Consider the following 72,089-nt stretch of genomic DNA (forward strand, 5'->3'; position numbering starts at 1 on the left):
TATCTCCTCTAGGGTATCACACATTCAACTCAAATTTGACATATGGGTACATCAAAGAAATACGCAGGTCAAGTTCAAATTTTGTCATGGTTCGATGATTTTTGGCAGAGTTATGCCCCTTTAACTTTGAAAAAAAAGGAAATTTTTAGTTCCCATTCATTATCTCCCCAACAGTTGTAAGTATTCAACTCAAATTAAAGATATGAATATGTCATAAGAATGCATTGGTCAATTTCGAATTTGGTCATGGTTTGATCATAGCTGACAGAGTTATCCCTCTTAAACTTTGAAAAAAAATCAGAAATTTTAAGTTTCAGTTCATTATCTCCCGAACGGTTGTACACATTCAACTCAAATCTGACATATAGATACATCTTAGTAAAAAGCAGTTCAAGTTTTAATTTGGTCGTGGTTCAATGATTTTGGACAAAGTTATCTCCCTTGAATGTTGGAAAAATTTTGAATTTTCAGTTTCAGCACTCATACTTTTGTGGAAATATATGTAGCCATTAATTTGGCTAGAAATATGCAATATGCAATTAACAAAAGGTAAACACTGAATAGTTTCAGTGCCTTGAACTTTGTTTAAAAATGGTTTGTGTTAACATTGAATAGTTTTAAGGGCTTTGAACTTAAATGAAAAAAAAAACAACATTAAACATGTGCAAACATATATGGAACTAAATATTATAACATCTAAAATTTTGGCTGCATGCTGGGGCATCCGTGGCGTGACGACACATTTCTAGTTATCAATATACAAAGTTCTTATATTATCATATAAAGGACATATTAACAAAAAGTGAAATTCTGACTCTACAGTTGTTTAATAATATGGACACATACGAGCATGTCTATTAACATTTTGATATCACCCACGTTCAATTTCTAAACTATGAGCAGAACATCTAAAACAACTATATACATTCCTATATTTCCTGATTAGTAGATAATTTACATATGATTCAGACTCAAGAGATGTTTTATACCCATAGTAAGAAATCAGTTTTGGACTATTTAAACATTTACTGGTCCATATTTGTATATATTGATACTTAAGTCTTTGCACATATTCAAACAAAAAAGACTTTTCATTAACAACATATTGTGCATTCCATACATATGAAAAACTATTTGACATAAGGTTTTTTCATGAATGAGTTACCTAATTTGTATGTCCTATGGAATCTAATGATTTTAGCATAATATAACACTTGTAAACATATATATGTTTTGATAATTTTAACAATTTAAGCCAATAACAAACAGCACGTTTACAAGTCAATATAAACAATGGAAATCGACCGCAATCGCCTAAGACAGCTGCATTGCAAGCATATTGGCTGCACAGAGAGAAATCTTTTACATGCATTATTATGAATTTGTTCTAGACATTTATGCTTTTGTAAACCCCAGATTTCTGACCATTATAGGAGAATTGGAACAACTTTTGCATCAAATATTTTAAAGTAGCAATCTTTTTTTACTGGCATCAAATCATAGAGTGAAATATGATAAACAAGATCAACAAGGAAAGGAAGGTGGCGTTCAATGAACGCAACCCCCATATGACCCAGCAACAAGAACCAGTGGCAAGGAACCCAGGCGGACCCCAAACAAAAACAGACCAGGGCAAAGACAGGACAGGTTAATCAATAAATGACAAACAATTTGTAACTGATTAGGAATTCAAAGAAAACAAATAAATAATTGAATAATAGGCCCACAAAGTCAAAGGGGAAGGGGACAGGAGACCGGGGGAAGGGGGGGGTAATCAATGAAATAAAAACTAGGGGTAAAGGGGAAGTTACTTACCGTAGTCATCAAAACAGTATGAAACGATATAGACATACATCTGAGGAACACAGAGGGGCACCGCCTTGGAACGGTCAGCAGCATAATAATGACTGCTGGGGAGTTTAAACCGGTTAATGGTGCACCAAACCTCGCTCTTAGCCCCACCATGTTCCTATAAACGAGACAGTGTAAATAAAATGAATCCCCGCCAAGTGAAATTCTAACAGTTGTCATGGTTACAAAAGGTTAAATAAGTAAAACAATAAAATGATCATGAAGAAACATATAAAAGTAAACCCAATGACCATAACAAAAGTACTCAATGTCCTAAAGGAAGACAGAGCAACAAGAAAATCACCTACAAGGGCCCGACGAAGCAAGGCAGAAGACGAACATTAAGACAATTCAGTCCCAAAGGGCTTTAAGAACTATCCATCATAGAGTCTCCCACTTGGCCCGTCAGATGTAAACAAAAGAGGAAGCGGTAGTGTTCAACTGTAAAAGGGTTGAACACTAAACATGCAGTATGTCTTAAAATAGTAGGGTCATAACCGCTTTTAATAAAACTTTTAATGATTTTAGTAAAAACAGCAGAACAATTACCATGACCCAAAATCTTACGAAGTTTGTAAATCACATCGCCATAAAAACCAGGCTGGCTAATCCCTTGTCGCAGAAGAGTTTTTAAATCACTGTTGAATTTAGAAATTAAATCAAAGGTTCGATTGTAAAATTTAGTAAAATATTTCCGTAATTTATGATAGCGGTAGCCCTGTTTTAGAAGCTTGCTGGTAATAAAAATATTCCGCTCGTTGAAATCCTTTACGTTGCTACAAGCTCTAGCGAATCTAATTAACTGAGAACTCAACTTAAAGTCTCTTTCATAGCAGTACAAAACAAATCGGCGACCAGGGGTGCACAATTAGTACCCATAGGAATTCCTATGATCTGTTTAAATAGGGTATTACCAAACCTGACATAAATGTTGTCTAAAAGAAAAGAGAGTGCTCTACAAACTTCGTCACAGGTCCACATAGTATAGTACATAATGTTTAACAATACCGTTAGTAAAAAAAGCTTTGTTAGAATTACATGCTAGAAAGGTAACTTTTTCCCGTGCAAAAGTTTTCTGAATTAGGGAAATTAGTTTATCATTGATTTATTTATGCGGCAAAGTTGTATAAAGTGTAGAAAATCGTAAGTACTGATAGTTGAAGCTTGAAAGTTCTTAATTTTGAATTTATCCAAAATTTCACCAGAATTTTTAATTGACCAAAAGAGATGTTTGCCTGTGTTTTCATAGACTTTATCACAATATCTAATTACATGTGTTTTAATGGCAGTCAAACAAGACGTCAATAAAATAGAAAAGTTACTTGTAGTGCGAAATATAGAATTAGCAATGAATCTGGCTTTGTAAGGTTTTTTATGCATTTTAGGAATCCAATACATAATAGGAAGTTTGAGTTCTTTTTCATTAATTTGGACTTTAAGATTGGAAATATTAGTAATATGATTGTTTACAGTGGAATCAGTACTCGTTTCCCTTTAATAGCCATAGATTCTGACATTTTATGCAGGGACAATGTTGAAGAAAAGTAAACTCCGACATAAGTAAAACCATTTACAGTTTGAACAGGTTCATTACTATCAAGCCATTTTTCGTACTTTGACAAGTGTGCACCATTTTTAAACACAACAATTTTTGTTTATGTTACATTAACAGACAATTTCCAAATTTGACAATATTGATGTAACAAATTTAGTTGTGATTGCAGACCAACTACGGTGTCAGAAGTAAGCGCTACATCATCAGCAAATAACAACATAAATATTTCAACAATATCTGGTGAGAGTTGTATTCCTCTCATACCATTTTGTTCAAAATAATCATACAATACATTTATAAAAAGACTAAACAAAACAGGACTCAAATTGCATCCCTATCTTAATCCCACTGGACAATTAATAAAATCACTTAATTCTTTTCCATTTCTAACTCTTGTTTTAACAGAAACATATCTTGCTTGAATAGCATTAAAAAGTTTTCCTTTAATACCCCTATTCATTAATGACAAATATAATTTATTACGATCAACACTATCAAAAGCTTGTTTAAAATCGACAAAAGCTACATATAACTTGCCTCCCTTTTTGCATAAATATTTTGATATTAAAACATTTAGTATGAATGCATTGTCCATGGTTGGGTATTCTGCTCTAAAGACAGATTGTGCCTCTTTGATTTTGTTAAAAATGTTGCAGTAAAAAGTAAGGCGTTTATTAACAATATAGATATAAAGCTTACTAAGAACATCAATTAAAGATATACCTCTAAAATTATCAGGATCATCTTTAGGTCCCTTTTTATGAATTGATATCAATAAAGTAGTAGTCCACTGTTCTGGGAATTCTCCAGATGAAAAAACTCTATTAAAAAGCTTTCTGAAATAAGATAATATATACATTGCACCATGTTTCAATTGATTCGCAGTTAGATTCCCTACACTTGCCTTCTTTGTATTCAAAGATTTTAATGCATCTAAAATATCATCATCTGTAATTTCCATATTAAGGATAGACGACTGCAAATCACTGGTTGTACAAGTGTCATCATTAATTAATGGTTGAGTACAATCTGACTCATTGATACAATTACCATTAAATAGCTCATTAAAGTGGTTAAACCATTGTTCAGTAGAAATGTGTGATGTATTTGACTGTGACATGGTTTTAAGCGTCTTCCAGAATAACTGCGAATCACCTGACACATCTGCCAACTTGCGAATAGATTTATCTCTATGTAACTCTTTTTTAGATTTACATGTATTTTCATAAATTTTCTTAGTAATTGCTATATATTGGTTCAGATCGCTTAAAGACTTAGTTAATCTAAAGTTTCTTAGAGAAAATGCAACTCTTGCCTTTAATTTTTTACATTAAATATCAAACCACGTTTTATTGCTTTTCTGTTTCCTATTATATGAAGATCTACAAAAGTCACTATACTACATTCAATTAAAGTATTTTCAAATTCAACAACAATATCATTAATAGGGCAAATAACATTTCCAATCATTGTGTCAATACTTTTATAATGGCCTTCTTCTATGTTATTAGAAAGCATTTTCTGGTAGTGTGAAATATCATCATCATTAAAGCAATAGACTCGCTTAACTGATATATTTTTCTCTTCAGTATTACTTCTTGTAATGTCATTATTTATGCCTTGACATTTAACTATGATTGGAAAGTGTTCACAATCTGCTAAATCATCAACAATAAAATCTTTAACTAAATGAAAAATATTATAATCAATAACACTTTTCCTAAGTGACTAATAAATGTAAAATGACCGTTGTCACTATCAACACCTATACGTCCGTTTAATATACACAATGAAAAACATTAACATAGCTCAATGAGTTATTTTCCAAAACGATTAATTAATGTGTCACATGATTTCCTTATAGGTATGTTAACGTCTTCAAACATTTCATCGTATTCTCTAAAGATAGGAATATTTTTATTTACATTAAGGATTTCCCTTTCACATGCAGTTCGGGCATTTAGATCACCAACTATAACTTGGTCAACTGTATTATAATAGTAAACATTTAATATATTTTCAATTATATCTATTCCTTTATTATGCTCATTATTATACATCGGTGATATATCAGCGGAATATATAAGGCTAAATAAGAATATCTTTAGAAGTTTGAAAAAGATTACGACTTATCTTAAAAACAACACCATATTCTGTGTAAAAAAACACTTAACTTATGTTTAATGAAAACTATGACTCCACCCATGTTTCTACCATGGCTGGAGGATTTTCTGGCAAAACAATCATATGTTACATACAATGGAGATAAATCTGGAATATGCAACGTCTCACATAGATAAGTTTCTACAAGTGTTATAATGTCAAATTCTGATAAATATTCAATAATATCTTTACGTTTGATAATGTTAATATTTCCACCAATATTCCATGTTAGGAACAAAATGTCACAGTTAGATTAAGGGCCTTGACCGGATCCCGAGTGTACCGGGCTAGTGTTCTGGCTAGTGCCAGAAGGTCCATTTTCAACGGAAGATGCGACACAAGTTGACGTTTGTACGCCCTCCATATGTCGATTGCCTTGTCGCCGTCCTATAGCGCAATTGCGTGATGAAATTAAAGTATTCATTTCTCGCTGATACAGAATGCCATTCTTAAAATAACCAACAATGCCTTTATCACTTTAATGTTTGGGTTGTTGCCTTTGGTAACGCGTTAAATCAATAGATACCCTAGTACCTTTCTTTCTCAGTTCACTTCTACAAGAGAAAACATTTTTACTCTTTATTTGATTACAACTAAATTTTATGATCACCATTTGGGGTTTTCTTGCATCAAATTTACCAATCCGTCTAATATCCTGTATATTATGACCATTAAACTCTTCGCCAGGGAACACAATACTATGTATTTCACTCACGTACTTGCTTTTCGTACTATCCGGAAGTTCCTCTTCATTATCAGGTAAACCAAATACTCTTTAGTTGTTTTGAACATTTTCAGTGTTTAATTCTAACATATGAATACGCTTATTCAAAGAACATACATCAGTACTATTTCGATCCAGATGAATGGCCATTCCTTCAAGCTCATCGCGCATGTTCTCCTGTCTGTCTGACGTCAAGATTCTCAAAGTTGCAATTTAACTCTTGTATATTATTGTCTAAGGATTGTTGTTTAGTTTCAATAGACGCAACCTTCGTACTAATTTCACGAAGCTCATGTCTCATACTTTTCATATCTGACCTAACAGCACTAACTTCATGTTTAACTTCTGAAATGGCATCAAACATTTGCTTATTGTATTCTGCCATGGAATGCACAATATACTGCGTATCTGGGTTAGCAAAATGCCCAGGACTATGGAAAAAACCAGGGATATGGTGGGCCACTATGTGATGGCGACATATCATTTATAGGCCCCGGGTTAGATTCAACATCACCAGACAGCATAATAACGCGTTGATGGTAACTAAGATAGTATAAATCGTTACTTGAGGTAGCTATCGATATATCAAAGGCACGGTTAATATCACTGAAAGAAGATGCAAATGAATCATGAAGAGTTGCTCTAATAATATAGGCAATCTGTACACTAATATAAGTGTTAAAATCCAAACAGTAAAGTCATTGCTTTTAAAATGAATGTCTGTCCCATTGGTATAAGGATTGAAAAAGATGTTTTGATGCTTTGAGTTTCATTGCTGGCATAATAAACACACTGATACGCTGTCTAAATGTGGCAAGGATTAACACCCATTGTGTAAGAATAATATGTAAACAGTTTTAAATACATGAAGATCAACTCTAAGTCACAGTCAGCCCTAACATTCATGGACAATTAACTGTATAAATTACTGAATATTTAAAACTGTTTATTTAATCCTTCTCACAATATGCACACAGTATGCATTATTGCACATTAAGTACAAATACACATAAACAAAACAGACAATGTTATGAAATGAATAAACACAAAAACATGATAAATATCAGAGTACAACAGTATACAAGCAAACAAAAATACACACCGACCAGTAAGTCTAATACCTGATTTAATAGAGAGCTTGAAATAAGTCTCTTATATGCAGTTATACTGCATAATAATATAATAATAATAATAATTTGATAAAATTGCCTTCCATATACGTACACGGATTTGTTCGTTACAATAACAGGACATTAACAGATTCAGTGTCGAATTTTCAACAAGAAGATTACACATTTTTCACGCCTCAAGCTTGTTGAATGAAAACAACTTGGCTAAAATTGTCAGAGCAGAGAAGCAGTATAATCTTGCCGCCGGGAAGTTTTTACTGTATATCCAATTAAAAATTACACTGACAACCAATGTTGAAAATATTTGAAATGTATTCCAATGATATTTTTGACACAGGTTTTCATACCGTAGATTATTTTCCCGTGTAAGATACTCTTCCATGCTCATTTGCTTGGAAATCGTGATGTTTCTAAGAAGATATTCATATAACTAAATAAATTATATTTAGCTAAAAGTTTATATAGATCTGAGAAAATGCCTAGACACTGCCTTTCTATACAATTTACATACCTAACTAACCAATGGACAAAAAATTGTATTGCTAAATAATGATTTGGAAGCCTACAGAGTTGTCCAAGAAATCGCAACTTGTTATAGTCTATTGTTGTAAAAATAGAGTTTACTCCTAATGCAAACAAAGCAATATCATTATTTACAAACAATGGTAACTTTTGCCTAAACGATGGGCTCTGTCTAGAATAAGTATGTTTGAGTGTGTAATATCGTTCCACAATTCACATCCATATTAAGCCTTAGGTAGTACGACTGAGTTATATATCTTTAAATAGGTTGAGGGATTGAGATCATTACCAGAGTCTACACCACTATTTGCTGTACTCAATAGTGTTCCTCGCAATTTAGAGCTTGCATTGTAAATATTATCGTTGATCAATGAGAACTCGTTTAAAGTTATTCTAAGATGCACATATTCGCATATTGTTTTTGTACCTATAGTCCACTTTCTGTGACAAATTGCTTTCTCGTATTCAATCTTTTGCTCATTGTAGACAACCACAGAACATTTTAAAAGGATTGTACTCAAAACGCCATAATGTTGATCACTGGTCTTCAATAGACTCAACACAAAAAGGCGATGATTGGTATGGTACCTTACATTTGACATGGGCAATAGTATTTGTATCGTTATTCCTTTGTGTACTTTAACTGTCGAACAAATAGATTGATGTTCAGGCTCCAACTCATACACAATGGTGTTCCCTAATAGTAGATACTTTCTTGGGAGGTTAATAAGACCTTCAGCTTTTCTCATTAAATCGAGTCCTAGAAGCATATTATCGTGAATAGGTCCCACATAGAAGTTATCTTTATAGAAATTCTCTCCTATTGTCATGTTAAATGGACCAGCCACAAAACCTTTCATAGTCATCAATCTTCCTGCAGTACATAGCTTTACTTCTTTGATGACCTTTGGTTTGTTGGGTAGTGTGCTGTACAGTGCATCTGATAAGAGTGTTTCTTCAGCTGCTGTATCTACTACTGCTTTAATGTTGATACCCTGCAGTTGCACCAAAATCCTAAACATTGAGTCAGATTTTATTCTGCATAAGAATACAGCTTCATCTTCATTACAATTCATCTTGTTTGAGCATTGATCCACAGATTGCTTATCATAGCCTTGAGGTTTCACTTTTAGATCTGTACATAACAGACCTTTCGATGTATCTATGTGGGGATCAAGCACTGACTGATCACCCACCTGCAGTACTTTGAGCTTGTTAGTTTTCTCAAGATCCGCTATCAGCTGATCACTAATCTTCGCAGAAAGATGGCCTTTAACTACATCGGTCGAAGTTAGGCCTCTTCCCCGACCCTTCAATGTTTAACAGGTCTGCCATGAAGTCACTGTCATCATCCTCGGCCTTTACCTCTTCTCTCTTCCCCTCTTCTGCCACAAAATGAACTTTGTTTTTTTTTCTGCTTAGGTTGTTTTTCTGCATTCATTTTATTTTCTGGGCAACACCTTTGTAGGTGTGGACCTTTGCAGGTAAAACATTCCATCTGTCCACGAGTCCTCGTTGATGTAGACCGACCACGTTCTAACTTCCGACAAATAAAATCAAGTTTGTTAATGATTTTAATGTACTTCTTGTCCATCTCCCCCACCTTTTGCTCTAAAGTCTCAAGTTTAGCTTCAAGCTTGGCAGATTGGTTGGAGTCCCGAACCACTAGGTTTACAAGGTTTCTCATATTCTACTTGCCTAACCACTGGCTTATGACGCCAATGAACAGCATTATGGGTGTGAATGGCCCATTTGACCTGGTCGATTGCGGTATGCCTCTGTTGCTAATGAGACCACGCGATCTGCCCAATCATGAAGTGACTCTATTGGGCCTTGCCGAGCGCTATTAAAACAGACTAATGCTGTTTCTGATAGCTCTGTAAATCAAAATCGTTTTTTTTTCAAATTTCTGAATGAGATCATAATATTCTAAATGATTGATCATCTCTCTCACATAAATTTGCATAGAATTCACTAGCCTTTCCAATGAGTGTTTAGCATAGACAGTCCTTGCAATGTTTGCATGACCAACCTTGCGTCTCTGCAAACTTATTGAATTTAAGCTGGAAAGCCTTCCAACTGATAGTACCATCATACGATACGATAAAGTCTTGGGGATGTTACATATCCGGCGCTGAGCAACACCTCTATCATTGGTGTATCTATTTGCTTTATGTTGTCGAACCGGTCTACGCTGTTCACGATAATGTGACCATGTCTCCTCCTCTGGAGTGTCTGGGTCTGACTCTTCATCTACACGTGAAGAATAATATTACCGGGAAGTCCTTGTTGATGGTCCTGATCTGTAACTGTCTTTGTCTCTAGGGCCAAACAGATCAGCCTTGTTAATTGTTTCACTGATCGTATCAATGTAAGATTTTTGCCGATCCCTTGAATCAGGCAATGAAAAATCTATCATGTCTACTAATTGATTTGACATCCTGATATGTGGTATGGCTGACTGTTGTTTTTCATCAATTAACCTTAAGTTCTCTCTTAATTTAATAATTGTTTGAGCTGTTTTTGGCCCGATACCAGGCAGCGACGTTAACTCATCAAAAGATACCGTGTTGATGTTTACTTTCATGTTGGCCATTGTTAATCGCAAAGGACAGGCGGTATACAATTTATTTTATTAATTTATTTTAAAGTAACTTCACATGTGTTTTAATTATGCTAATTGATATTTCTTTAAATATTTTTAAAAGTGCACACAAACTAGCATTTAATTTTAATACTGAAAAATTATACTAATTTAGGCTTAATTTTATAAGACTCACCAAACAATGATAATATTCCAAGTGACATCGATATTCAAAATCAATGTGCGCTGTCCTCCTGTTGGATGACCACGCCCAAGATAAAGTTGTTATGAACCGTATAAACTGTTCACTTGCCAACCCAGTTTCGAAAAGTATGTTGATATGAACCGTATAAACTGTTCACTTGCCAACAGACTTGTAAAAGTAGCTTCAATAAAACCCTTAATGAGAGAAAAATCAATTTACAAATACAAATTTGGAACAATGAAAGCTAATAAATTCAATAATTTATAGAATAGTGGATTGTAAACAAAATGTATCTGTGTGAGTAATAAAATTATAAATGTTGTATATTACTCAACAGTTAATCAATTATTTAACAAAATTTAATTGCTTAAGTGAATAATTATTTTATAAAGTCAGAGTTTCCCCGACAAGTTAAATAATTGACAAGGATCTTTACAAAAAATAAGTAACTAGTTCCCGAGACAACTTAATTATATTACATTAACATTTAGCAAACAAGTTGTCTTGGTACCTCTTAAGTAGGGAGGTGTGTGGTGGGACACCACGGGTTGGTTGGGGTAATATAAGAATTTGATGGTGTGTCACATTCCCTTGGTTTTTTTATTATATTTCAGAAAAAATAATATCTACCTCATTACACAAAATATCTATTTTTACACTGTCCCCTTTTCAGATGACCGCGTTAAAATATATTAGTGTAAAATAATTGACAATTACCAAGCCAAATAATTAACAAAAAATTTTTTTCCAGAAAAAAAACGAGATTTAAAGTTCCAAAAAGTTTGAAAATCTGATGCAATCCGTTCTTAATCCAACGAAATTTACAAAATCGGTGACGAATAATAATAAATTGATATTCAAAAATTACAAATTTATATTATTTTTCCAATCCTACAAGAAAAAGAAAATTCTACTGCAAAAAATCCTATGATGACGCAAAACCGAGGGGAAAGTTATGGCCGCACAAAAAATTTCACCGATAAATGCAAGTCAATTCACAGGTTCGAATAAGTCGCAGCGCCAGTAAAGCGATAGAAAACAATGATCATTTAATCTAAACCATGTTTGAAAGAGAAACTAGGACCATGTCGTTTGCAACTGTAGGGCTACTTATGTTCATGTTTTACATACAAAGGTTTGATTGTTCAGTATTAAATATAAGGCCGTTGATGTAAAGAAAATAGAGCACCGCCATATCTGGTTCACTGCTTCACCTCAAACCAGTCTGAAATGTATGATTTGTTACGCACACAGCTTTTCATGTTAGAATAAAGATTAAGTAAGCATTACAATGTGATGGGGCCAATATTACACTCATTTAATTTATATAGCAAACCATCATGTCACACTATCAAATGTCTGTCGACAGTCTGTCTAGGAAGCATACATAAACTTTGCTATTATTTTCTTTTGCATATGAAACTAATTCTCGAAGGCAAAATGACGTCATTGTGCACCCAAGATTTTGTTGAAAACCACCTTGTTTGCTGAGTTTAGAATGTATTTTAGATCTTGAACGAAGAAGTAGTATATTCTAAAACAGATTCAGTATTGTAGACGTACGTATTATTAATTTGATAAATAAAATTAAGATCTAAATTTTTAGATAGTAACTGTTACGCAATTTATGTAACTGATTAGGATTAACGATGGACATAGTAAACCGTAATATCGTTTTATTGATCTGCTCCATTGATATACGATGTAGAATTACTAAAGGGGATTTGGCTATCTAGGGTATTTTATATATTTCCGATCTTTCTAGAGTGTTCAGCTCAACTGTCTTAAAATTGTTGGGTTTTTGATACTTTTGTTAACCGTTTTAAATTTCATGAGTAGAAGTTGTTGGATTTAATATATCTAGATGGATTTTTTTTTTATCAACTTAATTAAGGATATCATTAAACGGTTAAATTTAAATTGGTGTAATATTTTTAAGTCGATGAAAACTGTTTTGTACGGTATTGGCTCAAGTATAACCGTGCAGAGTGTTCCGTGTTGAACTAACTTTGGTGTATTCTGTTTAACTATTATATATAGAACATTTCCTTCACATTGCATAGTCAAACTTTTGCATATAAACGTATGCAAAAAATCATGTCATTCACAGTACATGGAATATATCAAAATAAATATCAAAAAGTTTGAACAACGCTCAATGGAAGCTTTACAAAGTCAATCATGATAGAACAAGCCCCCCCCCCCCCAACAGCACCCCCTCCCCCCGCACACGCATGTGCCAGGCAAATAAATAATTGTAATTAACATATCAAAAACGAAGTGTATAATCTGATGAAAATATGCTTAAGTTGTTTATTTTGTTATGTTTATTTTTCAGATTGCACATACACGTTTAACTCTCCTTGATTAATTTAAATGTAATACAAAGTTCTTGTGCTTTGCTAGGACATGTCATTATAAATCATGGACCACAATGGAAACAAGTGAATTAACACACATATTTTTGTGTCATCCTAAGTATATGAATACACGTCCTGGTATTTCTTTTCATTTTATTAATAACTTGGAGGTATTTGATATCTATTATAAAGTTATAAAGTATTTCAAAATTATTATAATTTTACTGTGTTTAAGTTTGTCTTTTTATCAAAAGTCTGAAGGTTTTATTTTATAGTCATTATTAGTTTTTTATTGTGCTTTTTATATGTTGTTGTTTCACTCATGACAATTATGTGATATTGTTACTCCTGAAAGTCCTCGAGGCTTTTGCTCATTCTATCGATCATGATAGAAATTCTAAAATCCGTAACCATACTATTGGGAAATTATACAAAAATATGAAGCATGATTAGTTCAAGTGATGAAATAATATATTGTGAATAATTTTGATTTTACTGTTATACATCCATATAACATCACGAAACATTTCGATTATACCGTAGTATACGAACATGCGCTATATAGTTATAAAATTCTTCAACGTTGTTTGAATTAGTTTGTAAATAACGTATATAGAGAAAGAACAAGATATATATTCATACCCAAAAATGCATTTCCCAAGTAACCTTTATAATCCTTATAATTTATTGTTAAGTTATATGCATTATTGAATTAAACTGATGTCTATTTTATTTGATGGATGATAGTTTTCAGTTTATATCTTCAGTGATAATTGTATATAATTGATAAATCATTGGTTGTTTTAATTGACTTTGAATTGGAAATAATTTTATTCTAAGTATTGTCAAACATGTGAAACTTTCCACAATTTGTTTTCCAAGAGTACAATATTTAATATTTTCATGCACCCATTCAGATTTATAGTCAGTGGAAATTGATACATTATACATAATACTCCGTATTATTTTCACTTATGTAGCATACTACACAGTACGATAACTATAATAATAATAATAATAATAATAATAATAATAATAAAGACTTTATTTAACGAGAGAACTCATTTGAACAAACATATCAATCTTCCATGAGACCCTCAACAAGGAACAATATAATTTTAACATATTCAAAATATTAAAATACATAAATGTAAATACATACATGAGATTATCAATTTGTATACATCAGTGTGTGATATATCTCAAGTATAAGGTTTTAAAATGGTTCACAGATGTAGCAGACTTAATATAATCAGGAAGGCCGTTCCAAATACAAGATCTAGAAAAGACGTATAATTACCGTAAATTATGCAACAATAGTCAAGATGTGGTAAAATATATGCATTGTAAAACATTTTACGTATAGGTACAGATATGAATAATTTTATACGAGATAATAAATGCAACAATGAGTTGCATTTTTTTAAAAACATTATCAATATGGCATTGCCAAGACAAGGTGTTATTAATTGTAATACCCAATATTTTTTTCTTCAGAGCTACAAACAATTTGCTCTGTTTTATATGAAATACAAGGATTACTTTCATAAATATAATTTTGCTTGTGCTTTGATGAAATTTACATGACCTTAGTTTTGTTAGCATTGATAGACATGCGATTTAAATCACACCATTTGTTGGCATTTAAAAGATCAGGAGTAAGTGATCCAATTACCCTGTTAAGGGATACATCAGAGGTTGAAAGGGTGGTGTCATCAGCAAAAATATCAGTTTCTGTTTTTTTCATAGACAAAGGCAGATCATTGATATAGATTAATCAAAGCACAGAAGACGCTGAATTTTTTTGGGTCTCAGAATGTCAGAAAGGTGAAGGTTGTGAGATTATAAACCAATTTGTTTTTGTATAGTGCCACTAATGCTTTCCAGCGTTTTAATTGTAGTAAATTGGCTATAAGACTAATTGCAACACTGATATTCAATCCAATGTTGATTTGACTTAAACAATTTGAAAAAAAATCAGTTGCCTTAACTGTGATTTGAACTCCAGACCTCTCGCTTCATGAGCGAGCGCGCAAACCCCTCGGCCATGGTGAATTTATATGTTAACGGCCTCAAGAAAACCATATTATTCTAAATTAGGGTTTGTAATGACGCTACACAGATGTAAATAATCATGGAGCTTACTATAAGCATGTATATCTATAAAGAATAAAACAATATTAGAAATCTTCGACCATTCGGGAATTATTTTGCTTGAAAATTAATGAGCCTGTCATTTGACCATCTTTACGCAGTGATCTCCCCTAAATTTTTCGGCGTCAGTGTACATATAAAGGGAAGTAACCGCTTCAAAAAAGCGGACTACTTTCGGCATTTGCAATTAACAGCAGTAGAGTCTGAAATTTCGCTACCATTATTTGTTTGGTCTAACGACCCAAACAAATAAAAACAGAATAGGACCTAGCACTGAGCCCTGATGAACTCCAGTAGTTACTGAACTTGTCTCTGAATATAAACCGGATATGTAAGTTTGTTGGGTTCTGTAATCTAAATAGGAGGGAAACCAAGCAACTGATGAAGGGTATATGTTATACAGTCTAAGCTTTTCAATAATAATAGAGTGATCCACATAGTCAAAAGCTTTAGAGAGATCAAGGAAAATTGAACCAACTATTTCATTTTTGTCAATAACTGTAATCCAATCATCAATAATTCTAATCAATGCAGTTTGACATGACATGAATATTACTCAAAGGGGTTTTGTACTATCGAAGTATACACAGGTGTATTTTCATATTTCTTGGTTCCATGCAGCTGGGTTGGATTTTTTCTATATAATCAAAGTTAACCATTACTTCACCTTATTTCATATTATAGAAACATGTACCTGTATATCGTATTTGCTAATGACAGTGCATTAGTTTCTACAAAATCAAGTAATTCTAATGCTAAAACCAATATTAATACTAATGGTAATACATATGATATAATGAGTAAGAAAGTGACCCAAACCTCCAATACAATATTAAATTGACTTCTATTCTACAACGTCTGAGCTTAGTTAAGTAATTGCATCAGCACAGTTATATGTGCATTAAATGTAAAGTTATTTTGATACTGAATATTGTCACAAGAACATGATTAGCACCACTAGCTAGCTATTTCTACATATGTTGTTGTGTTTGCATGGATAAATACATATGACTGATTAAAACAATTGTTGAAGAGGCCAATAGTAACAATCATTGATAAGGGTGGGGATTTTTTTATTGGATATTTACCTTCCAGTCTGACCAGCCGTTTAAAAATTCTTATATTTCTTGCGTTCGTTACTAGACCTAAATAAACATTACGCTCCGTGAAGTAGGACCTTGATGTTCAAATCCAAAATGGATTTTTGAACCAAATTAAGAAAAAGTCATGATGCAACGTCGAGGAACTTTCTTCAGCATCAAGTAAATGTGTTGTTCATGTATTTTCACTGTTTAAAAATGGTACATGTAATTATTTTTTTTATTAATAATTGAAATAATACATAGAATTTTTATTTTAATTATATTTTATTGTTAACATTTTTTCAAAATGAAATGATGAGAGGAGCCCTTGTTTTAAGTATCATTTTTGCCTTAATAAAACCGAAACATTTTTGAAATCCAAATCGTTTCAATGAATAAAAGGCTCTGTAAAAGACTTTGTCCCAGATGGTCGATAGGCAATCATTTTCATGGAGTGAAATAATACTCCTCCCGTAAGTTTTGAATTGAATAATGTTCTTTGTCTCCCTCTCTTTCCTCAATTTTTCATAAAGATTTTGACTTGTAAATTATTCTTGAAATACTGCACACTTTCTTTGGATAATCGTGATGTTTTTTACATTTTTTAATACTGCACGTTTGTAACGTCACTTTTCATTGGATAATCGTGACGTTTATATAGTTTTATATACACGGCTGCTGTCAATTTTCTAAGAAATCTCACATTTTTCTCAAAAAGGGAAGTTTGCTGTATTAAAAATTCGTTGTAAATATTTCTGACAGGCTTTATGACCGTATATAAACGGTTGTTTGCAATATAACCCTCGCCTAGCGGCTCGGGTAAAACAATCGTTTATATAGGGCCATAAAACCTGTCAACGATCTTTATAATTAATAATATACACGGTTGCTGCAAATTAGAATACTTTTTGACTTTTTTATAAAGAAATCAATTGTTCCGAGATATAATTTCTTATTCTAATATAGACTTTTAACAGGTTTTGTTGTCATGGAAAATGGATTAATGTACTTTAATGTCATGTTATGTTGTTGTCTTGCCATGTGCATTATACTAAACTTGGGCTATAAAATCCAATTACAAATGTACTTTGTAATAACTTCATCGTACATTTTGTAAATGAAATAAATATGTATACAACATATTTTTTGCATTTTCACCTGAAAAAGGGCGAGCCAAAATACACTTGATTATAAGAAGCTCAATCAAACCAAGTCAGATTTTGAGATATATGTATTATTTTTATTTTCTTTTCCGTTTTAAGATTTTTCTATGCTTGTACATGCATATTTTGTAGAATTTTGACCTCTTCATCATCATTTCTATTGCCCGTTATTCTTATTTGGCGTCCATGCGGATGACATGTGCGGCAGGTATTGTTGGGGATTTACTTGCCCTTGTTGACCTATTAATTCACTATAGACGATTGATTGTAATCAAATAAAATTTATGTTGAAATGATTAGAAATAATGTTTAAATGAAATCCTACTTTACAAAATGAGTATAAAAGAGCCATCGGGATTCACGATCGTTTGACATTTCATTACCGCAGCATTTCGTCTGTCATACTGTAAACATAGCAAACATAAGGGAATTTTCATATTATTCACGTATACAAAGACTTCGTTATAAGTGACTAGACGGTTTGTCTCAGTAGACGGAGTTCAATTCAATTAAAGAGTAAAGTGATCAACGTTAAAATGATTGTTCTCTATACTATATGATTATATCAACCGTATCGCGTAAAGTATGAAAAACAAGAAAAAAGGGGGAGGGCTGCGTTCAATGAACGCAACCCCCACAAGACCCAGCTACACCGGACCACCGGCAAGGACGCCAGCAGAACCAAATAAAAACAGGACTAGGCACAAGGCAAAGCACAGACGGGGTGATTACCATAATAATATAATTTAATTATTATTATAATAGGAAATAATAGAAACCGACATCAAAATTAAAGAAACGATTAATTAATAGGCCTACACAAGTAAAGGAGTGTTGGAGAAGGGGAAGATATCTACCGTAGACGATAAATCTATAAGGGACACAAAAGCGTCACCATTGTAGCATGATGAGTTAAACTGTAACATGATACTCAAAACGCGTATAGCTCCTTTATGATAGAGAGTTCTAGATCTTGATATACTACCACCACGGACACATGTCTTATAAATTATAGTTTAGATAATAAACGTAGTTAGAGCACATATACTTATGTCGTTCATAAACCCCTAACGTAACAACCATTATAGTATAAAACAACAGACATACATCTGAGGAACACAGAGGGGCACCGCCTTGGAACGGTCAGCAGCATAAGCACTGCTGAGGAGTTTAAATCAGTTAATGGTGTACCAAACCTCACTCATAGCCCCACCATGTTCCTTTAACACGAGACATTGTTAATAAAATGAATCCCCGCCAAGTGAAATTCTAACAGTTGATATGGTTACAAAAGGTCACAGAAGTGATCATGTAGATACATATAAAAGTAAACCCATTGACTATAACAAAGGTACTCAATGTCTTAAAGGAAGACACAGCAATAAGAAAATCACCTACAAGGGCCCGACGAAGCAAGTCACATGTTACAGACTCAAATAAATTATATCGAAGCAATTAAAATCTCTCGTATTCAACATTAAGCATAGTTATGACAATCTAAGTAACATTTATCGGGAACGCGTTCCTCGAATGTTGCTCTCCGTCGTTGATCTTATATTTTTGAAAAGAATAGCCTTCATTTGTACTTTGAATCAGCAGATTATTTTCTTATTATCTTGATATAATAGACTAGGAGTCAATATGTACTTCCACTCTTCAACTCTAAAATGGATATGACATGCTGCTTTGTTTCAGAAAAAAATTATATTACATGTATTTGACGGAGAATTTAATATTTCAGGTGGTGAAGCCCCCAATGAATTTGCCTTTCTGAGTGACATATTAAATTTTGTAACTTGCTTATGTATAATTCATAAATGTCAGTCTCATATGTAAATAAGTACGTACTACGTGAAGTGGTTGCACACATGGTTCAAGCGGGCGAAATGGTTGCAAACTTGACAAAATGACAACCGAGTCATTTACTCGTATATCGCCCTGCCTCTTGTTGATCTTTGATCTATTTTTGTGCACAAAAATGTTGCAGACTGGGTTTGATTGAGCCTGTTAATGGACGGTACTGGAAAGTGCAAGCTAACATCCACGCCCTGGCCTAGCGCCGGCTTAAGTAGAATAGCACAGAATAGTCAATTTGTTTGTTTCGTATATCAGTAGCCCCTTATTTATTTTCAGTTTTGGCCTCATCACATTTGAAAATAGTGCATGTGATATTCACCCACTGTTAACCAACTTTTTATAATCAACCGTTTCTTAGCATTTGAGTAATTGTCTTTGACGGATATTACTTAATTCAAATGCACTAATCTTGATAGTTTTTCTTTTATTTTCCCAGCAGTAAATTTCATTTCAGTTCTTATCTATTTTTCATTTAAAATCAAATTAAAGTTATTGATATAAAATGTACTTTTCTTACATTCATGAATTTTCCTTTAAATTCCCACCAGAATCTACAAATTCTAAATATTTCCACTTGAAATTAAAATGTTGATATACTAGTATTTGATTATTATTGCGCTTACTAGAAAAAATCCAATATCTTATGATTAATTTAAACTAACATTACTTTTACACTTTCTCTGGTATTTTATCTGGAGGTATATCTTTTTGATATCCTTTCAACAAAATCTCATGTAATGTGTCGCATATGATTACAATTGGACATAAAATTACTGCTAACAAGCATTTAAAATTTGGAATACTTTATTTCATTTCTTACAACATATCAGCAGCCTCCTGGTAAGAAGACTCTATCCATGTACAGCTACCACAAATGAAGTTAATGGAATATATTTGTTATAAACATCGTAATACGCATTTGCAAATTCACGCTTAAATCTCTGTAACAAGCCTTTTACTTTGCGTGATTCTATATTTGCATATTGTAAGGACTACTGTGATTCTTTCATAAAAAATAAAATAACATGTTTAATTTATCTCATCATTGTTGAAAGAATGGTATGAATATATTTAAGCAAATGTGCTCGTTGAAATTTACATTGATCAGTATTATATTTAACTGCATTATAAGATAACCCACATAGAACAAAGTTTTCCCCAAAGAGTCAGTGGTTAAATGTCAGCCATACTCTATAATTGTAATGAATCACAATCAAGTAATTGTTTTTTGTGTACCAAACCATATTGTTATATTTCTCATATACTATTTTGCATTTATATTTATGGCATTATCTCTGCATAACAAATATTGAACACCATATGCAATATAAGCTGATATGAGTCTTGTCATATACATATACGTTAATCATTAGATAAGAAATAACAATAATGTATATAAGCATTAGAGACACAAGAAAGAGTATACTTTACCCAAGAACAAAATAGTTTAAAATATAATCGGCTATTTCTCCTCCATTGTTTTATATAGTTAATTGTCTATTTGCTGCTAAACTTATTATCATTAAATATTATTAAAAACACATTGACAGTATAAATCACAAAACACTTACCATGCGAGACCACATCTCTACTTGAAGATTTTATTAAAAAGTAAACAAACAAAGACAAATGTTTCTCACGTTTTTGTTTGGGTCCATGCCCTCTTGTAATGGATATATGTTATACTCTGTTCAATTACATTTCAAATATTTTGATAATTACAATTTTAAGTGTACATAATGATAGTATCAAGATTCCTTTGTGTTACAGGCAATGTCCTGCTTCAAGTACATGTACTTATTTTTTAATATGTTTACATGCGAAATATTATTATAAAATTAAGGTGTATTTTTAATTTGCATCCAGCAAAAATGTTATAATAATGTTTAGATTTTTAATCATTATTGATAAACTGCAATTAAAAAACTCGATATTAGCACTGTATGCCAAATAGCTGCAAAAGCAAGACAAAGTCTGTCCAAAGCCTGAGATACAGTGTGCCATGTGACATTTTTACACTCTTTTTCATTGAAAAATAATTTCACCAGATACATTGCCATTAACGGAAATGTTTCTTGTTCATCTTTAAAGTATAAAAACAGTGAAATGTTTGTCATAATAACCGACAGTGCGCTTCCTAAAACTTGAAGACCGAGAAATAAAGTGAAAACTGCTAGTTCGTCTGATGATTCGGGTAATGTACTTGTTACAGCAGATAAGAAGACAGTTAACGTCAGGAAAATAGAGATCGACAATCCCACCCGTTCTCCTGACTCTGAAGGTAACACAAAACACATAACGTCCAATATTGATATCAACATAACAGGGATGATAACATTAACAACGTGGAAAAGAGGTTTCCTCTTAACATCAATTAAGAACAACACGTGATCCCATTTCACGCCTTCGAATACTTTAGTTTGGTTAATTATTCTCACATTTTGAAGAGACCATTCTCCTTTTTCTAAGATGCTGTGATCATGTGGTCTCCATTCGGTGTTTGAGTTTATGAGTCGGATCGAAGTTGAAGGACGAGTCCATGAAAGGAAATCAAGTGGACATGTTTGCTTGTCAAATGGAAATTTTTTAACAGATATTTTACACGCAACTTGAAATAGGCCTCCTGGCCAAATTGTTACATGCCCATCGTAGTTAAGTATTGCCCTACCATTTTTTTCAACTGAATTAAAAATCGACACAAATGTGTCTTGCATTACTATGTCAGGAACCCATATTTTATCACCTGTAACAGTGATTGATTTGACACCATCGAAATCATCAGGATTCCATGTCAGGAATTCATCTTTCCATTGAATATCTAACACTGTTCGTATTGATATTGACTGATATTTTTCATCAACATCATGAATAGAATAAATCACTAAGTTTATATATACAGAAAGTGCATCTGTTGCATTCCTTTTAGGGCGAGCGTCTTTGCTGTAATTTCCGCTAAATATCATTTTGTGAACGTTCAGTTCATTAAGCTCCACTCTTGTGTCAAATATTAATAATATCCAAATTACTGCACGGAACGTGTTCATTTTTGCATTCTCCGATAAATTCTAAAAGGTTTTGTGTTTAAATACTACGGCAAACATTACATCATACGTGCCATTTGCCAGACAGACAATAAATTATCATTCGTAAAATTCCATATATAAATTCTCCACTTGTATTTTATATAGTTTTACTTGGTCGGAAATACCGATAAATGCTTTGTCATTTATATATTGCAGGGAAAAAATCTCTTTACTACTTTATACTAATATACCACAATGGAAATTATTTTTTGTAGAAATGTTTATCCGAACCTATCTATAAAAAACCATGAAAATATGTATTGAAACAAAAATATTTGCAACGAAACTCTTAGCTCATACTGAATCGTAATAGACAAATCAGATTACAATAATGATGGCAATTTAACATTGATTTTTATTTTCAATTAGTTAATAATACCTTAGAGACATGATATTCATGATATTAAATTTTGATATAAAATATTCAGATCTAAATTATTAGATTGTTACTGTTACGCAATTGATTTAACTGATGAGGATCAACGATGGACATTATAAACTGTAATATCGTTTTATTGATTTGCTCCATTGATATACACGTATAATATGTAAAATTACTGAAATGAATTTGGCTATCTAGAGGGGTTTTTTTTTCAATTTTTGATTCAGCTCAACTTTCTTGTCGGGTTTGTGGTACTTGTGTTTACCGTTTTGAATTTCATTAACAGAAGTTTTTTGATTCAATATACCTAGATAAATATTTTATCAACTTTAGGATATCATTTAACAGTAAAGTTTAAATTGTTGTATTCTTTTTTAAGTCGATACAAAACTTTTGCACAATATTGGCCTCAACATAACCATGCAGAGTGTTCCGTGTTGAACTAACTTTGGTATAATCTGTTTAACTATTATACATATATAGAACACATCTTTTACATTGCATAGTCAAACTTGTGCACATAAACCTATGCACAAAGTCATAACAAAGTCATAGAGCCTTGAATACCTCTGCTTATATATGCTTTGCACAACAACGCCCTCCAACGGCTATTTATGACTGGCTAATCAACTTACAATACAATTATACAGAAACAAACGAGCACCTGCTTATAATGTTATATAGATCATATAGTCTGCATTACGTAAAACATTATAGAAGAAGCTATTTATACATTACATTAAAATTACCTCAAAGGAATTCTCACATTATAATTTACAACAGAATAATAGCAAACTAACCATGAAAATATAATTTAACATAGAACGTAAATTGCCTACGTTTGTTCACGTGCAAATAGCGTTCCTGTATTAAAGGACCAAAACTCGTCATGATTTTACAATTTATTTATTGGGTTAAGGTTGGCAAAATCATTTTTTGTCTAACTTCGTTCATATTATTTCATAAAATTGTAGATTATATGTATATTGTTTACACAAAGTAACAAATAAGTATTCATCTTTTAAAGTTCAATCCTGTAATTCTTAGAAATGTGTCAATAGGCAAATACATTGTAATTACACAATAACATATCAAAAGCGGAAGAGTAAAATCCTGATGAAAACATGCTGAAGTTGTTTATTTTTATGCTTATTTTTTAGATTGCATATGTAAGTTTTTTTTCTTGTCTCCTTGATTAATTAAAATATAAAAAAAGTTATTGTGATAGGTAGTAATATCATTATAAGTGGTTTACACAATGTTTCCTTGTTTCCGAGCAATATTTTGGCTTTTTTCCTCTTTCAAACGGTATGACTAGCATTGATCAAGTTAGTAGGTTGTATTCTAAATAAGATATTTTATTTGCTTAACTATTTATTATTATGATCAAAACTTCAGTGACTGGAAGTAGAAACTTTTCATCTTCCAACAATTGAGTCACATCATCCTTTCACATCAATGCTGTTGAACACATCTATGAAGGGACTACACTACTGTAGGGCTTTTTGACATGATGGGACTTGAAGTAATTATTTGAGGTTAATTTTCCATTTCATGTAGATCTAGACCAAAAACGTGTGTGCGAAATATCAGATCATGAGCTCTCTCTCTGTTTTTCAGAGAAAAAAAACCGAAGTGTGAAAAATTACTCAAAATTGAAAAGCGCTGCAACGCTTAACTAAAATGTGGTTAAGAATAGCACAAAATTATGATTTTCAATTTATTTCTTTTATATTTTCTTTTTTTTTTAATGTCCTGTTTAAGTTCCCCAGCTGACCTGTGTTAAAAATTCAAATTAAATTTTTTGTTTTTTTTGCTTTTGGACCTCAGTGGAGTTCATTTAATGAACAGTTTTACCTTCAGTATTGTTTCTATTCAGTAAAAGCGTAAATATGTTTAATTCTGAATAAAAAATTTTAAGGTTTTATACTGTATAATTATATACATGATATAGTATTAAATATATATCGTCTGTACGAATAATGATAACATTGGTGCAATATCATTACAGATATCTCGTTGTCTTGGAATAAATTAGTCAGTGTTTTAAATGCTTTGATCTTTTAGATAAAATTCCATAAAAAATCTACAGTTTTATACATAAACATTTTATTTATGAAATAAGTCATTTGAATAATTAATATCATTAATTATAAAACTAAAATTCAACAATAGAAAAGACAACGGATGAGCAACAATTATAACATTGAAATACATAAACATTTTATTTATGAAATAAGTCATATGAATAATCAATATCATCAATTATAAAACTAAAATTCAACAATAGAAATGACAACGGAGGAGCAACGATAGAATACTTATCATGTCCTGTATGTCATCTTAGATTGTATCTAAATTTAAGTGCTGAGATAAAACATCCGCTCATATATCAGTATAAAAGTAAAATGTTCCTTATACGTGACCTGATAAGATATGTAATAAGGTAATTGTTAATGAAATATGGGATCAAATGGAGGTAAATATAATTATAACTACATGTATTACAAAATCTTACTGTATTACTATAAATAGTCATGATATTCACAAACCTATGACTGAACAAACTGAGTGATATCGCATGTATATAATAAAGCGATTAATAATGACATACGTATTAGTTATAAAACATTTCGACAGGTTATTATTGCACTATGTAAACGGTTTTAAGCTTATATAACCATTACAAACAAGGGCTCGTACAAGGTCATATCCCCTGGCAAAAACAAAAGCCGTTTTTATATGAGTGCAAGGATCATGATACACTTATAATTACTTAATTATAATGATATAGATATTAACGAGTCCTCAGGTATGCTACGTTAAAAAGAATCGTAATATAAATGCAATGTTTGCATTTTGAAATTATTAAAATCAGGTTTTGTTTCCTCTTTTACAGTATTAGCACTTTTACTTGTATGTCTGCATGTAAACATCTCATGTAGCTTTTTATTGAGTAACAATGACGAGTATCAAGTTTGGTTGACAACTGGCGATCAGACGAAAAAACTTTCGAGAGAAGCGCCATGTCCAGTAACTTCACAACACCATGGTTACAGTGTTTGGGTTGATAGAAATAAACGTAGGCAGACGATTGGCGGTTTTGGAGCCGCTTTGACTAATTCAGCTGCATATGTTATATACCACAGTCCAATTAGAAATAAGATAATTACTGAATTATTTGGGAGTGGAATTAACGACTTAGGTATACCCTTTTTGCATTCAAATACCTTAGATAATATAAACATATCATTTTTGAAGGTGATGAACTCTTTCTGTTAGTCTTAATTTATTAATATTATGTTGTATCGATTGGAGTGATAATAGTACAAGCTATTTCGTAATGTTCAAACTGAAATTGGAATTTTAATCACAAGACTTGTGTCCGTTGCAAGCAATGAAAATGGAATTATATCTTTATAACAAATTTTGTCATCGGTTCGATTGCAATTGCAAGCAACGCAAAAACATACCAGATAAAAGAACTACATGTAATAAACAATTTTGAACATTTAAGGCACATTATGCATTTTTTTCCTTTTTTTTGGAGAAGGCAAACATGAGTTTAGTAACATTAAAATATTGGTTTTAGAACATTACATATGCTTAAGTTATCAGCTAAAGATAGTACATTGTAGCGTTGATTGAGAAATTATTGGTCATTAAAGTAGCAAAATCTAAACAAAGTAGTATTTGGACTTCCATACAAAATATTAAATCATTGTAATTGTATCAATAGATATGTATAAAATGTATCTTACCTCCTAGGTATAAGCTACCTTCGACTACCAATGGGAAGTTCAGACCTAAATGCTGTTGATCCATATACATATGATGATATGCCGAATGGACAAACGGATTTCAATCTTAATCATTTCAGTATCGATAAAGACAAAGCATTCATCATTCCAGTGCTTAAAGATATTCTAGCAGTTAATCCGAACCTAAAACTAATGGCAACACCATGGTCTGCCCCTGCATGGATGAAAACTACAAAAAATCTTTTTGGCGGTGAATTCATAAACGACAGTAGATATATGCAAACATATGCTCAATACTTTATAAAATTCTTTGAAGCGTATAAGGTAGAGGGAATAACATTTGATTCGTTTAGTGTCCAAAATGAGCCTCTGTTATCAAAGAATGATTACCCTACCATGATCATCAATATAGATCCTATGAAAGCGTTCATTAAGGATCACCTTGGCCCGTTGCTAAGACAGAAGAACATTAAATCTAAGCTGCTCCTGTGGGATTACAATTGGTCCGGATCTTGGTACCCAGAAGCCGCTCTTAATGATGGTATGTTAAACATATCTTATGTTCCTTTAAGAAGGTTTACTGTAAATTGAATGTATGATTTCGTATATGATACGCCATATAATTGGTAAAATGTTTCTTCTTTGTATTTTATGCTGCAGCATAATCTCAATTTCTTGCAGGTAACCGTTAGTGTACCAATGTCTCTAAACAATTAGAATCGAATGCAAAGATTCATAATTGTATATTTTGATTCACAAACATGTTGTCAATGAAGTTTTTATTAACAAAGTTTGATATTAACATAGTATAACAACAGGTCTTGATTCAATTTTTATTTTTAATAATAAGTACTGACAAGTAGTATTTTCTGGAAATACTGTTTTAAATATGACACAAATGTATTTTGATTGGATTGTAGGAAATGTTGCGCAGTATGTATCAGGTGTAGCGTGGCATGGCTACTATGGACGCCATGATGCCCCAGAGGCATTCCATAATAAACATCAACATGTCGGTATGTATTTCTTTAAACTCGGCCATAAAATCAGGTTCAGATGTGCTACGACCTTCGTTCAAATTTTTGCATCAAGTCACCGACGAGCGAAACTAAACATGTAGCAGTTATAATATACATATGTGTTAGAACATTTCACGAATTGAAAAACTTAGACCATGCAAAACTTGATCTAAACGAATAGACAGAAAACATACAGCTAAAACATATCACCACAACCTTTTGTTATTAGGAACGGCCGGAGTTCAATGTGCCAAATATGGTTAAAATTGTGTATGAAAAGAATTAATCAAAACATGATAAATAAGTAGAATATAGCTGAATTAATTATGTTGTAGATATGTATTTCACGGAGTACTCCGGTGGAGGATGGAACAAAAATTATGCAGATGTTCTCACGACTGAAACGAGACTCATTTTTATTGGACAAACAAAATCATGGGCTAAAAACGTGTTACTATGGAACTTGGCACTAGACGAACACTATGGACCAAAGGTTGTGTTTGATATTTGTATTTGTTTTCGAGAAACATAAGTATTGTTTACGGTGTTTAACAAATAAATATTCTGATGAAAGTTTTAAATGAAGTAAAAAGTTTCTTGCCTCTTTAACCTTTAACCATAACATCCAAATACAACTGCTTACCATTATCTTGTTCAATCAAATGGAACATACAAAAATTACAATTTTACCTTTAATGTTCTAAATAGACGTGCGCCCTTTATTCCCCAGAAATAATGATTTTTTTCTCAAACGTTTCTTTTTACTTCTGGTGACCTGTTAAAGTTTCCAAAACGTTTTTCGTTGGTCATTTACCTACACCATCTTTTGTTTCTGTTGCTATTTGGCAATTAGTACATTTTTGTTGATTTAATATTTTGTATTGAAGTCAAAATACTACTTTGTTTACATTTTGCTGCTTTTATGACAATCAATTTCACATTCAGCGCTACTTTCTTTGGATGATAAGCATCTATCATACACTAAAACCAGTATGTAAATGTTATAGAACTTATGTTTGATCTTTCTTAATTAGTTTCTGAGGCTAAATGTGCCTTTAAATATAACATGTATGTATGTTTAACATACATCGTTCACATTGTAGTGTTTTTATGTCAATTTAGATAAAAAAGAGTGTGTATGGAGTGTTTATTCCTATTTGTATATTTCAGAAAAACGTGGGAGGTTGTAATGACTGTCGTGGTGTTATAACCGTTCCTACAGGAAAACATTCTTATACGAAAAATGTCGAGTACTATGCTATGGGACATATGAGCAAGTTTGTTAAGCCAGGTGCCGTCCGACTAGAAGCTAATTACTTCAACTGGGACGATCTTCAATGTGCAGCATTCCAAAATCCCGATGGCAGTACCGTAATAGTGGTTCAAAATCCAAACACGAGCAAGTCAGCCAGTTTTTCTTTGGACATAGATGCCAAACATTATCAGTACAATAATCTTCCTCCCCAATCAGTTGTAACATTTGTTAAATAGGAACGTTAACAACTGTGTTTCATATTTAATTCTACATTAAATATATATTGTTTCATATTTAATCCTACATTAAATATATATTGCATGCAGTACCTTTAAACTTGATTGTTAGGCTCCGCCTACTTAGTGTACTGACCAATTGACTACATATTGTTAAACAGTCTTAGAAATAAACTCATAGTATCAACATCTCGTATTCTCTGCATCCACACCAAATTAACACACATAAAACATGGTGTCAGAATAAAAGGATTTAATTATTTATAATAATAATTAAAATAACGGGAATTAAACGTATTCTGGATTTATAACCATTGTAAAAAGATGGATTCAGCAACAAATCCAAGAATGGACTGGGAAGCTAGAGACTTGCCAACTGCATTTAAGAAGTTTAAAGAACATTGTGACTTTATGTTTGGAGGGCCACTAGAGAAGAAAACAGAGGAGGCAAAGTGCAATTACTTAATGCTCTGGGTTGGTGAGAAGGGTCGCCAAATATTTTCAACCTGGACAGTTACAGCTGAAGAAAGAAAACTGCTTCAGACATTCTATCAAGGTTTTGAGACATATTGCGCACCCAAAGTGAATCACATTTACTCAAGGTATAAATTTAAATCGTGTATACAATCTGAAGGACAGACCTTTGAGGAGTTCGTCACAGATTTAAAATTACTAATAAAGGACGGTGGCTACGCAGAAGAGATACAAAGCGAGATGATACGTGATCACATTGTATTTGGTGTACGTTCCCACCAGATAAGAGAGAAACTCATCAATGAAGGATCAAACTTGACACTTGAAAAATGTATTGACTTGTCTCGCACTTATGCATTAAGTCAGACACAGCTAAGGGATATAAGCAGCCAAGCCCAATCCATCAATGCAGTCAAAAAATCCTCAGCAGCAACAGCAGCAGCACCATTTAAGCAGTTTCGGACGCATATCAGGAAGACAGATGGCAGCAAACACAGCACTAGATACAATCAACGAGTACCTACTGGAAATACAAATAACTGTAATAACTGTGGGACTTACCATTTAAAACGTGATACATGCCCAGCCAAGGGTCAAAAGTGTTTGTACTGTACAAAGTTTAATCATTTCGCAAAAGTGTGTAGGAAAAGAAAACAGGATTTAGGAAGCAAAAATGTTAATGAGGTAACAAATTTTAACACAAATGATCTTGATTGTCCCCTACCCAGTCATGATAATGACATGTATGTCTATACAGTTGAGCATGACAGCACAACAAATCAAGCATTTGCTAAGGTCAAAGTTTGCTCAACAGAACTTAATATGAAAATTGATACAGGAGCTCAGGTCAATGTTCTCCCAAGGTCAATATTCAGATCATTAGGCAAATTAGGTCCTGTACTTCCAACACAAAAGCAATTAACCGTATACAATGGTCAGCCTCTCAAAGTCGATGGCTGTATCAATCTTCCTTGTACATATAAAGGTCAAATCTCTACAGAAGAGTTTTACATAGCAGATACACATTCAAGCCCCATTCTAGGTCTTCAAACATGCCTTAAATTAAACTTAATTAAGTTAGTTTTGTCAAATACGTGCACAGTGCCTATCACAAAGGAGCAAGTGCTCAGTTTTCAACGGAATAGGAAAATTGCCAGGGGAATTTGAAATACAGTTGCATGACAATGTCACACCGGTTGTTCACCCTCCACGCAGAGTTCCTATTGCCATTCGTGACAAACTTAAAATAGAACTTGACAGAAGGGAAAGCTTAGGTATTATTAAGAAAGTCACAGAACCTACAGACTGGGTGAATAGTCTAGTTGTAGTAGAAAAACCTAATGGCTCTTTACGGTTATGCTTAGATCCGAAAGATCTAAACAATGCCATCAAAAGACCTCATTACCCTAATAGGACTATGGACGACATATTGCCCGACTTGTCAAATGCTACTGTGTTTTCAAAATTAGTTGCATGTAGTGGTTATTGGTCTATCCAACTAACAGAAAAGTCATCTTACTTGACAACTTTTAACAGTTGTTTTGCAAGATACAGATTCCTAAGACTCCCATATGGCCTAAAGAATGCAAATGATGCATTTTGTGCAAAAATGGAACAGTGTCTGGAAAATTTGCCAGGAGAAAGAACAATTGTCGACGACATTGTTGTTTACGGCAAAGATAGGGCAGAACATGACCAAAATCTGGACAGACTCTTGAGAAGATGCCAATTAATAGGTATCAAGCTCAATCCCGACAAAACAGAAATAGGGAAAACAGAGTTACCTTTCTTTGGCCACTTAATTACTGATCAAGGTTTAAAAATAGATCCTGCAAAGGTCAAGGCCATAGCAGAGATGCCATCTCTTACTTCTAAACAGGAATTGCAAACAGTGCTAGGCATGGTCATATACTTACAGAGATTTGCACCCAAACTCACAGAAATTACTGCACCCATGAGACAGCTTCTATCTAAAGATGTAGATTTTAGCTGGGATGCACCCCAGGAAAATGCCCTACAACAGGTTAAAAGCATTATTACACAAAGCCCTGGTCCAATACTCTCTTATTTTGACCCAAATAAGGAAATTACTCTTCAAGTCGACTCGTCCAAGTATGGTTTATCTTCAGTACTCATGCAGGAGGGTAAACCAGTTGGTTTTGCATCAAAGTCACTTACCCCTACTGAGGTCAATTATGCACAAATCACAAAGGAATTGTACGCTATCCTTTTCGGATGTAAAAAATTCCACCAGTACATTTACGGTAAACGTATTACATGTCAAAGTGATCATAAACCTCTCCAAGCTATATGGAAAAAAGGCTTGAACTCAGCACCTCCACGACTGCAGCGCATATTACTGCGTTTGCAGCCGAATGATATTGATGTAGTTTTCATCCCTGGGAAAGATATACCCATGGCAGATTGTTTGTCTCGGAAATTCTTACCAGACACAGGCCCAGAAATAGCCGAATCGGCTAATCTAGAAACACATGTACACACAATAATGTCTAACTTACCAGTGAGTGACCAAAAAATGGAACAAATTAGGTTAACAACCAAATCTGACCCACAAATGAAAATTCTTTCATCAGTTATTCATGAAGGATGCCTAATAATAGATCAGATTGCCCTCAAAGTATTCTGGAATTCTGGAATTTCAGAGATGAACTATCAGTTATAGATGGTGTCATCTTAAAGAATACTAAAATTCTAGTTCCAGGAGAGCTCAGATCACTCATGCTTGACATTATTCATGATGCACACTTAGGTGTAGAAAAATGCTTAAATAGAGCTCGAAACCTGCTCTTTTGGCCAAACATGGCCACATACATAAAGAAAAAAGTCCTGGAATGTCCTATATGTATAGAGCATAGGTGTTCAAACCCGAAGGAACCCTTGAGACCAAATAAAATACCCGATATGCCGTGGCAAATTTGTGCTACAGATCTCTTTCATTGGAATAATTCAGATTATGTGTTATTAGTTGATGCTTACAGCAAGTACTTTGAAGTTAGTCAAATCTTAAGTACAAAATCTAGTACAGTCATTAACAAATTGAAAAGCTTCTTTAGCAGGCATGGAATACCTGAAGTATTATACTCAGATAATGGCCCCTGTTACAGTGCAGAAAGTTTCTTACAGTTCACAAAACTGTATGATTTTTCTCATGTTACATCATCCCCAGGTCATTCATCAGGCAATGGTTTGGCAGAAATCACTGTCAAAACTGTCAAAAATCTGTTTACAAAATCAAAACAAGCAGGAAAAGATCCTTATCTTGCGATGCTGGAAATATCGCAATGCCCATTACCCTGTGGAAAATCTCCAGCACAGCTGCTTATGAGCAGACAGTTAAGGTCAACATTGCCATTTAATGTCAGAGCAACTTGATCCCAAAGTTCCTGACACACAGGTTATCAGAGACAGCATGTTTAATACTAAACAAAAGGTCAAAATATTATAATGACAGGTCAAACTAAAACCCTCAAACCTCTAGAAATTGGAGAAGGTGTTAGAATTAGGCAAGGAAAAAAGTTGGTTACCTGCAGAAGTTATGCATAAAGTTCATGACAGATCTTATGATGTAAGAACAAAAGATGTTGCAATATATAGACGAAATAGATACCATCTACTAAAATCAAATGAACAACCATTTTCTGAAACAGAGAACAGTTCAAATTTTACATTACACCAACCACCTTTAGAAATAAAATCCTATAACACAAAAGTTCATAACCCTAGTACAAATGACCCTGCCAATAAAATTTTGACATCAGGTCAAGACGCTCATTCTCAAGAATCCCCTGTTGTCTTACAGCCCCAGACACCAAAACAAACCTCGCCTGTCAAACATCAATCACCCCTGTCTGAGAATTCAGACAATGAATATAAAAACAAGATCAGGTCTTTGTGTTAAAAAACCTCATAAACTTACCATGTAGAAATTTGTTACTTATACAATACATGCTATTTTAATAATGTTATGTTGGCTCTTAAAATGATATATGTGTTTATGTACAGTTTTGCATACAAATATCTCTACTACAGTACAAAGAAACACGTGTAGACTACAAATATTATTATTCTAGAGGTCAGTGTGAATTTATAGTGACTATTAGCGTAATGATACACCATGGAACTAGCGTGAAATCAGCTATCAATTAAATGGACATTCTACCTCACAGATAAGCCATAAATAATTTGCTGACATTTTTACAACATCTGTGGAGGAATAGAACTGAGAACATTATCATCGGCAATAAAACAGACATTAAGATAAATCTGATACAAGTGATATCAACATTATTTGCCTTGAGATTCTTTAGAAATTTCTTGTTGTTGTTTTTTTTAAAAGAAGGGAGATGTTTCATATTTAATTCTACATTAAATATATATTGTTTCATATTTAATCCTACATTAAATATATATTGCATGCAGTACCTTTAAACTTGATTGTTAGGCTCCGCCTACTTAGTGTACTGACCAATTGACTACATATTGTTAAACAGTCTTAGAAATAAACTCATAGTATCAACATCTCGTATTCTCTGCATCCACACCAAATTAACACACATAAAACAAACTGTAAAAGTGGAACGAGAGCTGGAACATGTTTTTTTCTGTTTATAATAAACACAGCATCCCTTTATTGAATTGCACAGTCCAAAAATTCCATATAGAATAAATATTGTACTCCATCTGGTCTCGTTTTAAATTTTTTTGTGCAAAATGTAAAGAATCTTGAAAAATCATGTTAAATCCTTGTTTTGCTCGAAGAAAACAGTAAAAAAAATAGTGGTGTGGAAAAAGATGTCATTATACATCTCGTACAGCTTCAAAAACCTATATAAGACACGTCTAGCTTTTCGTCCAATACATGTTTGGCAGCTGTATACACGTCCAATTGAATCTAGTATTGTACTCAACTAGTTTTTAATCATCTTTTTATATGTTAGTTCAAATAAGTTCTGTTAAAGTCGCTGCTAAGGGGCGTGAATGGCAACATGTATTTGCCGCTGCCGTTGACGGACACGCTCATACCTACTGAATCTGGCTCATATTCCAACTTTGCTATATTGGGCAAAACATAAATGCTAATTTTCCATTTTTGAACTGAAACTAAGTGTTATAATTTTATATTATTTACGACTTATCTGTTAAACACGTAGTACAGTTTCTTAGATAAATAAACAACTTACCGTAGTACACTGCTAGAATTGTTCGACATTAAGCCTATATGTGCAAGTTACGGTCCCACGTTGGGCGCCAAATGTGACAGGGTGAGAAAACTGTGCAGCCTGACCGTAACTTGAACCCGGGACCCTTTGAATACCGTTTTGCGGCTCTATCGACTGAGCTTTTTTGCCACTTGTTAACACATTTTTCTCTAAATTTATAGAGAATGAAATACAACGAATCGCGCCCGAGGAAACTACCAATTATTGTTACGTTTGTAACGTAAATCCCAGTAAACATACTAGTAAATTGGAATAATTTTAGAAATCTATGCACAGAAAGTATTATTTTACTATATATAGGTCCACCTGAAAAGTCGTTTCATTGTTTATTTCATTCACAAGTAACATTACGTACATTATGGGAAAGTTAAAAAAAAACTACGTTTCGTAGTGCAAATAAATTCAGTTATGTTTGAAAAAAAAACATGTTTGCCATCTTTAAGTGAATATCACGAATTAGATATTCAAACTCAGAAACTGTAATGCAACTAGAAATGTGTGGATTTTACAGATTTTATTTTTACCTGTTATAAACTCAGAAATAATACTGCGAAAACATAAATTAATTGAACTTAGTACTTGTGTTGTTGAGGGACATGTGTGTTGTACAGTACAGGTATAACTGTTGTGTAATTTGAATGTAATTCAAAGAATTTTAAAAACAAAATGTCATCATTAAATCATATACAGCTGTATACATGTATATTTGTAATAATGATGTTTAATAGTTAAGATAAGTCTAGTTAGCGAAACTTTGTCATTTATTTTGTTTTTTATTTAGTTCATTGTTGTTACTATAAAATAAAATCAAGTTTTAGTTTTTAACGTCTTTATTTGATCTTTGATCTCATTATTATTTTGGTTTACATGTCATTTAACTTGACCCTTGATTGGGAATAAAAGTTATTCTATTCTATTCTGTTCCGTTCCTTTCTATTCTATTCTATTCTATTCTCATAACATTGATCAATAAGATTTCTCTAGGAAGTAAATACAAATAGGAACATAAGTTGCCTTCAAAAATTTCAGAAAGTTTTTAGTGGCTTATAACCAAATTTTATATAATTAACACGACGTGTATATAACACATATCACAGGCTAACGCGCGCTAACAAATTTTGATTTTTAAAAATGCCTAGTCTAATCGAAGAGTGCAAGGAATATTTTGCTACAGACAATTTATATGATGTTCTCGGGGTTAAGAAAACAGCCACTGAAGCACAAGGTGTTGTTTTAATTATCTGATACGGACATTTTAACATTTATCATTACATTTCGCGACAGTCTGATTATTTATTTCACAATCGCCGAATCGGGTTGAAATATACATAATTATTCCTAATAATGCATAAAAGCCGAATTGATTTGCATTCATCTTACCGAATCCACGCTTCTTTTAAAAAAAATCAAAATTTTTGTCTCGAGCTGCTGCCTTGTCTTCTAAAACTTCATATGCTGCTTTAAAATATTTTCCTTTCATAAATTATATGGGTATTTGCAAAGGGACCCAGAACATAGTTTGGATAGTGTAAAAAAGTAATTCTAGAGAAAATTAATATGAAATTAGGTGCTACCTATGGCGCGGAAAGCTCTTATGATTCATGATTTAGTATACATAACATGTTTAGTGTACATGTTAACCAGATCCATCATGCAATTCGTTAATAAGTAAATGCAGGTATTTTGTACCTTAAGCAGAAACGAATAAATTGGTGGTGTTCAACCTATCATTGGAAGAGGGACCACTGCGCATGCGTCGGCGTTTGGAAAATCCCGTATGCCATTTTCTGTTAATCTCTAATCACATATGTTGTTTTTACGTTATTTTTAATGTGCTTATTTATCAAAAAGGATTTAAAAGTACCTTTTTACATTTATCATCGTTACTATAGTTCTTATGAATGAAATGAATTTATATTTTCTGATTTTGTACATCATTCTTTCACCGGAAGTGTTATTAAGGCAAACAGGACGTTTCGGCCCCAAACCAAATCGGCCCCAGTGGAAAAATTGGGCCCTGGACGTTTCGGCCCTTTTCTGCGAGACGTTTTGGCCCTACTGTATAGTACAGGCAAGGCCATCCTTAATAATATATATGTTTGCTATTGCCGACCCAGAGTTATAAGGAGTGGGTCGGTAGGTAGGCTTTTTTTTTTTTTTTTTTTGATATATAATTTTTACTGAACGTAAGTTAATACGCTTAGTACGTTGTAACAGATTGTGGAAATTTGGGCTACACTATCATCATCGGCAAAACTAACATGTAAAAGACAGTCAAAAACAATAAAAAACATGTTCACTAGTAATCATAACATGAAATAAAAAAAATGACTATGTAGACATAAATTCAAGCATGGTCAAATTACCGATGTGATAAACTAATCCTGCGTAAAATTCCCGTACGAACTGGAAAAATTATAGTGGATCACCAGGACATTTCGTTCTCACGGATGCATGATCATTACTCAATTTATTACACGTCTGTAAAAAATAACACACGCAAGATTTGTCTCCTATAATTTCTGAATGGCGGATCGTTAAAATATTTCATTGTTAGTTACCGAAAATTATCGCAGATTGTTGAAATTCCATAGCGCTAAAAGACACAAAAACACTCGCGCAAAAAGTAGCATCCATAAATAAAAGGAATATAATGTTTCCATTGTTAAATATAAATACAAAATTTACACACGAAATGACCTCTGACAAATGACTGGTCGGCTCTTCTGAAGAATCTGTGAATCTTTGATGTTTACACACCTGTAGTTCACGGTTGCCGAATCATCAAAGAAATGCCGACACTCAATTGACTTCCACCTCTTTTTTATATATCAGAAAAAAAACTGTCATTTCTTTTTGTCAAGGAATGATTACACATGTTTAATTATTGCTCAAGTAAAAAATGTTGGATATTTATCGTGTCAATTATTGACATATTATTAATCGTAAGTGCATTTTGACATGGAGTTTAATTAGACGTATGTAAATCTGTGATTTTGATTGTGATATTTTATTTACATTATTATGATCTTGAAGATATTTTGCAATACTTGTGTCTGCTATCAAAACAATAATGCATATGAAATGACCACAGCTTCCAAAAAATTATTTTTTCGGTAAATTTTATGACAGAATCCCCGCTGCTACCAGAAATGTTTTATTGCATGGGCTAAGTATTTAATCTGTGTCGGCAGTCATAAACAAACGAACATGTACTCCAAAGCACATTAAAATTACCACATGGTAAACTAGTGACCATATAAATGCTTTACAAATATTCATTAACTGAACAAACATTATTTTTAATCCCGTTTCCACACCTTTATTTGATACGTTCTATTATTAGTTAATTCGACTTAATTGCCGCGCGCATGCAGTACTGCGTGACGTAAGGAAAATATCCTTCCCTGGTTGGTTGCTATTTATGTAAATACTTTAAATAGTAACGCACAGAATGCCCTCATGAAAGATCACTCGTTACTTTACATATTAAATGTGTGATTTTCCTCCGATTTTATTTTTGTTTTCGAGGGAATTTTTTTAGGTGGAATGCCCTGGCTGATTTGGCGGAAATAAAAAAAAATCTGATTTTTTTAAGCTGAAAAAAACTTTTGAGTCGGGGCATTTTCGCTGGGTCGGCCGGCAATAGCAAACAGATAATTTTTTAAGAGTGGCCCAATTAATTAAATTAATTAACAACAATTAACTTAATTACAATTAAACAATTATGACACTTTAATTCTTTAAATAATTATTTATTATCTTTTGATTTCCTGAACCATTTAGATATACGTTAACGTTTTTAAAGGTGTAACAAACAATAAAGGCAGGTTAATCCTTAATTTATAAATCAAACCACTAAAACTTCTTGATTAAGAAAGTTAATTACAGTTTTTCCTTAGAAAACATTATTTTTTCTTTGTTTAGCTTTATGTAAGTAATATCAGAGAAAACTTCAAAGATTAAACAAAATAAACGGTTTTCTATAATCTCCTGATAATATTTTTAATTATTATTATTATTAAATAATGATAGATGCTAGTTGTTATAAAAATGATTGAAAGACTGAAACCAAATTATAAATACTATGTACCTGCTATATATTTATTAATTAGTTTAATCAAACAATGTTGACAGTGACAAAAGAATTATAGATATTATGGCTTCTGTTTTCTTTTCATTGTAAAATTACATGACCGAATGTTTCGATTTTCACGTGCATGAACAACTAACTTTCCTTACCTGATAATTAAATGTGTTAGATTTTTCAATATCAAGGAAATAATTACGAGTAGCTATTTATTGTGAGATATTTATAAACATTGAAGTTAACATTAAATGCAACAAGTATCTAATCGTTGATGGTTTTGGTAAAGATTTAATCTTACGTAAAATATATAAGAGGTATTGTAAATCTTTCAAGGTACTTGGAAATTGGCGTTCCACTTCATAAAAATTGTCATTTATGATTATTATAACTATGAAATTTTAATATACCCGTTTAAACACAGTACCTATTCTGGGGCCGATTTGGTAAAGGGCCGAAACATCTGGGGCCGAAATGTCTTGGGTAATTTGGGGCCGATATGTCTTGGGGCCGAAACGTCTCGAAATCGTTATTAAGCATGCAGTGATTTTTTTTCCAATTTTCAAAACAACCTGTGGCTTTCTGATGGGGAAATTATAGCGCGATAAATCAGAAATGGGGAAAATCAAATTCCAACAAGTGAGAATGGAATTTACCCACACATTTAATAAAATTTTCAATTTCAATTCAATTTAACATGCATGGTAAAAATCAGAGGCTATAGGGACAGCTTTATGTCTTCTAGCTGATATAAAGTCAGATGCTGTTGAGTCATGTTTCTGGTGAAAAAGTGCACAGGGCATTTCAGGGGAAAAATTTGCTTTTTTAGGGGAAAATATACCTATTTTGAGCTAGGGGAAACAGCCTTTATTCGGCTGTAAAATACAGGGAAAAAAATCACTGGCATGCGTCTGCTAGCAATAGTCTGAATTATGTAGACGCTCATTAAAAGCGCTGTGATATCTATATTTAGCTCAAAGGGATTTCAAAATGGCGGCGCCCTGTTAACTAAGGATTTTTTCACAGCTCATTAGGTATAGGATATATGTTTTTTTTTAAATTTTCATTTACTTTTAATTTGATTTCATTTGAATTGATACACGTCATACATGTTATCTAAGAGCACTACAGCGATTTATTGCCGGTTGGTACAATGACATGGTTTAGAATTGCGTTTTTGCACGTAGAAAATCGAGTGTTGACAGGTTGCACGGTTGTTGTCAACCTAGCAAAAGTATGACGTTCCATCCGAAATATTGGTTTGCTGTTCTAAAACGGTTTAAGTGGGAACAATAATGTTATTGTCAACATCAAGTGATGTCATTTAGCTGCAAATTAATATATAAGTTAATATGATTTACGTAAAAATGACTGCAATTTTGACTTAACTGGACAAGTGGCATTCTGCCAATTTGGCGAGTTCAACCCCTTGTCTATATATTACATATAAACTATATATTTTTTTCTAGAATTACTTATTTACACTATCCCAACACTGTGCCGGGTCCCTATGGGTATTTGTCTAATTTGATGTTATGGAGCAGTCCTGTATAACCCGAATAACAGACATTGGGGTTGCAAATACCCCTACTGGTTGGGGACCACCAAAACCGGACAACCACCAAACCCGGACGGCCCCGAAAATGCTTAATTTAGTATTTTCTTTGTTCAGTCAGTGTTTTTTTTCTTTATATAACTACTACCCTAAAACGGTACCATTCCCAATAGAAAATAGACATTAAAATTCCCAATTTCCAATGTTAAATTCCCAAAATAACTGTTCAAAATGCCCACAAGACAAAGTGATTTTTCTAAAATCATTTAAATCCAACATATTCATATAAATCACCACTCAATAGTTCTATCTAGACAGTAGAAGCTGTTAGCTATCTTTATTCATGATGTCTAATCTCATTTGTAGCTGAAAAAATGCATTAAAAAAATTCCCAATTTTAGTCAAATAACGCATTTTTTCCCAATCAGTCTGGTACCGGCACCATTCCCAAAGTAGAGAAAAAAAACGCTGCCAGGGTTGTCAGTCACTTTTTTATCAACAATAAATTTGTGTTTCTTCTAAAATTAAGTAAATAAATTTATTTCAACCTCCATAAATGGTAATATTTTAATGTCTATTTCAAGAATGTTGACGTTGAAATTTGGGGGTTAAGAAAACAATGCCTGACCTCATATACCAGCTATAATCATTTGCAGAGTAAACAATAGTATATCCAAAACTTCACCATTTTGTTGCTGAAATATTGTATATCATGTTAAAAATCAAAACACCCGAGCTTTTATCTGAATGAAATCACGTCATGTACATATCTGTCCGGACACATGGTACAATGTACTGTAGTGTAGATAATTTAGGTAATTTTGATACCCTCCTTGTCGAGCCTCCGATATAAGTGTCAATACAATCAGAAATAAACAAACTAGTTTGTTAGTTAGGAGAAGAACAGTGTCAAATTTTTTGGTCTATGAAATCTGTACGAAAAAATTTCCAAAAGTGTCCGGTTGATGGTCTCCAACCAGTACACAAATAATTCTTTTGCATAAAGTAATGAAACTAGGGCTGTCATTCACTTTATAATAGAGACTCTCCTAGTCCTTCATTGAAAAACATCGCATTTTCTTTCTTTTTACAGTTTGACTAGTGATGTTCAGATTGTCCCAAGTCGCCGATAATCTTTACTGTTATGTAAATCGACAATAATTGATTCACAAAAATTTGTTCTGCGACGTCGAATATGTTTAAAGTATTAAAGGGAATTAATTCTAACGGTAATTTTCTTTTAGGAACACCTCGCGGATCGCAAAACAATCATCTCAGGGACAGTTTGGAGTTGAACAGGATCAATACGTGGTGTAAACAATAGTAATATAATGTGATGTGAATGTTATTATTTGTCATCCATTGATAAATAAAATCTATTTCATAAATTTATGAATATATAACGTTAAAACTGTGTTGAAAAGTGCTAAATGAAGTTCATGTTACTGAATATAATCAACAGCCTTGGGAAGAAATGTTACTTCCCTATTTCTTTTTAACGCGACTTTATTCGAAAAGTTATCGATTATGTCCGAAATGATTGAACCGATTGATTGGAACAAATTTCATCCGATTTCCATCACTAAGTTTGATGTTTATCGGAAAATGCGAAGTCTTTCTCTATTTGGCTTATTTCCTATAGCACAAATCGACACGCTTCTCGAGTCGATTTGAATTTACCGGTAAATCACAACTTGAATGCTATTTGTCACAAAAAACAACTGATTGCATAAAAAACGGAAGCATATTTTCCCAAAAACTGTAAAAATATGCAAAAATTACGATAAGTGGTTAATTTATCCATATATTTAAGAAGACACATGAAAGACATTTTGTGTTAACCATTATATTGGAAATTCCCGGTCATGCTGTGACGTCACTCAAAAACAATAGTACGAAATTAGTCTGAACGAAAAAAAATTCTGTTGTGATTTAAGACGCTGACAGGTGCACACACTAAAAATTTCGTCTAAAAAATTTGGTTCCAGTAATCACTGCTATGCGTAGTACACACCAATATGGAGGCTGTTTTCATGATTTTAACATGGATTTCTTTAAAATTGTTTAAAATTTGAATAAGTTGTTTTTGAGAAGGAAAATACACATTTTTGGTAGGATTATGAATACCAAGCATTATTTGTAACATTTTACATAGGGAGTTTGAATGATTGTGCATGTTCTTCATTTTGCTATGGACTTTTAAATAGATATCTTTAGACGTTAAAGCGAATATGACCAATGTAAAAAATAGCTTTAAATCCGTTGTTTATGTCTTAATATTTGGACTAGGGACTCTCCTAAGGCCTAAAAAAAAATTGATGTGTTTCTGGTGGCGAGGCGAAAAAAAGTAGGGTCGGTAGGTCGGACTTTTTTTTTTTTTTTTTTTTTTTTTTTTAGTCAATCAATCGATTGTAGATATGTCAGATACGGATTATATGGACTTTAAATTATATTCTATAGCATATAAAAGTACTTAAAAAAATGTTAGACTACCAAACCTAGTCTTCAATCTTATATTTTGAAATAAATTTTACCAATGGCATGACTCGACTTTCGTTTTCATTTTTAGCTCGACTATACGAAGTATATGGAGAGCTGTCCTACTCGCCCCGGCGTCGGCGTCCGCGTCCAGATTTTAGATTAAAGTTTTGGTGCAGTAAAATATTTTTCACTATAACTTTGTCATTTCTTAAGGTATCAACTTCAAACTTCAAATATATGTTCCTTATCATCAACCACATCATATGTGACAAGGTTCATAACTCTAGCACCAATATTTTCAGATTTATCTCCCCTTGAACTTAGAATTTTCCTTAAAAAATACTATTTTTTACTGTTACTTCTTTATTTCTTAAGGGATCAACCTCATACTTCAAATATATGTACCTTATCATCATCCCCATCTTATGTGACAAGGTTCATAACTCTAGCACCAATATTTTCAGATTTATCTCCCCTTGAACTTAGAATTTTCCTCAAAAAGTACTATTTCTTACTGTTTCTTCTTTATTTCTTAAGGGATCAACCTCATACTTCAAATGTATTTACGTTATCATCATCCCCATCTTATGTGACAAGGTTCATAACTCTAGCACCAATATTTTCAGATTTATCTCCCTTTGAACTTAGAATTTTCCATAAAAAATATTTTTTTACTGTTATTTATTTATTTCTAAAGGGATCAACTTCATACTTCAAATATGTTTACGTTATCATCATCCACATCTTATGTGACAAGGTTCATAACTCTAGCACCAATATTGCAAGAATATCTCCCCATAAACTTAGATATTTTTACTAGAAAAATGTTATTTTTTATTATAACTTTTTTATTTTTAAAGGTATCTACCTCAAATTTCAAATACTTATTCCTTATCAACAATAACATTTTATGTGACATTGTTCATAACTCTTGATGCAATATTTACAGATTTATCTCTCTTTGAACTTAGGATTTTCTTTAAGAAATATAATAACTTCTTTTCTTTTTAAGGTATCTACTTCAAACTTCAAATATATATTTCTTATCATTACACAAATGTTGTGTGACAAGGTCCATAACTCTAGCATGACTATTTCTAGAATTATTCCCCTTGATCTTGGAATTTATGTTAACAAATATTATTTTTTTACTATAACTTAATACATAATTATACATAAAATTGATTTTTCTTTCATAGTTTTGTCCTCCTTACTGCGTCCAGTATTTCATTAGTTGAGCTTCGCTGTCTCCTGTGACAGCTCTTGTTTTCATTCTTACCGAACAACTGGCTTCAATTTTAATATTATCACTCTTAACATGACCATGCACGTCCGAAAAATGTTTTGAGCTGTTTTGCTGTGGTCTTTTAATTTGATTACCTGTTTTACCAAACTATGATCGTATTTTTAAAGAAAATCGCCAGCAGTGACACTTCGGCTGCTTGTTGTGCCGCCATATTAGCCGGTGCGCGTTAATACGTAATTGGAACACGAATCGTCTGTGCCTCACATCGTTGTCGACTCGCAATACTAAAACCCGTCTTCGGTACGGGCGCCATTTTTTATACGCCTGTTTGAAAAACGGGACGTATTATGGGAACGCCCCTGGCGGGGGGGCGGGCGGCGTCCAATTTTGTCCGGAGCATATCTCCTACATGTATGGAGGGATTTTCATGAAACTTCATAGAAATGTTCACCACTATGAGGAGCAGTGTCGCGTACATGAACCAGGTCTCTAGGTAAAAGGTCAAAGTCACTTGGAGCTCATTGAAAAATGCTTGTCCGGAGCAAAACTTCCACATGTATAGAGGGATTTCAATATTACTTGGCACAAATGTTCACCATTGTGAGGCGGAGTGTCGCGCGCAAGATTCAGGTCCTTGCGGCCAAGGTCAAGGTCACACATAGAGGTCAAAGTTCAGATAAAAATATGAAGATGTGTATATGGACCATTTAGTCATCATTTATTGAGGGATTGTAACACAAATGGTCATTATCAAGACTATGGCTGTGATACATATAATTTAGGTCAAAATATACAAGGTCAAGGTCACTAAAGATGATGAAATATCCAGATTTTGTCCGGAGCATATCTCCTACACGCATGGAGGGATTTTAATGAAATTTCATAGAAATGTTCACCATTATGAGAAGCCATGTCACGCACATGAACTAGGTCTCTAGGTCAAAGGTCAAGGTCACACTTAGAGCTCATTGAAAAACGCTTGTCCGGAGCAAAACTTCCACATGCATAGAGGGATTTCAATATAACTTGGCACAAATGTTCACCATTGTGAGGCAGAGTGTTGCGCACAAAATTCAGGTCCCTGCAGCCAAGGTCAAGGTCACACATAGAGGTCAAAGTTTAGATAAAAATATGAAGATGTGTATAGGGACAATTTAATCATCATTTATTGAGGGATTGTAACACAAATGGTCATTATCATGACTACGGCTGTGACACATGTACTTTAGGTCAATATATGCAAGGTCAAGGTCACTAAAGATGGTGAAATATCCAGATTTTGTCTGGAGCATATCTCCTACATGTATGGAAGAATTTTTATAATACTTTATGGAAATGTTCACCACCATGATATGTATTGCTCCATGCATGATCCAGGTCTCCAGGTCAAAGGTCAAGGTCACACTTAGAGCTCATTGAAAAACGCTTGTCCGGAGCAAAACTTCTACATTCATAGGGGGATTTCAATATAACTTGGCACAAATGTTCACCATTGTGAGGCTGAGTGTAGCACGCAAAATTCAGATCCCTGCGACCAAAGTCAATGTTACACATAGAGGTCAAAAGTTCAGATAAAAAATTTGAAGATGTGTATAGGGACCATTTAGTCATCATTTATTGATGGATTGTAGCACAAATGGTAACTATCATGACTACAGGTGTGACACATTTAATTTAGGTTAATATTTGCAAGGTCAAGGTCACTGGAGATGATTAAATATCCAGATGTTGTCCGGAGCATATTTTCTACATGCATGAGGAATTTTAATGTTACTTTATAGAATTGTTCACCACCATGTGACGTAGTGCCCTGCACATGAACCATTAGTCTCTAGGTCAAAGGTGAAGGTCACAGTTAGAGCTCATAGCAAAACGCTTGTCTGGAGCAAAACTTCTACATGCATAGAGGGATTTCAATATAATTTGGCACAAATGTTCGTCATTGTGAGGCTGAGTGCCGTGCATAAACTTCAGGTCCCTGCGACCAAGGTCAAGGTCACACATCCTGTGCATATCTTCCCTACTGATTTGTTTTAAGGTTCATTTAACAACACAGTGCCAAGAATAAAAACTTGCTTGCTAGATAACACTTATCCATAATGCCCCCATCTCCATCTAAAGCTTTCGTAAACGGGCGTATTTTGTGACTATGGCACCCTTGTTTTTTTGTACATCGATAAAAAACTTTGGGTCGGCGCTAAAAAATAGGGTCGGTCGGGCCACCGGAAACACAACATTTTTTTTTTTAGGCCTAACCTAATTAATATAGGGGTGGGCAATTTACGGCGGTATACCAGTCAGTGATTTTTCTCACTTAATTGGGAAGAGGCCTTGGCCTCTTGATTTTGATAAAAATCATTGCTAAAATTGCTGATTTGGGAAGGAAAAAAAACTGGTTTAAGTTCAGATTTTTGGGAAAACTGCATGATTTTAAAGAAAATTCCAATAGGGAAGAGGCCTTTTTTCTGAGTCTGTTTATATATCATTATATGTAGGAAAATCACTGCCAGTTTTTGCAATATAATTTCACAACATGATATATCGATATGATTTGAAAAACTGTTTTTATACTTGATTCTCCAGAGAAGTCGTCATCTTTAAAACAATAATATATAAAAAAAAAATACAAGGACAAAAACCAAAACAAATCAAAGTGAAAACAAGAAAGGAAAATCCATTATTTGGAAGTTACATCCAAGTAATAAAATAGTTTAAGTTGAACTTTATATAATAAAAAATCTTTTAAAAATGAGAACAACTGAAAGAAAATGCACTTGAATGATAATGAAAAAAATCTTTGATTGCTGCTTATAAACAACGCTTTTAAAATTCGGAATGTGAAATTGACAATCAAAAATTGTGTCTTTTTTTCAGGCTTCTGCACAACTTTAAGGAAAAATAACACAAAAAACATCAAATGTTCAAGAAAAATCTTTGCTCAACATATCAAAAATACCCATTTTAGCTTTCTTGTGTTTTTATCTTAGACATTGATAAAAGGAAAAGTTTGCTTATGTTTTATTTAAAATCCCATAGTAAAGACTTGCCTACATTTTCAATTTTAAGATGTCTGTAATTTCAGTAAAGAAGGGTTTATCACAAGGTATCACTGAAGGTTCATCCAGACCGTGTTGCACCAGAAGAAAAAGATGCTGCCACTGTGAAGTTTCAAACAATAGGAAAAGTTTACTGTATCCTCTCAAATAAGGAGAAAAGAGCTGTCTATGATGAAAACAGGTACGAGACAGTAATTTTTATGCCACCGCAGCATCTGCGATGCGGTGGCATATAGCGATTCACCTGTGTGTGTGTGTATTTGTTTGTTTGTGTGTTATATAGATTATATAGTGAACTTCAAAAATCTTCTTGTGAAAAACCACTAGTCCAATTTCAACCAAACTTGGCAGGATTGATCCTTGGGTGAAGGGCTTCCAAAGTTGTTCAAAGAATTTCAGTCCATGCAGAAATCTGGTTGCCATGGCAACCAAAAGGAATTATAAGAATAAATTTTAAAAATATTCTTGTAAAGATCCAAAAGGCCTAGAGCTTAGATATTTTGCATAAAGCATTGTCTGGTAGACCTCTACCAAGATTGTCCAAATTATAGCCCTAGGGTCAAAATCGGCCCCGCCCCGGGGGTCATTGATTTTCACTATATGTACATATAGTAAAAACTTAAAATACCTTCATGTAAAGACTCAAAAGGCCTAGAGCTTAGATATTTTGCATAAGGCATTGTCTGGTAGACCCTTACCAAGATTGTTTTAATGGTAGCCCTGGGGTCAAAATCGGCCCCTGCCCCGGGGTCATTGAATTTTCACTATATGTACATATAGTAAAACTTAAAATACCTTCTTGTAAAGACCCAAAAGGCCTAGAGCTTAGATATTTTGCATAAGGCATTGTCTAGTAGACCTCTACCCAGATTGTTTCAAATTATAGCCCTAGGGTCAACAAATTGGCCCCGCCCCGGGGGCCATTGGTTTTTCTTATATGTATATAGTAAAAACTTTTAAAAAACTTTTTCTAGCAATTGACAAAATGCTAGAGGTTAGATATTTTGCATGAAACATTGTGAAGTGAACCTCCAGCAAGATTGTTCAAATTATAGCCCTGGGGTCAAAATTGCCCCCGCCCCGGGGGTCATTGATTTTCAATGTATACATATAGTAAAAAATCTTATTGTCTGAAGGGTACAAGGCTTAGAGCTTTAATATTGTTAAATGATATCCTCTATAGGTACTCTACCTAAGTTGTTCAAATTTTTGCCTCTAGTGTCAAAATTAGCCCTGCCCCGGGGGCCATAGGTTTTCCTTATATGTATATAGTAAAAAATTTTAAAAAAATCATCTTCTCTAAATTTACAAAAGGCTAGAGTTAAGATTTTTTGCATGAAACATTGTGAAGTGAACCTCCAGCAAGATTGTTTCAAATTATAGCCCTGGGTCAAAATTGGCACAGGGGTCATTGATTTTCACTATGTACAATATAGTAAAAAACTTCTTGTCTGGGAGGTACAAGGCTTAGAGCTTTGATATTTGGTATATAATATCATCTATGGGTCCTCTACTAAAGTTGTTTTAATTATGCCCCTAGTGTTAAAATTTGCCCTGCCCCCAGAGGCGATAGTTTTCCTTTATATGTATAAAAGTAAAAACTTGAAAACTTCTTTCTCTGAATTGACTAAACGGTTTAGAGGTTAAATATAATGGCATAGGATCTTTAATGAGGCTTTTGAACCTCTTCCAAGATGTTCAAATTAATACCCTGGGGGTCAAAATTGGTTCCACCCCCAGGGGTCAAATTGGACTTTTCTTCAGTACCATAATAGTAAAAAAATATATTATATTTTTTCTTTAGGTAAACCATAAGCTTTGAATTTTCTATAGCAATATTATCTATAGGTCCTCTAAACCCAAAGGTTCAAATTTTTTCCCTTGGGCAAAAAATTGGCCCTGCCAGGGGCAGGATTCTCAAATTATGTAACAACATTGTAAAAACAGAAAAAAAACAAATGGCTCTTTTCTAATGTGGAAGAAACACAGCTTAGGATATTTTACTGAAAGTTGTTTGGGGGGACCTGTATCAAGATTGTTTTGAATTAAACCCTTGGGTCAAAATTTTGCCCTTGCCAAGGGGAAAGTGGACCCTACATTCTTTTCAATTTTTTGACCCAATGTGCACACCCCCTGTTTAGTTGTAAAGTGAACTTTGGGATATCAGCTGACCTAGATTTTTGACAAAGTGTCTTACTGTTTGTCTTAGATTGTAGGTCGATTGAATTTAAAGGCTGTGTGAAATATGACCTTCACCACCAAAATTCACCCAGACTTCAAGTGCCATTGAATATTCCTACTTCTGATCTTTTATTGGTTTTTAACGAATAGATTTTTAAACCACTAAATCTGATAATAAGAATTAGATAGGTCAGGGATCTATGCATTATGACAATCTTCAATTGTATAGAAACAAAAAAAAATCTGTTCCTACACTACTATTTAGTGTTGTATTAATGCGGTGGCATAGCATTTTTCTCAAATGCAATCTTGTTTATACTCTGCTTTTCACAAATACACCTTGAAATAGTGTTAGTCTGGGTCAACAAATGGCTGTTGCCTGACATGTGCCAATCATGTGAAATCAAGTCATATTTGTTGTCAGTTACCAGGAAATTGATAATTAAGGGTAAGTTGTCAAAAAAAATTGGTAGTATAGGATGGACCAACTGCCGAATTGTGACCAAAATGTGTGAAAGAAATAAACCATATAAACATACTTAAACAGCATAAATGGAATGTCAGTAGTTTATACTTTGTACAATATGAAAATGCCTCAAAAAACAAGCTTCATTTTTTGAAACAAAAACAATTGACCTATGACGTGATAAAGAAATTAAAGGGTTTTTAAATTATAAGAAAAATTTGAAAGTTATCTTAAAACCGATTTTTTGTTATAATAAATTGTTTATTAAAAATTCCTGCCTTTTAGTAAACAATAAAAGAAAAATTACTTTTAAATAAGTGGGAAATTTGACAAAGGTTTAATAAATTTAACCCTTGTAAACCCCGGAGGGCTTAAATTACAGCCCCCCTGTATATGTAACATGTATTGTAACAGTGTTATCTATTCATAGAATGACACTTGTACGGTTGTTTATTTTAGTAAATGACTACAGACGCTGCCTTAAAATGATTGTTTGAAAATATTTTATTAAGTAATTATTTAAAATAAAATTTGTCCCATAATAAATATATAACTATATTCTTGAAAATGTTTGCCCAATCAAACTCAACCAATTACAATATGCATGAATATAGATTTACACAGTGTATTGGTGGTTAATGCTCATTTGTAAATTTTGTTAATATTTACAAGAAATGACGTATTTGACGAACTGATGTACTAACAAACAATTATGTTGACGTATTTATCATTAGACCGATGTAAGATGGAAAACCTTTAGGTCTATGTCCTATGTGCATGATAATAGTTCAACTATCGATCTCTTGAACAAATTTGCACAGGCCCTCCGAGTTCGAGCGAAAGAAGTTTGACTGTATTTTCATCTATGATAAACTTTTGTAAATTTTGTATATTGCCTTGCCTCGGCAGATCTCTTGTTAATGAATAGTATTTATACTTAATAGTTTAAATGGCATTTGAAATATTAAATAATGTGTTATTATTTAGGTGAGATAGATAATGAAGATGATGCCATTCCCCAGGATAGGGGCTGGGGCAGCTTTTTGGGAGAAAAGTTGTTCAGAAAAATTAAAACTGATGGGGGTATAAAAAATTTTCGAAAAAAAATTTCAAAGGAAGTTTTACATGTATAAAATAAATTTGATTTTTGTTTAAAAAATAAAATGAAAACCCTTTATCATTTTTGAAGAAATTTTTTTACTATTGGGAAGGGTTGACAAACAAACGTTTTTTTTGAGTTTGTTTTGTTTGGTTTTTGACCAAACAAATAAAACAGGGTCCCCCGTTTGAGGGGTAAAAAAAATTTGTTTTAACTTTGGTTTCTGGTCTCCTTGTAGTTATCTAGTGAGAATCTGGATACATCAATTCAAAACCAGGTTTCCAGCACAGTGAATATTTAGTTAAAGTAAGGGAGTGGCTTCTGTGAGTAATAGGTCCTATGTGAATGCTTGCCTTTCACTCTGGTTTGAACCAACAAAAAAAATCCATATAAAAAAGCTGTTATTACAGCATATGAAAGCTGCCAAGTTCTACAGTTAGCTTTATGTTGTGTAAAAGGTCAATTTTCATCTAATTATTTGGATAGATTTACCCCCAATAAAGTGAATACCATTTGATAAGTGTAATGATGCTGTGAGAAGAGGCCATCTCAGAAGAATGATAGTTCACTGATACACATAATAACTGAGGCATTGAGTTTTGAACATAAGAATTTCAGGAAACTGTTCTGGAAGCTTACAAAATATAAGTAGTTTTACACTTGTGATACTGTATACCTGTAATATGCTGAAAAGGGGTATTGAATATCTTCATATGAGATGTGTACAGATAGCTTATGGAACGTCAGTGGTTTCTAACAATTTAAGTGAAAGAGTTTCAAGCAATTTTATCAGTGAGTATTGTTTAAGCTATATGTCTGTTCTATGACAAGAGAAAAAGGTTATGGTTACATTACATTGGCAGCAATGAAAGCAGAAATGATAGTATCTTGTAACTTATTTAGTTTTATAAAATAAATATCAACTTTCTTTTGTTTTGCTTAGAATCTCAGGAGGAATTAGATGATTTAAAGACAGCTTATGTTGAGTTTAAAGGAGATATGGAAGAAATTCTAAATAATGTGATGTGCTCTAGCATAGAAGATGAACCCAGATTTAGCAAAATTATCAAAGATTGGATCAAATCAAAGGAAGTACCAGCATTTGAAAAATTCATGAAAGAGACAAAAAGAAGCAAAGAAACTAGGAAAAGAAAGGTAAATTTTATATGCATTAAAAAGTTGTCAATAATACATCTATTGTGTGGCTGCTTAGCTGAGTGGTGAATGCATTAGACTAGTAATCTAAGGATTGCTGTCCGCATGGGTTCCTACTCTGTCAGAGGCAAGCCGTTGTTTCCTTGTGCAAGAAACTTTACATTTTTAGCTCAGTACAGGAACAGATTCCAGAGTGTTTCAATAAGCTTAAAGCTTCCAACACAATCAAACTAAAATAAATTCACATAAACTAAACTAATACATCTCAATTTATTCTACATGACCATAAGAATTTATTGTGTAATTTTTGAAGAGGTTGCATTCAAAGATACATGACAATGATTAGTACATATATACAGACCCTATGAATTAGTACAGAGTGCAAGAATAAAATAACATAATTATAACAAGCCTTTTTGTCAAATAGTTAAGTTTGCTTGATTTTTTCTACTTTCTTTTCACTATTTTGAGCTTTAACATAAGCAAGCTGTCTGATGATATTTATAATATGTTTCTAGGCAGCACAGGAGGCAGCCGAGGCTGAAGAAATGAAGGAAGAACTGGGATTAAATTGTGATGATTCCTTGAAGGCATTGATACAAGCGAAACAGCAGAGTAGAGGCCAGCATATGAACAGTTTCTTTGACCAGTTAGAAGCTAAATATGCTCAGCCTAAGAAGGGTAAAACAGTCAGTGATAAAGGGAAAAAGAAGGGAAAGAAATGAAACACAATTCTACAAACAGTTTGAAGGGGTGAATGTGGTATCTTATTTATTCATAAAGGAATAAGCGATCCATGACCTCAGGCAGTTAAAGCATTTTAGAATGTCTTTGAGTTATGAAATATTCACTTTATAGGGAAATAGGGTGATGATTTTGTCTACATTTTGAACTTACTATCTTCATGTATTTACAGTCATTTACATCTGCATCAGACTTCATTTTGCCATGTATTGTATAAAACATCTTCAGTTTTGTTTGAAAATGATCTTTTAGTGATCTTTATACCCCCAAAAACGAAGTTTGGGGGGGGGTATATAGGAGTCACCCGGTGGTCAGTCGGTGAGTCTAGACATCCGTTGCATTTTCCTTGTCCGGAGCATAACTTGAAGACTAATGGTTGGAATTCAATATAACTACATACAATGGTCAAGCACATTGAGAGGAAGTGCAGTGCACAAGAACCATAACTCTATCGTGACTAATTACAGAGTAATTACCCTTTGTTACTTTTCCTTGTCCGGGGCATAACTTCAAAACTACTGGTTGGAATTAAAAACAACTTCATACAATTGTCAAACACAATAAGGGGAAGTGCAGTGCACAAGAACCATAACTCTATCTAAAGTAATTACAGAGTTATTGCCCTTTGTTACTTTTCCATTGCTTTCTTTTGTCCGGACCATAACTTAAAGACTAATTGTTGGAATTCATTATAACTTCATACAATGGTCAATCACATTGAGCACAAAAACCATAACTCTATCTTGACTAATTACAGAGTTATTGCCCTTTGTTACTTTTCTTTGTCCGGGGCATGACTTGAAAACTACTGGTTGGAATTAAAAACAACTTCATACAATTGTCAAACACAATAAGGGGAAGTGCAGTGCACAAGAACCATAACTCTATCTAAAGTAATTACAGAGTTGTTGCCCTTTGTTACTTTTCCATTGCTTTCTTTTGTCAGGACCATAACTTGAAGAATTCATTATAACTTCATACAATGGTCAAGCACATTGAGAGGAAGTGCAGTGCTCAAGATCCATAACTCCATCTTGACTTATTACAGAGTTACTGTCCTTATTTACTTTTCCTTGTCCAGAGCATGACATGAAAACTACTGGTTGGAATTAAAAACAACTTCATACAATAGTCAAGCACAATAAGGGGAAGTGCAGTGCACAAGAACCATAACTACATCTTGACTAATTACAGAGTTATTGCCCTTTGTTTCTTTTCCATTGCTTTTTTTGTCCGGAGCATAACTTGAAGACTATTGGTTGGAATTCAATATAACTTCATACAATGGTCAAGTACATTGAGAGGAAGTGCAGTGCACAAGAACCATAACTCCATCTTGACTAATTACAGAGTTATTGCCCTTTGTTACTTTTCCTTGTCCAGAGCATAACTTGAAAACTACTGTTTGGAATTCAAAACAACTTCATACAGTTGTCAAGGACAATAAATGGAAGTGCAGTGCACAAGAGCCATAACTCCATTTTGACAAAATACAGAGTTACTGCCCTTTGATACTTTTCCTTGTCCGGAGCATAACTTAAAACGTACTGGTTGGAATTCAAAACAACTTCATACAATGGTCAAGCACAATAAGACGAAGTGCAGTGCACAAGAACTATAACTCCATCTTCAGTATTTATAGAGTTATTGCCCTTTTGTTCCTTTTCCTTATCTTTCTGTACTTATTACAGAGTAATTCAATAAAACTTCATCAATGGCCAACCACATTGTAAGGAAATGCAACATACAAGAACCACAACTATCTTTAATTGCCCACAACCATAACTCTATATTTCAATTCTTTTACAAGGTATTCTGTTACTAGTAACATCCTCATTTCCGAAGCAGTCTTGTGGGGGTATTAATCACATTTAGTGATAGTTCTAGTTTATGTTTATTTATGTGTTAAAGTTGATAATTTAGAGCATACTATTATATGATATTTATCCTGTACACAGGGTTCCCACGCTGTCCGGGAAAACGGGAAATGTCCGTGAATTTGAAAACAGGAGCTCCCGGCCTTGAAAAGTCCGGGAATAAGTGTTGATACATAAAAAAGTCCGGGAAGGTACGGGAATAAGTCCGGAAAAGGGGAGGTAAATCAAACAACCAAAATGGCGGTCTTAGCACAGTATATTGACTTCCGCATCTTGAATGTTGATTATTTTTCGATTTACATGTGTTTTGGGAGGCCAAGTTTGACATTTATGAGATTTAACATTTATTTTCTGGTTACTATGGCGGTTTTGTTTGGAAAATGTTATAAGAATTTAGACAGTCACAAATCGACCACAAGTTTGCTTGATTGGCCCGTGCTAAGAAACATGAAAGTTCACAGGTCTGGTTGCTTCCTTGGGCAATTTGTTTAACCTTATTGCTCACAACCATGCTAAAAGCCAAAGGTAAACCAATATAAAATAAACAAAAGTATTACATACATGAACTTTTGTCAAGGCAGAGCACAGCCAGTTGGCCACACCATATTTGGGTAGCAAGAAATACCCAAATATTAGCCAAAATATACTAAAAATGAATGTGTTACACTAAAAAAAGTGCTGTTTTAATCATGAATACAATATGCACTTTCATTAAGATGTAATCAAACATACCCAAATATACATTTTTGAACCAAAATATACCCAAATACAGTATACTGCATGAAAACTATTAAATAAAAAAAATAATACGAATGAACTTACATATGAAATTACAACAAAATTATACCCTACAAATTTAAATGTAGACAACAAATCTCATATCTTGCAAGTACATTTGTCTATTCATTAATGAACCTAACAGTTAGAAAAGCAAATGTCACTTTTTTTTCTTACAACATCTGAACTGAAAATTTCAATGGAATGAATGAAAGTAATAGTTGGCTAAGTCACATTATTTTGTAAATATCAATTCATTATCTCATTAAAATCTATATTGTATACAAACCAAAATGAATATTGCTATAATTGTGTGTGTTTGGGTATTTTGTGCTGCCGCCATATTTTGTAGAACCCGTAGCACAGGCTTAAGCAGAGTACAACATTTAAACATGAAAGTTGTGAAATTTTTAATGTAGAAACACCTGCAGGCAGTTTTAATATACCCTTCAGTGTGACATGCTTTTGCCGTTCAATGCACCTAAGTGGACTGAGGTCAAATGTGAGGTTACTTATTAAAGTACTATGAATATCTTGTAAAAAAAGTGATCCCTTGGAAGCATACATGTGAACTCTCCCACTTTTAGCGGGAGACTCCCACTTTTTGCAGCCATATTTTCAAAGATTTTTCTTAAAATAAGGGGTATTTTCACAAATTTAAGAAATCTCCCTATTTTTGATGTCAAAACTTCCTTCAATCTCCCTCTTTTTGAAGAAAAATCTCCCACTTGATCATCTAAAAAAGTTCACATGTATGTGGAAGCATTAAAAACACCAAAATTACATGAAAATTGCAGACACCCTGCAACAGTTGCTGTCACAAAGTACATTTCATTATTTATAGACACTTAATGTATTTCTTAGATAGAGTTAGATTTATGTCATGTACTACATGTATTATATTGGTGTTATTAAATGTTGTTTTAAACATTACCATGAAAATATTCATAGGACAAAAAATTGAATAGCGTGAACTTTAAATTTCTAAAAAGTCCTTAAAAAATCAAAAAAGGTCCTTGATAAGTCCTGGAAAAGTCCTTAAATTTTCAAAATATCTAAGAGTGGGAACCCTGTGTACAATTGATTTAGCCAAATTTTCCTAACCCAGTGAGAAAAATAAACAAAATGAAAGAAAACTGCAACATAACATGACAAGTTGTTGAAAAAAAGTTATTTCTTTAAGCATAGTTTTCAATTCCAAAAAGAATCAGTAACATTTCTAATAAAGAACAAACTTTGTGCGCCGGCCATTTATGCTCTGTGTATGTAACCTGCATAAAATGTTCAAAATTTGCTATAACATCCTCATTCTGTCAGCTACAGCCTACATACTTCTTTATAAGAAAGTCATTTTGTTATCTTAAAATGTTACCTTTACTCATAAGGAGTGGCCTTCAAGGACAAATTTCTTAAATCCCATTGTGTTTTATATGGATTTATTAGCTCACCTGTCGCAAAGTGACAGGGTGAGCTTTTGTAATCGCTTTTCGTCCGGCGTCCTTAAACTTTTACTTTAAATGACATCTCATAAACCGCTGAGCCAATTTCATCCAAACTTCACAGGAATGTTCCTTTGGTGGTCACCTTTAAAAATTGTTCAAATAATTTAATTCCATGCAGAACTCTGGTTGCCATGGCAACCGATAGAAAAAACTTAAAATATCATCTTTTAAAAAACCCAAAGAAGTAGAGCTAAGATATTTGGCATGAAACATCTTCTAGTTAGTGTCTATCTAGTTTGTTCAAATAAAAGCCCTGGGGTCAAAATTGGCCCCGCCCCGGGGGTCATTGATTTTCCCTATATGCATATAGTAAAAACTTAAAAAATCTTCTTTTAAAGAACCCAAAGATCTAGAGCTAAGATATTTAGCATGAAACATCTTCTAATGGGTGTCTATCAAGTTTGTTCAAATAAAAGCCCTGGGGTCAAAATTGGCCCTGCCCCAGGGGGTCATTGATTTTCCCTATATGCATATAGTAAAAACTTATAAGATCTTCTTTTAAAGAACCCAAAGAGCTAGCGCTGAGATATTTAGCATGAAACATCTTCTAATGGGTGTCTACCAAGTTTGTTCAAATAAAAGCCCTGGGGTCAAAATTGGCCCTGCCCCAGGGGGTCATTGATTTTCCCTATATGCATATAGTAAAAACTTATAAAATCTTCTTTTAAAGAACCCAAAGAGCTAGCGCTGAGATATTTAGCATGAAACATCTTCTAATGAGTGTCTATCAAGTTTGTTCAAATAAAAGCCCTGGGGTCAAAATTGGCCCTGCCCCAGGGGGTCATTGATTTTCCCTATATGCATATAGTAAAAACTTATAAGATCTTCTTTTAAAGAACCCAAAGAGCTAGAGCTAAGATATTTAGCATGAAACATGTTCTAATGGGTGTCTACAAAGTTTGTTCAAATTAAAGCCCTTGGGTCAAAATTGGCCCCGCCCCGGGGTCATTGATTTTATTTATGTGTATAGCAAAAACTTAAAAAAATCTTCTTTAAAAAAAACCAAATAGCCAGAGTTTAGATATAAAGCATGAAACATCTTCTAGTGAGTGTCTTCAAAGTTTGTTCAAATAAAAGCCCTGGGGTTAAAACTGGCCCCGCCCTAGGGGTGTCATTGCTTTTAACTATATGTGTATAGTTAAAACTTAAAAAAAAAAATTTTTTAAAAACTTTAAAGACCTTAGATGTTTAGCATGAAATATCTTCTAATGGGTGTCTACCAAGTTTGTTCAAATAAAAGCCCTGGGGTTTAAACTGGCCCCGTTCTGGGGGCCTATATACAGGTGAGCGACTTCAGGGCCATCATGGCCCTCTTGTTTATTTTATGTCCATATCTTGCTTGATTTGTTAAGACGTAATGTAAATGCACCAGCTTTGTTAATTGTTAAACTTTACATAGAGATATGTACTTTGATGTTTGTTGATATTAATCACACCGTATTACCGGCGGCAGTGATGGCAGATCACTGCAGTGATGGCAGATATCTGAAAATTACCGATCGATACAGGTAGGTTATAAATTTGGTTGGTTTAACTATATTACACAAATACGGCCCATTTCATTGCTATAAAACTATTGTCCATTGAATGGAGATACTGTAAGGTAATTTTGGACTCGTTTTTTCCTGTTTTCAGACTATTTTGAGCAGGTTAAAAGTGAAAGCCTTAGAAAAATCCGTGAAAATGTCTGTTTTCTGTTCAAAATATCTCAAGTTTTAAGTAAATGGCAGGATTTCCTGTTATCAATATAGACGTTCATCCATTGGGGTCACGCAAGCCAAATATCTACCCCGTGAGTCTTTTCTTGAAAGTTTTACAGACGCTCAATCTTGTCCGGTCGAAGAAAAAATGCTGCCGTTGTAGGCAGATACATATTATAAATGCTGCCGTCGATGACAGAAATACCATGAAAGTGGCTAACATTCTGACAGAAAATCAAGTTCAATCTTTTATCAATTCCTCTTTTCTTTGCGTCCTTTTAGTCAGAATTGAGACGTTAAACTATCATTTCTAATATTTTCTCAAGATAGAAAAGTTATTAACCCATTACCCCATGAGCGTCTTGTGAAAAATGGCTGTTTTCATTTTAAGGTCTCCCGTTACAAGTTCAAGTTGCTATAAAACTATAAAAACTGCTTCAATACTAATCAAACTTGGCACAAATGTTGACTGGACCATTACCTTTGTGACAACATGTTCAGTCTGAAATTTCCTGTTACCATAGCAACTAGGGGACATCTCAAAATTGCCAAAAATCACTATTTTGCGTTGATTTTTTCCATCAAAATTGATTTCAAAGTGCTGCCACTTCTCAATGGATTGAGATAGAGTCAAAGGCTTTTCAGCATTGGTTACACGTTACCTTATGATCGACCTGGGGCCATTTTTAGCCTCCCACAAGTCCAAAGTTTTCTTGGCGATGAGGGGGACTCAGCCCCCCTTCAAACCCCCCAAACAGAAGGGGGCACATCCCCTTTCTGGCAACCCCCTGATGTATCTTTTGGATGGGGGTGGGGGGCCGCGCCGAAAAAGTGGTCAATTTTTTAAACAACATTTATCAAACAAAAACAAGTGTTTTGGGGCCTAAATAAGGCATTTTTTCACCATTTGAGAAAGCAAAAAAGGAGGGGGGTGAAAAAGGCGTAGAAAGGCGTATATATCTGGTAATGGGTTAACAGAAAATGATGAAAAAAAAACGAAATTACCCAAAAACGCGTTTTTCCATGTTAAAACATGGCCTCACATATAATTTTGAAGAAAAATTGCTGTTTTGTAGATTTTTTGATTTTTTTTCATTAATGCGGTATGTGCATCGAAAAAAAGCTTATTAGCAACATGCAGTTACAATACAAAAAGTTATGATTTAGTACCACAAAATTTCACTATAAATAGAGAAATGAACATGAAAAACTTCATTTTTCTATATTCATGCATGTGTGCTTGATCTGTTGTGTCTGTCAGTTACATCACGGATTTATATTACAGGGATCGAACACTCCCAGTTAACCCTATATAAATGCTTAAATATCTTGTCGTGCATCCGATAAAGGTACATCGATCGATAATTTACCGGCGCTAAGCGTAAATGCCCGTTTGAAACGGATACCTACTTTACAAAATACCATATAGCTTTTTCCATTTATTATCCGATTTTGGAAATTTAAAGTTTATTTTGAAGAAAAATACTTGTTTAATTCAAATATCTAATTTATTTTTTAAAGGTACAGTTTATCTGTCCGCAACGACGATTAAAAAATTAACTTGAAAAAAATCCGCGGTAAATTTACATTTTTTATATAAAAAGCAGGTATTTGAAATTTATTATTATGGTAATAACATAATAAATTCAATTTCAAAATAAAAAAATAAGCCGATGTAAGTTATTCACAGATGATCAAAGATGCAATATTTAAGATTTATTGGGTTACGTAGTCAAATTTATAAACGCACAATTGTTTTACGTATTGCGGGCTTTACAATTCGCGCTCAACACGTGAGGAAAATTTATTCATTTTTTAGTACAAAATATTGCCGAGATTTTAATATTGCCATATTCATAGAATATTTAAATTTCCTTCATCATTTATATCATCATTATTTTTTTGTAAACCTGTTTTCAAAAGTCGGTGCAGTGAAGTAGATAATCATCGTAACAGTTTTAAAAGTACTCTCGTGTGGCTGTCTCGATTCCGGCCTCGTATATTTTAAATATTCTTTTTATTTGAATGCCTGTAGAAAGATATTATTGATATATTTTAATGTAACGCTAGAAAAACAATAAAAATCTTATCAGTTTGAGTCAGCATTATGCGAAATAAAAGTAACTTTTGATTATTTTTTACACAGCGCTTAAATTTCTTTGAAGTTTAATTACTTTTGAAGGGGGTTAATTACCAGGTAACAAGTGATAATTGAAAAACTTTATTTTCAAACTTTCATTATCTGGTTACATGTGATAATTGCAACACTCAATCTTCAAAAACAAATAGAATTTGAATGTAAATTTTGTATGTGCGCGGTCTTTAACTACAGTCCATGGTATATGTGATAAGAAAATGATTCTGAAGAGGATATATATAAATACAATGTAAATATATTCTCTTTATTAACATTTATAAATGAAATAGAAAATATACAACTAAATTTGTACAGCCCTTTCTTTGAAAACTAATGAAAATAAACATATGACAAATTTGACGTGAATTGTGAAGGATAACTATTAAAAAAATCTGTTTCAAAAAAAAAAAAAATATTATAAAACAGCTGTTCCGTAATGCAAATAAAAGTTTCTTCCTTGCCAATCTAATGAATTCATCTATATATGAACACTTGTCTAGAATGATCTGAAAATAGATTTAATACACTAATTAGTAGAATATTTACTATATATACTAATATACAGGTAATCAAATAAAAAAATGTACAAATCATTTGGAAATAATTCACAGAAATAAAGACAAATTCAAACATGAATTTTTTTCAAAAGTTTTTTAAGCAATCAAGAAATATTTTTTTTGCAATGGACCCATTAAACCATGTAAAAAAGCATTATCTTAAATTGAATCGCGGTAATAATTTGTGCTTGAAGTAAAAGGGCGTCAAAGTGTAGAGAGTATGCCTAAACAATAGGCGAATATTTTTTAAATTAGGTACTTTTTTAACTAAGCGTTGCATCGTTCTGTCGGCATATTTTAATATATTAATACTTTAGCGACACACAATAATACTGTATCGATACATTCATATGTATATAATTTTTCACAAAGCTGCAATAACACCACATACTCTCGTGAAAATCAGTCATATTTCGCACTCCGTGCGTTCCGCCATCTCTCATTCTGTCCACCTTTATCCTATGTACGATTCCGCGAATGCGCGCGACGAGACTTTAAGCTAAACGGAAGTGTCCGATCCTTGTAATATAAATCCGTGGTTACATGCATACAATACTATATGTATCTTAAGTTTAGCAGCGCACTCCCTTTTTAAGACATAACGCCAACTGCATATTACAGCAAGTAACTTCTGTAAGTGGATATTCATTTGCTAGCATATGACATTATTTTCTCGAGGTAATAATGTTCATCGCTTTATGACAAATAAAGGCTGAAATTTACTTAATCGGCGCAGATTATAAATAATTAAATTGATGTAATAAAGGGGAGACTATTAACCTCGCAACTGGCATCAGTGTATCATATAACAATGTATGTTAATGTAAAATGGAAAGATAATATTATTGACAGTTCAAATATTTTCCTATATTATCAAGTTCTTGAAAAACACGACAACTAGGATTCATTTCTTTAAATTTTCATGTTTGTAATAGCGTTGTAGTTTGCCTTTGAATTACATTTACTATGCTGAACTATTAACAACAGTTCTAACATCACGTGCTCCCATTTAACTATATATTTTTTCATTCATTTTAGTTGTAACCATGACAACTTATAAAGATGAACCTTTCGATGATTAATATCACAAGATGGAAATAAATCCTGTATTTATAGGAAAAAAAAACTAGAATTTTTTTATTTGTTATATTCTTTTTATCTTTTTTGACCTTTCAATTCATATGAACAGATCAAGCACACATGCATGAATATAGAAAAATGAAGTTTTTCATGTTCATTTCTCTATTTATAGTGAAATTTTGTCGTACTAAATCATCACTTTTTGTATTGTAACTGCATGTTGCTAAAAAGCTTTTTTCGATGCACACACCGCATTAATAACTTTTCTATCTTGAGAAAATATTAGAAATGATAGTTTAACGTCTCAATTCCGACTAAAAGGACGCAAAGAAAAGAGGAATTGATAAAAGATTGAACTTGATTTTCTGTCAGAATGTTAGCCACTTTCGTGGTATTTCTGTCATCGACGGCAGCATTTATAATATGTATCTGCCTACAACGGCAGCATTTTTTCTTCGACCGGACAAGATTGAGCGTCTGTAAAACTTTCAAGAAAAGACTCACGGGGTAGATATTTGGCTTGCGTGACCCCAATGGATGAACGTCTATATTGATAACAGGAAATCCTGCCATTTACTTAAAACTTGAGATATTTTGAACAGAAAACAGACATTTTCACGGATTTTTTCCAAGGCTTTCACTTTTAACCTGCTCAAAATAGTCCTAAAACAGGAAAAAACGAGTCTAAAATTACCTTACAGTATCTCCATTCAATGGACAATAGTTTTATAGCAATGATATGGGCCGTATTTGTGTAATATAATTAAACCAACCAAATTTATAACCTACCTGTACCGATCGGTAATTTTCAGATATCTGCCATCACTGCAGTGATCTGCCATCACTGCCGCCGGTAATACGGTGTGTTAATACAATGTAATAAAGCTTTGTATTGTTTTCACTGTGATAAACTTGTTATTAATAACTTACAACATTGAATACACATAATGGGAGACTTAATCAACCAGTATAGCTGAACAATTATGTGTTAGTAAATACAGAAATATAATAGTATGTTAATAACTATATAAGTGATTAAAGTGAAAACATTTCTTTTATCTTAGCAGAGCAATCAGTTTCTTTACTTAGAAATTCATATTATAAAAGAAGCAACTGTTAAATCAACTACATGTAAGAGTACTATTTCAAACTGGATCAACCAAAATAAAGGAGCATTGAGTTTTTTAATTCATTAGTCTTTGTATACACTGTTCTATTGTATCCTGTTTCCAAACATAACATTTTTAAACTTGTTTTTGAGTACACTCCAACTTGAGTGTCTGAAGGAAAGGATTTTATCTGAATATGCTGATTCAGATGTAAATATATAAAATTGTTGAGGAAGGTATGTTTGTTGAAATGTTCCTCAGCATGGGATTTACATAGAGCTTTGTCCATCCCCAAATTTTATTGGCACTATTTTTCAGCAATCACTATATAGAATTAAACAAATATTCATCAGATGTTTCAGTGAAAAGAGGTGTGCATACCATCTGCATGCTATGGTTAAATGATTTTTCACAAAGTTATGCCGCTTGAATGTATTTTTGTCTGGAAAGATTAACTACCATTATTATAAGCATTTTCCAGATCAATGTTTTTCTTTTACAAAATTTTACCCCTTTAATGATTTTTCAGCTATAAATTTTATCAGGATTACTAGTATATTATTTCTTAATAACCACTGACCTGAATTTATCAAAATATATTAAGCTTCACTCCCAAGAGGTGTGTTGTGCATATTAATAAAACAATTGGGATCAACAATTTTTCAACAGTAACAATATTTCAGCATAAATCATTGTTGAAATTATTCCTCCGGAACAACTGACTTGAATACATCAAAATTTAAAGCCTCTCTACCAAGATGAGATATAAGCAACATGTTGTGGTTCATTGGTTTTCTGCAGAAATGTTCCCATTTGTCATTTTTTTGTCCAGAACACAACAGGGATTTGTTGAAAGTGTACATTCTGAAGATTTGCAGTGTGCAAGAACCACATCTCTGTCTTGTTTATTTTTGAATAGGTCTAAAAACAATTTCTTTGCTCTACACCTTTCTCATACAATTTCCCTACTCTCATGGGCTACTTTGAGGAGCATCCATTGTTTACTGTCCTTTTGTTATTTGTAAGAGAAAAGGTATAAAACAAGGGCGTTAATAATGTTTATCATTTCTCAATAGCTGTTCCTTACTTGCTTCCCTTTACAGTATAAACCACTTACATGCTTCTGTTTGGCAAAATGGCATCTAGGAAAACGTACTCAAATATGTTTACAGTACAACATCTTAACCTGCTTATTAATGTACAGCAATACAATACCGGTATGTTATTCTTTTTAAGTAGTTTTTATGCCTGTTTGAAAAACTGGTCGTATTATAGTTACCCCTGGCGGGCGGGCAGCATCCAATTTTTGTCCGGAGCATATCTTTTACACGCATGGAGGAATTTTAATAAAGCTTCATAGAAATGTTCACTACACTGAGAAGCTGTGTTGCGCACATCAACCAGGTCTCAAGGTCATGGTCACATTTAGAGGTCAATGTAAAACACCTGTCCTGAGCAAAACTTCTACATCATGCAAAGAGGGTTTTCAATATTACTTGGCACAAATGTTAACCATTGTGAGAGGGAGTGTGGCATGCAAAATTTAGGTCCCTGCGGCCAAGTCCAGTCACATAAGGGTCAGAGTTCAGATAAGAATATGAAAATGTGTATTCAGACCATCTTGTCATCATTTATTGAGGGATTGAAACACAAATGGTCATTATCATGACTACAGGTGTGAAACATGTGATTTAAGTTCATATATTCAATGTCAAGGTCACAATAGCTGATGGTCTAGGTCACTAAAGATGATAAAATATCGAGATTTTATCCAAAGCATATCTTCTACCCATGAAGAGGGGATTCTTTTAAAACTTATATGTTGAATTCTGCTTAAGCCGGTGCTAGGGGGCGTGGACGGTAACTTGCACTTTCCAGTACCGTCCATGAACAGGCTCAATCAAACCCAGCCTGCAACATTTTCAATTTTGCCGTGTTGGGCTTTCTTTAGGGATTCTGTATTTATCTATTTCAATCAAACCGAGCCTGCAACATTTTCAATTTTGTCGTGTTGGGCTTTCTTTAGGGCTTCTGTATTTCTCTATTTTATCGTCACATCCGTGTTATTCGTGCCGTGTGGCGGCTGTAAAAGTCTCCCCATACATTTAATCAATGAAGTTATATTTTCGATCCTTGAAGATCGTTCAGCACGACATTATTGTTGTGTATACATGTTTTGTGGTACTTTTAGTTTTGTGTATACATGTCGTGTGGTACTTTTAGTTTCTATTTTTTGGCCTTTTTAACTTGGGTGGTTCCAGTATTCCTACTTGAATACTGTATAATCACCCTTAGGATATCTTGCCTGCTTTTTAAAATTGTCTTTTGACGTCTTATCTGTGATACGCAGGCTTCATAACCTCAGATCCCCTTTCAAAATTCCATTTTATTTAGTTCCGCCCATTGTTTTCTCGTTTAGGGCAAAAGCATTCTTTTACTTGGGGGACCATACGCTGCTTTTCATGGAATGGCACTACTGTGTCACATTGAAGGTTCCATGATAATCGCCGTATGAATACATCTGCGAATGTTTCTAAATTCAAAGTTTCACCATTTTTGTGTTTAAATGTTAATTCTGCTTAAGTCGGTGCTAGCGGGCGTGGACGGTAACTTGCACTTACCAGTACCGTCCATGAACAGGCTCAATCAAACCGAGCCTGCAACATTTTCAATTTTGCCATGTTGGGCTTTCTTAAGGGATTCTGTATTTATCTATTTCAATCAAACCGAGCCTGCAACATTTTCAATTTTGTCTTGTTGGGCTTTCTTTAGGGCTTCTGTATTTTTCTATTTCATACGAATGTTCACCACTCTGAGAAGCTGTGTCGCACACATCAACCAGGTCTCTAGGTCAAAGGTCACACTTAGAGTTCATTGTTAAATGCTTGTCCAGAGAAAACCTTCTACATGCATAGAGGGTATAACTTGGCACAAATTTAGGTCCCTAGGGTCAAGGTTACACATTGGTGTCAAAAGTGTGGTTTCGGGCTATTTAGTTTCGGGCTATTTAGTTATCATTTAATGAGGGTTTGGAACACAAATGGTCTTTATCATGAGTACAGGTGTGAAACATGTGATTTAGGTTCATATATTTAATGTCAAGGTCACTAAAGATGATAGGCAAGGTCAATAAAGATGATATAATATGAGATTTTGTCTAGAGCATATCTCCTACACATATAGAGGAATTCTAATGAAACTTTATACAAATGTTCAACACTTTGAGAAGCAGTGTCATGTGCATAACCAATAAGTCAAAGGTCAAGGTCACACTTACAGGTCATTGAAAAACGCTTGTCTGGAGCGAAACTTCTACATGCATAGAGGGATTTCAATATAGCTTGGCACAAATGTTCACTATTGTGGAATGGAGTGTGGAATGCAAAATTTAGGTCCCTGTGGCCAAGATCAAGGTCACACATAGGGGTTAAAATTCAGATAAAAATAGGAAAATGTGTAATCAGACCATTTAGTCATCATTAATTGATGGTTTGAAACACAAATGGTCCTTATTATGACTTCTTGTGTGAAACATGTAATTTAGGTTAATATACACAATTTATATTAACTATAAGGCTTTTAAGGTTTACTCACACTAAATATTTGGACTAGTTGCACATTGGCAGATGCAAAATTGATCTTTGATATCAAATGACCTACATTTCGATCCAGTGACATAATTTTAGCTCACCTATGCATGTTGTTAAAACTGAGAAGGAATGTTCCTGGCATAAAGTTCTTTAAAAATTGTTCAAAGACTTCCATTCCATGCTAAATTCTGGTTGCCATGGCAACCAAAAGAAAAAAACCTTAAGAAATCTTCTAGGAACACCCAAAGAGCTAGGGCTAAGATATTTAGTCATTACAAAATTTGTAAAAATTATAGCACTTTGGTCAAATTGGGAACTTATATTGTTCTTACATGTATACAGTGTAGTAAAAAATTTTAATGTCTTTCTAAACACTACCACAGCTAAAGCTTAAATTGGCCCCAACCTGGGGGAACATAGATTTTCCTTATATGTGACTTCGCAGCAACCATAGTAACCATTGACTTCCAAAGCAACCAGTGACTTTTCGAAAGCCACCATAGACTTCTCACAGCAACCATTGACTTTCCATTACAACCATAGACTTCTTTAGCACCAAATGACTTTCCATAACATCCAGTTTCTAGCGATAGCAACCATTAACGTTCCATAGCAACCAGTCCCTTTCCATGACAACCATTGGCTTTCTATAGCAACCAGTGACCAATATTCCAACCAGAGAATTTCCATAGCAACAATTGACTTCCATAGCAAGCAATGAATTTACATAACAACCAGTGATTTACATAGCCACCAATGGTTTTTTTCCATAGCAACCATAGACTACTTTCGCACCCAGTGACTTTCCATAGCATCCAGTGACTTGCTATAACAATCATTGAATTTCCATAGCAACCATTGATTTCCCATAGCAACCAGTGGCCTCTTTTCCAACCATATCGACTTTCCATAGCAACCAATGTATTTCCATAGACTTCCATAGCAAACGATGACTTTCTGCAGCAGCTATTGACTTCCATTACAAACGCTGATGACTTCAAATAGCAATTAGTGACTCTCATAGCAACCATTGACTTTCAATAGCAAACATTGACATTCCATAAGAACCATTGACTTTCCATAATGACTTTCCATAGCAACTGCTTGCTTTCTATAACAACCATTGACTTTTATAGAAACAAGTGATTTCATAGTAGTAACTGACTTTTCATTGCAAACTGTAAATTTCCTTAGCAACCGGTGACTTACATAGCAGCCTAAAAATAGTTAAACATAAAGGGAAAAATGGACATACGCGGTCTCGATCTTACAACATGTAGGACATTTAGAAATATAAACCCGTAGTTTACCTTATTGCACTATAACGGTCAGTAGATATATATATATTAAACTTAATAACAACTTACTGTGCAGATCTCACGAAATTTAATAACAAAAATTTATCGAAGTTTAATATACTGTGTGCATTGACCGTATAATCAGTATGCAATTGACAGGTTAATAAAATTAAACAACTGTTTTCACAAAGCAAAAGCAACCAGTAATGTTTTTACATATGCACTATTTTAGATACAAATATGAACTTTATGATATCAGTTTAAGATTAAGATTTGTTTATAGTTTACAATATTACTTGTTCCTTGTCATTAAGAGTATTTATATTCAGTTGAGCGAAATTAGGGCCATCATGACCCTCTTGTTTTTTGTAATGATCGTAATTTTAACAGTATTTGAGATATCGGAAGGTCATGTTTAGTTTTGTTCTTGGATAAGTCGGAAATTTACTTTTGCAGTACATGAAAAGAAACACCTAAAGCTAAGCAGCATGTGCTTTATGTGAAGCTTTAACAAAACACAGTTCAAAGAAAAAAGGCCCACCAGCTCACAACAATTACAAATTGATAAACATCACAGTCCCACAAGGCATAAGATCTTTATTGAATGGCGTCCTCCACTAGATTAACTTGTCATCAAAGAGATATATTAATTTGTGTTAGTGAAACTTATATTCCTGCAAACACTAAACGTGTTTATGTCGGTTTTGTGTCATGTTGACATCTGTACATGTATAATGATCTATGATTGATGTTGAATGTTCACTTTTTATTCCATCACTTGCAGAATTTTGTGGTAGTGTCGTTCACACCTTTGTTAATGTAACTTAGTTGGACATGGCTAGTAGATGACAAGTGTGGCCATGAACATTGAACCTTTGTCTGACCAATAGCTTATAGAACCCTTTTGCCAACAGTCCTAATACCGGTAGTTTGAAAGTTGGTCTAGAAGATGACAATTTTTGAAATTGAGGTTAGTAGGACAAAAGTAAAGGTTCAAACCAAGAACTCGGGAATATTTCCACCTGCAGTCCTAAGATCTTATATGGAGGTTAGCCATTACATGAAGATGATCCTTACTCCCTAAGGTCAAGGTCACAGAAGCAATTTGTGGAAAGTTCTTGTTGTATCAATCACTTGTCAAGGAAAAAGACTACGTTTTTAGTTAGTATGGACCTCCAAAAGGCCAGTATATGTTCCCTAGTGATTTTATGGTCATTGGGCCAAAGGTCACAATAACTGTGTAAATGTCTGATTAATAACTGAGAAGTAATGATTTTGTACCGAGCCTGAAGAAGACCCTTTTTGATTTTGAGATCACTATGTCAAATGAAATACTTTTCAATCAAGAACAAGTGTTTCCCTAGCTGTAAAAATTTTTAGTTGTTATACGTTTTAACCGTTTTCAATGAAAACTGGTCATTATAATGCTGAAGTCGGCGGGCGGGTTGGTGGACGGGCGTCAACTTTTTTCCGCTCAATAAGTTTGCTTTGGCCTATTGACACCAAACTTGATGTGTTTGTAGCTTATATCAGGAGGCACCTTGGGATTGCTATCCAGGTGTCTGTGATCAAGGTCAAGATTACTTTTCCTAAAAATAGAAAATAACTTCCCGCTCAATAAATTGAGTTTGATTTGGCCTATTGACACCAAATTTGATGTATGGGTAGTTTATATCAAAAGGCAGCTTGGGATTGCTACGCAGGTGTCTGTGATAAAGGTCAAGGTCACTGTTGCTAAAAATAGAAGTTCAGGTACCGCTCAATTACTTGTTTGCTTAGGCCTATTGACAGCAAACTTGGTGTCTTAGTAGTTTATACCAAGAGGCAGCTTAAGACTGTTACCCACGTGTCTATGATCAATGTCAAGGTCACCATTGCTAAAAATAGAAATTTAGGTTCCGCTCAATAACTTTAGTTTGCTTTGACCTATTAACACCAAATTTAGTGTATATGTAGCTTATATCAAGAGGCAGTTTGAGACTGCTACCCAGATGTCTGTGATCAAGATCAAGGTCAGTGTTGCTAAAATAGAAATTCAGTTTCCGCATAATATCTTGAGTCCGCTTTTGCTAATTGACGCCAAACTTTGTATCATGGTAACTAATATCACGAGGCAGCTTGCGATTGCTATACAGATGTGTTTGATCAAGGTCACTGTGCTAAAATCATAAATAAAGTTTCCGCTCAATAACTTCAGTTTGCTTTGACCTATTGACACCAAACTTAGTATGTGGGTAGCTTATATCAAGACGCTACTCAGGATTACTACCCAGGTGACTATGATCAAGGTCACTGTTGCTAAACATAGTAATTCAGTTCCCACATATTAACTTGAGATAACTGTGACCTATTGACAGCAAATTTGCTACACAGATGTCTGTGATCAAGGTCAATGTCACTTTTGCTAAAATAGAAATTCAGTCTCCGCATTATAAACTTGTGTTTGCTTAGACCTATAGACATCAAATTTGGAATGTGGATCGCAACTTGAAATTACAGGTGTCTGTGAACAAGGTCAAGGTCACTGTTGCTTTAAAAAATATAGTTTTCACTAATACGTGTAATAGGTTTGCTATTTAAATATATGGGAGTTATGCCAAGCTCATTTGCTTACAATACAATTTCGAGCTACTTCATAACTTCAGTGCACTTTCACCTATTGATACTTAACTTGGCATGTGTATAGATTTTAGAAGCTTTAAGTAATATCAATAGATATTGTATGACCATACATGACCATCCATTGTTTAGCATAGACTAGAAATTATATGAGCACATATGTCCATCCATTGTTGATCATAAACTGTTTGCTCTTTATTTAGCAGAAATAACTTTTGTACATTACTCTATATACCAAGTTTACTAATTCAAATTACTTTAAGCTATTATACAGAGCAAACAGAAATTTGATATTTTTTTCAAGGTACATGCATAAATATTTTATTATACAAATAGAAAATCCCACTTCTGTATCAGATCACTTGTTTTATATGTAAATAGGAATACAGTCACTTTATTTAATTGAATACATAAAACTCGAGATAGGTTAGACCACCCAAACATTCTTGTAAGACTAATATTTGTCAAGACATCTTGATCTGATCTGTTTATTGTACATTACTGGTGTGCTTTGTTGTGTGCTTGCAATTGTATTAGTTATAACTTATTCATAGATAATGATGTTAGTTTTCATTGCGTTTTTTACTTCAATGGCTAATATCAGGAGACGCTTAAAAGTTAAGCAACGCTGAAATATTTATGAAACGGAATGACCTCGAAATCTTACTAGTCAGTGTATTATTTTCTCCGAAGCTACATGTACAACTTTCACGAAGTTTTTTAACTGTTTTCAAAGGAGTATTTTCTCATGCTTAGCTAAGGTTGGCATGACCACAAAATGAAGGGGAAAAACCTGTAAATTTCACTTGTCTGAATCCACTTAGCCAAAACCTTTTCTGAAATTAAGTGTATATATAGCGTTTTGTGATGCTGTATAAAGATTCAAATGTTGATGACCCTGGGCTCAATACTGGCCATCTCAGAAATCGCTTTTTACCTGTTCTTTTAAAAGAAAAGTCAAAACTACTAAAAT

General features: G+C 33.3%; 3 protein-coding genes across 3 annotated transcripts; all 3 read left to right on the forward strand.

Moving 5' to 3' along the window:
• Positions 1 to 25,197: 25,197 nt before the first annotated feature.
• LOC132750236 (uncharacterized) lies at positions 25,198 to 29,228 on the forward strand. Its single transcript, XM_060740180.1, has 6 exons — positions 25,198 to 25,294; positions 25,715 to 26,020; positions 26,584 to 27,117; positions 27,497 to 27,592; positions 27,931 to 28,088; positions 28,766 to 29,228. The coding sequence occupies exons 1-6, from the start codon at positions 25,279 to 25,281 to the stop codon at positions 29,084 to 29,086; spliced, it is 1,431 nt and encodes a 476-aa protein (XP_060596163.1). The 5' UTR covers positions 25,198 to 25,278; the 3' UTR covers positions 29,087 to 29,228.
• Positions 29,229 to 32,380: 3,152 nt separating this feature from the next.
• Positions 32,381 to 32,953, forward strand: LOC132750244 (uncharacterized protein K02A2.6-like). Its single transcript, XM_060740188.1, has one exon. The coding sequence runs from the start codon at positions 32,381 to 32,383 to the stop codon at positions 32,951 to 32,953; it is 573 nt and encodes a 190-aa protein (XP_060596171.1).
• A 2,924-nt stretch (positions 32,954 to 35,877) lies between these two features.
• On the forward strand, positions 35,878 to 52,992 carry LOC132750238 (dnaJ homolog subfamily C member 9-like). Its single transcript, XM_060740181.1, is given in 6 exon segments — positions 35,878 to 36,025; positions 47,252 to 47,262; positions 47,264 to 47,404; positions 50,859 to 50,990; positions 51,926 to 52,126; positions 52,645 to 52,992. Coding segments are annotated over 6 exon segments (786 nt in total). The 5' UTR covers positions 35,878 to 35,931; the 3' UTR covers positions 52,852 to 52,992.
• Positions 52,993 to 72,089: the final 19,097 nt, after the last annotated feature.

The sequence above is a fragment of the Ruditapes philippinarum genome, unplaced genomic scaffold, assembly GCF_026571515.1.
Source record: "Ruditapes philippinarum isolate M1 unplaced genomic scaffold, ASM2657151v2 ctg873_1_1_1_1, whole genome shotgun sequence".
In the NCBI taxonomy this organism is placed as follows: domain Eukaryota; kingdom Metazoa; phylum Mollusca; class Bivalvia; order Venerida; family Veneridae; genus Ruditapes; species Ruditapes philippinarum.

What these genes read in the sequence shown, in the direction of transcription:
- LOC132750236 (XM_060740180.1), top strand. An exon ending in GAGTGGAATTAACGACTTAG is followed by an intron (nt 26,021 to 26,583) that starts GTATACCCTTTT and finishes CTTACCTCCTAG; the next exon opens with GTATAAGCTACCTTCGACTA. An exon ending in AGAAGCCGCTCTTAATGATG is followed by an intron (nt 27,118 to 27,496) that starts GTATGTTAAACA and finishes ATTGGATTGTAG; the next exon opens with GAAATGTTGCGCAGTATGTA.
- LOC132750244 (XM_060740188.1), top strand. Translation starts at nt 32,381, where the DNA reads ATGGCCACATACATAAAGAAAAAAGTCCTGGAATGTCCTATATGTATA.